Source organism: Phodopus roborovskii, unplaced genomic scaffold (genome assembly GCF_943737965.1).
Source record: "Phodopus roborovskii unplaced genomic scaffold, PHOROB, whole genome shotgun sequence".
In the NCBI taxonomy this organism is placed as follows: Eukaryota; Metazoa; Chordata; class Mammalia; order Rodentia; family Cricetidae; genus Phodopus; species Phodopus roborovskii.
The window spans coordinates 2,843,120-2,915,208 of NW_026125554.1; the positions used below are offsets into that span (position 1 = coordinate 2,843,120).

At 44.4% G+C, this 72,089-nt stretch overlaps 2 protein-coding genes, 1 long non-coding RNA gene and 1 pseudogene across 3 annotated transcripts in view; all 4 read left to right on the top strand.

Annotated features, from left to right (window-relative positions):
• Positions 1–592, top strand: part of Ccdc105 (coiled-coil domain containing 105) — a 5,881-nt gene extending 5,289 nt beyond the window's left edge. The window contains exon 7 of the mRNA XM_051177228.1: positions 344–592. Coding sequence (XP_051033185.1) covers positions 344–592 — 249 coding nt within the window. The remainder of the gene's footprint in view (positions 1–343) is intronic.
• Positions 593–26,720: 26,128 nt separating this feature from the next.
• Positions 26,721–32,335, top strand: Casp14 (caspase 14). The gene is made up of 7 exons (XM_051177501.1): positions 26,721–26,906; positions 28,942–29,012; positions 30,324–30,473; positions 30,572–30,797; positions 31,329–31,445; positions 31,591–31,694; positions 32,216–32,335. Exons 2-7 carry the CDS (start codon positions 28,986–28,988, stop codon positions 32,318–32,320), a joined length of 729 nt encoding a protein of 242 aa, XP_051033458.1. The 5' UTR covers positions 26,721–26,906; positions 28,942–28,985; the 3' UTR covers positions 32,321–32,335.
• An 831-nt stretch (positions 32,336–33,166) lies between these two features.
• Positions 33,167–33,699, top strand: LOC127216697 (uncharacterized). The gene is made up of 2 exons (XR_007834040.1): positions 33,167–33,519; positions 33,551–33,699. It is a non-coding gene; the product is annotated as an uncharacterized LOC127216697 (long non-coding RNA).
• A 32,006-nt stretch (positions 33,700–65,705) lies between these two features.
• On the top strand, positions 65,706–66,753 carry LOC127216687 (nucleoporin NUP35-like; annotated as a pseudogene).
• Positions 66,754–72,089: the final 5,336 nt, after the last annotated feature.

Here is a 72,089-nt window from a genome sequence, read left to right on the forward strand (position 1 = left end):
GCCCTACCTTGGAACAGGTACACCTCTCCCAAACAATGGCCCCACCTCTTCCCGCGCTGCCTCTACCCTCCCACAAAGACTTTGCTAGCTCCACTACTTCCTAAAAGTCCCACCCCCTGCCCAGAATGCCCACCCCCCCTCTCCAGAGCAGCTGTGCCCCTTCTCCACAAGGCTTGAACCTCCATAGCACAGACCTGCTACCCTGTCCCTTTTAAAGCACCATCCCTTCTCTGCAAAGCCCCTTGCTCCTTTGCCAGGACCTGCCCCTCCCAGCTCAGCCTGGTCACCTCCTAGCCCAGGCCCCGCCCTACCCCAGCAAGATCGCTACCCCTTTCCTCTCCAGGGTACTGACAAGCTGATGCGCCACAACTTGCACATGGAAAAGAATTTAGAAGCGCTCCGAACAACACACGACAACCTCGCCTGGAGCCTCAACTGCAAAAAGATAGGGCATGACGTTGATTACGATGTGGTGCGCCTGCGCCTGCGCCAGCGCCACCCGCATGTATGCTATGAGCAAGCACAGCGCCTGGTTAATGACTGGGACCTTTGCACGCCACCGCGCAGCGGAACCGGTACTACCCTCAAGTGACTACAGCTGGCCTTGGGCTCAGGAGACTGGAGAGAAGTCCCCAGCTAGATGGCCCTCCCTCCCCTCTGACTCACCTTCCCTCCAAACGCCCTCTAGCAGAACTATAATTAAAGATATTGTCACTTGTTAGGCACCTACTGATCATACCATAAAACCTAATGTGTACTTGCTGTCAAATTGTTAGAATTCAGATCCCAAGACCCCGGTTTCAAACTGTGTGGCTTTGGGCCACACACTGCCTTTCTCTGACCTCTGTCTCTCAAGCTTGTAAAATGAACATTACAGTGCCTATTTTGAAAGGTTGTGGTAAGAACAGATGCTAGAGAGCCTGCCCTCTTAGCAGAATGCCTCTGATCTCTGCTTCTATGCTCACCCTACAATAAATATCTGAACCAGGCAGGTGGCAGCTGATAAGATCACTGCCCTTATGAAGCTCACAAACCCATTTCCTTCAGCCAGCAGTGTTCTTTAAAGCCACTCACTAGGAGACCTGTTCACATCCTGTCATAACTCAGTTCTGGTAACCTTGAACACCAGCAAAAAACTCTACAATCTGTTCTCCCTGGATCCTAGGGCCTAGGATACAAAGGCAAGGGCAAGAGTGATTATTGTAGTCACATTGGAGAATCTGAATACATGTCAACTTGAAAAGAGTCTCAGGACTCCTAAGGCTCAAACTTCTACATCAGCACCTTTCAGGCTTGACCTGCAACCAATCAGGAAGGAGCCCACTCACCAGAAGCGAATTGTGGGGAGGGTTTGTTTACTTTTTGTTTGTTTATGTGTATTTGTTTTGGGAGGTCTGTGTGCGTGCATGTGGGTGCTGTTGACCACAGAAGCCAGAGGAGGGCGGCAGATACCTAGAGCTGTAGTTACAGGGTGTTGGGAACTGCCCTTTGCTGATGCTGGGAGCTGAGAACTGAATCCCTGCCCTCTGCAAGTACAGTATACACTCTTAGCCACTAGCCCTCTCTCCAGCCCCAACCCAAGGGAACTTAGGAAAGACAAGATGGTTGAACATAATCAGATTCCATATTTGTGTGTTCCGATCTTGGCTAAGAAAAATCTTGTAGCCGTCAATCAACGCTTGTGATGTTTTTGTGGTCGTTTGTAGTCACAGGGCAGTGATAGTCACAGGGCAGTGAAACATGGGTTCAGCCTTTCTGACTTGCCACAGGCTGGCCTAGCAGAAACAAAGCAGGAGAGGCCCTGCATACTTGCTTCAGCCCTAACTGGGAGCAAGTGTCCTCCTGGCGTTTACTTAGCACCCTGCGTTTTGCACTCCTCCTCCTTTCAGTTCATGGTGTCCTTGTATCGGATGCCCTCCAGGGTAGTTCACAAACATTGTCTAAGATCCCTAAGTGAAAAAAGGTCATGATGTGTCTTGTAGAAAAACATGCTGCGAGGTGTGTTGGCACAGATCTGTCATCCCAGCATCTTGAGGTTCATCCTCAGCTACACAGTAAGCTCAAGGCCAGCCGGGGCAATGACAAACCTTCCTTCAAAAATAAACAACAAACAAACACACAAGGAGGCTAGACTAAACAGCATCTTTATCACTCCCTCTAAGGCCCAGAGAACATTGAGGAGGAGAAGGTAGGAAGAGTGTAAGAGTCAGAAGGTGAATGGCTAAAGATTACCATCTCTGGACAGGACAGATGCAATCACAGACTTGTATCAGCTGAGGCAGCCTGCAGCTGGGCCTAGGGAAGACTGAGCCCAACAGCCAGGTATGGATGGGGCCTCCTGCCATTCACAGGGCCTCCTCTTCGCTGGTGGCTACTGATAGATCCAGGAAGAAAGTCGGTGTCTTAGATTGAGTTCCCACTGTAAACGCACCAGGCACCAGTGGATTGTTCTAAGCCAATGGTCACACAGACATCCCTAGTTAAACTCAGTGGGTAACAAAGCAAAAAAGACATCAGTCTGCAAAAGGATAGGGATGAGAGGGAGACAACCCGGGGAGGCAGGGAATCAGAATGTGTCATATACATGAATGAGATTACCAAAGGACAAACTTAATAGCAGGAGAGGCTAGAAAGAGGTCTCAGTCAGAAATGTAAGGACCTGAGTTCAGATCCCCAACACCCAAATCAAAGCCAGGCCTGGCAATTAACATCAGAGCTGGGGGACCTAAGCAGACTCATCCCTGGGGCTTGCTGGCCAGCCTGTCCTAATAAATAGGTAAGCTCCAGGTTCATCAAGAAACTCTGTCTCAAAAAAATTAAATAATGTGGAGAGTGGCACAGGAAGCCAACCTCCGACCTCCACATATACACATGTACACATGAGCAGTACATGCACACACATATGTTTATATACACTCTACCTCACAAACACACACAAAAATTAAAAATAAAAATATTGACTCCTCATATAAGCTCCATTTAGGCTCGCATTACAATGTTGTTTACTGTAAATGCATTAACAATAGCTACGTCCTAAATAAAGTACCTTTAAATGGAAGCAGCTGAAAACAAGGTCGGGTGTGGATTCTTCTATTCAAATGTGGTCAGAAGTTCACAGGAAGCTCATCTTTCGTTTCCCAAAAGAGCCAGCATGCACAGATTCAGTGCCCTAGGAAGCTTTCTAAAGTGTAGCTAGGGTGACTAATTTTACAAAGGTGTGAATTTTGTGCCAGAAGACATCTGGTGATGGTGCAGTACCAACCTGCTATTAACTGCTGGGGTTTTTCCGCTGGTGGGTTTCAAGGACCCGAAACAAGAAGCTGTTAGGATATTCTGCAGGGTAAACCTCACTGGCTGCTGTTCCCTATAGGTAGAACCACTTGAGTTTTTGTTTTTGTTTTAAGCTATGGCACTTCCTTCCCTGCACACAGGTCTGTTTGTTGATTCTCAGACGTTATCCTCATGGATGCAAATGAATTTTTTGCAAGTGATGCCTTGCCCCAAGGGTTGTAGGCTACTACCCTCATCCTTGCTGACACAGCCCCATTTTGTCACCTCACCTTACACAATCTTCCCACGCAGCAGCATTTGCACAATCCCACTGCAGCTTTGGAGGTATCAGCTGAGTCTCAGGGGTGAGTTCCAGGAACTCAGCGAGACACTTTGTCTGGGAGGCCATAAGGTGGTGTCAAATCCACACTTTAAGAAAGAATAAGCTTGGAGGCTGTGATGAGGGTCAGCCATGCCACTCAGCAAGTACAGGGCTCAGTCTGACTTGCAATCACTGTCGACACTGTCAACAAAAACAAGGGAGACAAGAACAAGAGTTGGCCAGCAGTTGTCAGTGAAAAAGCTTCCACACAACAAAGGGAGTCATCAACAGAGTGCAGAGAGGCCTCCCAGATGAGAGAGAATTTTTGTTCCATCTGATTGAGGAGTAGGCAAATGTCTCCAGCAGCAGTTCTTATCCTGTGGATGGTAATGACCCTTTCACAGTGTTGCCGAAGACCACCGGAAAACACAGCTATTTATTACAATTTGTAACTGTAGCTAAATCACAGTAGCAACAAAATAATTTTGAGTTCACTACAACATGAACTGTATTAAAGGGTCACAGCATTAGGAAGGTTGAGGACCATTGCTCCAGAATGTACATAGAACTGAACAATCTTAACCAAAACAGGTACCCCAAAGTGAAATTGGGAAATGAACTAGAGATGCCTCTCAAAAGAAGAAACAGTCCAGGACTGATGGGAGATGTCATTCTGTAAATAAATTTCTCATACTGGTTAATGAGTAAAGCACTGTTGGATACTAGAAAAGCAAGACAGGTGGGACTAGGAGACAAGGAGGAAAGAGGAAGTAGTAAGGAGGAGTCAAGATGGAGAGAGCGGGGAGAGCACAACGCCAGCTGGCTCCCCGGTAAGATGAAACCACGTGGAAATACATAGATTAACAGAAATGGGTTAATACTTAAGACAGAGCTAGCTGATAAGACATTAGTACCTGACCAACAGAATTATATCAAATACAGAGTCTCTGTGCATTATTTGGGGCTGGCGCAGCGGCGGGACAAGACCAGCAGCAGGTGGGAAAAACATACTCGTTACACAGGACTGCAAGTCTGACCCTCTATTCTGGACATGCCGGGCTCACTTGTTCAGTGGCCCTATTAATCTCACTTTGAAGTATCTGCTAGGTCAGGAGAGATGACTCACTGTTTAAAGCATGACACACACTTGTGTAAGTTTCCTCTAAGGTTAAAATATTCCATTTTGGAGGGAAACCTCTTAAGACATGGGATGTGCTGGGCAGTGGTGGTGCACGCCTTTGATCCCAGCACTTGAGAGAGGCAGGCAGATCTCTGAGTTTGAGGCCAGCCTGGTCTATAGCATGATTTCCAGGACAGGAGCCAAAGCTACACAGAGAAACCAAAAAAAAAAAAGATGTAAAGTCAATGTGAAACATGTTCATGTTCATTTATGACAGTGTTTGCAAGGAGGTGAAACAATAGATTGTACTGGGGGGAGCGGGAGGCATACTGTATTCTAAAGGGACATTCCATAAAGACAGACTTACACAACTCAAAATAACTTCAAGAGGTTCCTGCAACTGAGCTAATTCACTAGTTCCCTCCCCTCTGCAATATATATAAGCATGAAAGACTGCCTAGAGTCACTCTCAGAGAAGCCAGGCTTCCTGGAAAGGGCATCCCTTAACCTGCTGAGCGGCTGCCGACTTCTGCACTGTGCCCCCAGGTTATCAGGGGCCGCAGACTGCACTGTGATCCAGGTTCCAGCTCTCATACTGGGGAGGGCTTTGATGAAGCAGCTGTCTTTAAGTTGCTTTGGGTCCTGTAAGCAACCCCTCACCCATATTTTTATAAGTAACCCAAATAAAATTAATTGGTTCACCAAGTTAAACTTGTACTTTGGTTTGGTCTGTCCCTGGTTCCCTATCTGCAGTCAGCAGAAGTTTTTTCACATCTCCCCAAGAACAGTGTCACACACACACACACACACACACACACACACACACACATGCACGCATGCATGCACGTACACATGAAAATGAAAAGCAAAACAATACACTATTAAGCATGAGAAATATGTAGTTATTTTTTCTTGTTTATTTACTTGTTTGCTTACTTACATATTGAGACAGGATCTCACTACCTAGTCCAGGCTGGCTTTGAACTCAAAATCCTCCCACCTCAGCCTCCTTGTAATGAATATTACAAGTATTTGCTACTAGGCAGAGCAATTTTATCTACAAAGTATCCTATTGATTTTACTCTTGTATCCACCCATTTTTACTATTATCACTAAACACTTCAAACTTGGTAACTTTATAAAGGAAAATTATTTATTTAGTTCACACTTATAGAGACTCAAGGACACAGAAAATGGAGCCAGTCCAGCTCTGGTGAGGACCTATGATAAATAACATGAGAGCCCACCTGTGGTCTTTGAATGAGAATGGCCCCCATAGGCCCCATATACTGAGATGCACGGTCCCCAGTTAGTGCAAATATTTGGGAAGGATTAGGAGGTGTGGTTTTGTTGGAGGAGGAATGCCACTGGAGTGGGTGTTTTAAGGTTTCAAAAGCAAATTCCCAGTTATCATCCATGCTCTCTCCCACTCTGGAACTTGAGAATCAAATGTAAGCTCCCAGCTAATGCTTCAGCTGTCTACCAACTGCCATGTTCCACACATGGTGGTCATGGACATACCCTCTGAACAGGTAAGCCCCCAATAAACTCTTCTATACATTGTATTGGCCATGACACCTTAACATAGCAATACAAAAGGATCTAAGGTCCCATCACAGGCCAGAAACACAGGGATGGACTCAGGGTCAGGCTTGTTCTTGTAATAACTCTCACCAGAACTAAATCCTAGATCCACCCCCTCCCATGTCTCTCTCCTGAAATCATACCTTTTTGGTTAAACAGCCCACTGAAGCTAATTAGTGCTTTTCATACGTGCCTAGATCTGGTGGTAAGCTTCACCTATTAAAGATCTCCCAACTGTTAATACCTCCACATTAGAGACTAAGGGGCAAACCACACTCAAATCATAGATTCCTAATAATCCTAAATACATATGTTTTTCATCCTCATCTTCACCCTAACCCTCTTGATTTGTGGTCTATGCCACCATCAGCCTGGGTATTCCTATGAATCCTCCTGCTTGGCTGTCTGTAATAGTTTCTTTTCTGTTGCTATGATAATATACCATGATCAAAGGCAACTTACATTTTCAGAGCAATGGTTCACAAACTTCCTAATGCTTATGACACTTTAATACAGTTCCTCATGTTGCAGTGACCCCCAACCATAAAATTATTTTGTTGCAACTTTATAACTCTAAATTTGCTACTTTATGAATCATAATGTAAATATCTGATACTCAGGATATCTGATATTTGACCCTCCAAAGAGTTTGTGACCCACAGGTTGAGAACCACTGTTCCAGAGGGATAAGGTGTGTTCATAGTGGGGAGGCCATGGCAGCAGGAGCAGGAAGCTGACTGATGACATCTGTATCCACACATAGGAAGCTGGGAAAGGAAGACAATAGAAAGAGTATGAGGCTATAAATCCCCAAGCCTGCCCTTGGTGACACGCTTCCTAAAGGTTACACAACTTTCCCAAACAACACAACTGCCTGGGACCTATGTGTTCAAATGCATGAGAACCTGTGGAGGACATCTATTATTCAAAGCACAGGAGTGTCCATATGTGTCTCCAGCATTCTAGTCACCACTACCTGCTACAGAACCCATTACTCCTGGAACACATTTTTCTGTGCAGTTACCCTCTGCTCTTGCTCAGGCTCCTCCCCACTCCGTTTTGGACAATTCTCTCTTGACTTCAGGCATTTTCATTTCTGTAAGAGTTTGTTATTATAATAAAGTATGATGAATTTGGTACTTTTAAACTTTAGGAGGGTTCTAGTGTCAAAAAATCCGAAACATGTTTACTGGGCCTGGGGGAAATAGCCCAGTTAATAAAGTACTTGCATTGCAAACATGAGGACCAGAGTTTGATGGACAGTACTTACATAAAATGCCAGGCATGATGTATATACGTTTGACATGTCAGCTCTGGGGAAATGGATACAGGTGATTGCCAGGGGCCCATTGGGTGGCCAGTGTTGCCTAATCAGTGAGCCTCAGGTGTCATTGAAATACTCTGTCCCCACAAATCAAGATGGGGCTGCTGAGATGGTTCATTGAGTAAAAGAGCTTGCTACTCAATCCTGACAAACTGAGTTCAATTACCAGAACCCCAGTATGAGTAGAAGGAAATAATTGCCTCTACAAAATTGTCCTCTGACCTCCACATATACACCATGGCATATGATGCCCCCCAACACACACACACACACACACACACATACACACACACACACACACACACACACACAGACACAGCAAATGATAATAATAAAGACAAAAAGGATGGGAAAAGGGCAAGTTGATTCTGGTTTCCACAGGCAGGCACATGCCCACACATCCAGGTGCACTCAGATGTGTATGCAAGCAAGCACTCATGTGTATGTGTACACACACACACACACACCCCCCACACACACACGCACGCACACACAAATGAGTTTACCAGGCTGACTGTACAAACTCCTGCAGGTTGCAGAGAAAATGCATTTTCTGGACATTCCCAACTTCAAGAGGCCACCAGCCTTCCTTAGCTTGTGGCCTCTCCCATCTTCAAAGTCAGCTAGTTGTAACATCCTCTCTTTCTCTCTCTCTCTCTCTCTCTCTCTCTCTCTCTCTCTCTCTCTCTCTCTCTCTCTCTGTGTGTGTGTGTGTGTGTGTGTGTGTGTGTGTGTGTGTGTGTTTTCAAGACAGGATTTCTCTGTATAGTCCTGGCTGTCCTGGAACTCTAACTCAGTCTGTAGAACAAACTGGCTTCACACACAAAGATCCGCCTGCCTCCTCCTCTCAAGTACTGGGATTAAAGGCCTGCGCCACCACCCGGCTGTTCTCTCTCTCTCTCTCTCTCTCTCTCTCTCTCTCTCTCTCTCTCTCTCTCTCTCTCTCCTTCACACAGAGTCTGACTATGTTAGTCCAGGCTGACCTGAAACATATAAATTCCCCATGTATAATTCCACCAAAGCAATTATAGCATCACCTGTCACCAGGTTCCTTTCCACTAACAGCTATGTGACATGCACACCCCTTAAAAGTGCCCAAAGGAGTACAGCTCTCCCTCTCTTTTTCCTCTTTAGCCTCTTCTTGTCCCAATTCCCACATGACCTTTTGATCTTTTGCTCTCCCCTTCCCCCATTAAATATCTTGCACTAACTCCATTGCGCACAGCATGTTTGCTTGGTAGCATACCTTGCCAGGATGTGCCAAAAGGTACCCACTTCTCTCTCTCTCTCTCTCATTACACCCCTATCTTAGCCTCTGAGTGCCAGGGTGACAGGTGTGCACCACTATGCCTGTTGGTATCAGTTACATCTTTCACTCCCTACCTTCCTGTGACTGATCCTCTTGGCTATAGCATAAAAGGAGCCTTGAATTATTATTGGACTCACATGTGTAATCAAGAACAGTCTGTCCATCTTAATATGTTCAAAGTTCTGAGATTGACTATGAGTGCTCAGCCATAATTAGAGCATGCGAATCAACCTCCTCCCTCTCCAGGGCTCAGGGAGCATCTCAGGAGGAGGAGCAGAAAAAATAGGAAGAGATAACTGTGAACGGTGGTGGGAACAAGATGGTGGGAAGGTGGTGGGAACAGGATGGTGGGGAGAAGGTGGTGGGAACGGGATGGTGGGGAGAAAGTGGTAGGAACAGGATGGTGAGGAGAAGGTGGTGGGAACAGGATGGTAGGAAGGTGGTGGGAACAGGATGGTGGGGAGAAGGTGGTGGGAACAGGATGGTGGGGAGAAGGTGGTGGGAACAGGATGGTGGGGAGAAGGTGGTGGGAACAGGATGGTAGGAAAGTGGTGGGAACAGGATGATGGGGAGAAGGTGGTGGGAACAGGATGATGGGGAGAAGGTGGTGGGAACAGGTTGGTGGGGAGAAGGTGGTAGGAACAGGATGGTAGGAAGGTGGTGGGAACAGGATGATGGGGAGAAGGTGGTGGGGACAGGTTGGTGGGGAGAAGGTGGTGGGAACAGGTTGGTGGGGAGAAGGTGGTGGGAACAGGATGGTTGGAAGGTGGTGGGAACAGGATGGTGGGGAGAAGGTGGTGGGAACAGGATGGTGGGGAGAAGGTGGTAGGAACAGGATGGTGGGAAGGTGGTGGGAACAGGATGGTGGGGAGAAGGTGGTGGGAACAGGATGGTGGGGAGAAGGTGGTGGGAACAGGATGGTGGGGAGAAGGTGGTAGGAACAGGATGGTGGGAAGGTGGTGGGAACAGGATGGTGGGGAGAAGGTGGTGGGAACAGGATGGTGGGGAGAAGGTGGTAGGAACAGGATGGTGGGAAGGTGGTGGGAACAGGATGATGGGGAGAAGGTGGTGGGAACAGGTTGGTGGGGAGAAGGTGGTGGGAACAGGATGGTGGGAAGGTGGTGGGAACAGGATGGTGGGGAGAAGGTGATGGGAACAGGATGGTGGGGAGAAGGTGGTGGGAACAGGATGGTGGGGAGAAGGTGGTGGGAACAGGATGGTGGGAAGGTGGTGGGAACAGGATGGTGGGAAGGTGGTAGGAACAGGATGGTGGGGTGTAGTTGAGGTTTCAATGACATTTCTTACAGAAGGAAATCATGCCCATCGGTTCTCCCTCTATCTCCAGGCATGTAGCAGACATCAAGTCAGCGTGATAAATACATAAAACTGAAAAAGCAAACAACTGAACCTGAAGTTCACAAGGTGTTCCTGCATGTGTTGTGTGGTGAATTCTCTGTCTTCACTGGATAGTTTCCTTTGCAAGTAACCATCTTACCCACCAGAGTAGTGACACTGCACACCTGCAACATCAGCACTCAGGAGTCAGAGGCAGGAGGATTGATTGCAAGTTCCAGGCCAGTCAGAGCTTCATGGAGCAGTATAGGAAACAGTACAGCCTCTGCTGGGGCCTGAGCTTCACTGTCTTAAGACACTTACTTAACCTCTCTCTCTCTGTGCTGGGTTGGTTTCACCTGTAAATCTGAGGGAGGTTTTGTTTGTTTGTGTTTTTATTTTGCTTTGCTTTGTTTTTGTTTTTGGATTTATGCTTTTTTTTTTTTTTTTTTTTTTTTTGGTCAGGTTGCTGTGAGGACCCACTGAAGTAATAGGTGTTTGTCACCTACTCAGAGCCTGGCATTTAGTGAGGTCTCCATAACTCAAGTGGAAAAGGCTCATCTGTTCCTTTGTCTGTTTATTAAGAGATGAAACTCACACAACATAAAGTTACTGGCTTTGAATGAAGACAGCTCCCATAGGCTCAGGGAGTAGCAAGCACTATTAGCAGGTGTGGCTTTGTTAGAATAGTTGTGGCCTTTTGGACAAAGTGTGTCACTGGGCTTTGGAGATTTCAGAAGTTCAAGCCAGGCGTAGAGTTTCACTCTTCCCACCTGATGCCTGCAGATCCAAATGTAGAACTCTCCGCTCCTTCTCCAGCACTGCATCTGCCTGCACACCACCATGCTTCCTGCCATGATGATAATGGACTAAACCCTGAACTGCAAGCCAGCCCCAGCTGTATGTTTTCCTAAGAGTTGCTGTGGTCATAGTGTCTCTTCACAGCACTAGAAACCCTAACAAAGGCATTTAGCAGTCTTCCTATGTTCTGAAATCATCACCTTTATCTAATTCCAAAAACTTTTGCCATACTGGAGAGAAGACCATGTACCCATAACCCAGCACTCTTTAATCTGCTCTAAACAAGATGCATAACTTGGGAGGGGATACTTTGTGAGGGAGTGAGGCTCCCAATACATGAGCAACAGGGTAGGCTGTTCCAGGGATGTGGCAACTGAGAAGTAGGATTGAAACAATGGTTCTGCCAGTTTTAAAACAGCAGGCATGCATTCTATAAAGGAGGCCTTAAGTCCAATTAGAAAGCTATTGGGTACCCCCATAGTATTCATGGGTATATCTTGCCAGGTCCATCATTATACATGATCTAAACACACAGTATACTTGTGCGAAAATACCAATGAATAAATGAATGAATAAAATCAATGTCTCTGAATTAGATGTGTTTGTGCAGCTGGGGACATTTGGCAATATCTGAAGACATGTTTAGCTGTCACGAGAACAAGGTGCTGAAATGCAAGGAGTCAGGAGAAGAGACACTTCTAAATGTCCTGCAGTGCACAGGACACCCCTCCACTGTGACAGAGATTCCTTCTGCCAAAAATGTTCAGCACTCATACTGTAATCTGGTCAAAACTAGAGGACCATAGGCCCGAGGGGAGACCCGCTATATGGTTGTGTTAAATCGACACACCCTCAAATAAAAATGTGTGATTATAACCATAGATTAGTGCTGCTCCCAACCTTCAGAGAACCTTTTCTCTGCTGGGAGCCACAGTTAACATATAGATCCATAACTCAAGGCACTGAAAATAAGTGACTGCAAAGTGCTCAGCTCTAAGTGCAATGCTTCTATCGCCCCTCAAGGCTTCAGGGACATCAAGGAAGAGGGGAAGACAGAATGGAAGATAGGAAGGGTGGAAAGAAGCACTATGAAACATTGTCTTCTGGACAAGCCACCACTGTTGCACCGCTGAGCTCACTGAAGCTGTGGGCATTTGCACAAGATCAAATCAACAGGATTGGTCAGAGAGAGGAGCAGAAAGAGGGAAGGGGGCATGTTGGGAATGTCTGAGGGTTGGCAGGGGGAGCTGGAATGAGCTGTACATATATATGAAATTGTCAAAATAAATAAAAGGTGTTTCTAATGTGAACTGTAGTGAAGTCTAATAACCCTGAACTAAATGTTGTTCCTCTAGGGGTCAACTTGGAAGGAAATGGTTCTTTTAATTAACACACATGCTTTTCAGAAGACAGTGGGGCTCAGTGATTGTGCCATACATGTGCAGGAATACACCCCTCATACCTGTTTTGGATCGAATCTGCTATGTTCCCCCACAGGTTCCCATGTCTGAACTCTTGATCCCAAGTTGATGACGATATTCTGGAAGGTTGACAAATCTTTGGGACATGAACCAGATATTAGCACCAAGACCGGATCTTAGAAGGTTTTACCCACCTGCTGTGGACTGATGTCTTCTGAACGAAGTGGCTGCCATCCTCATCAGATCAGCTGTGCCTACTTCCACAAATCCATCAGGATGGGGCTTTTTGAGTGTTCACATTCCCTTCTAGAAGGAGATATAGGGAGGATCACTAACCTTCCCATGAAACTCCAGCTGCTCCTGCTGCATTTGTTTACAATTCTGCCTGAATTGCATGTAGCCTTGGGGGTCTCTGGGTTGCCACAATAGCTAGGATAGGGAAGGTTTGCTGAAAGACTCTGTCTAAACAGCTATAAGTAAGCAATCACCCATGCCGGGTAAAGATTTTCCAATGAAGCCGCTTTGGGGTCAACCATGCTCTTATAGGCAACCCTTCAACCATGCTCTGCAAATAAACCCAGCAAACTCACTGGTTCCCCAGCATCAACTCTGATGGAATTGTACTTTGTTATTGGGACTTTATGAAGAGCAGGTGCTGTGGGGGGAATGGATAAAATTCTGAGTGAATGTGAATTGTTGACATGGGCACAATGCCTCAGACAATGGCAGAGCCTTCCCTGTGTCAGGCTCAGGGGATGGGCAAAGCCTTCCTCTGGTATGTATGCATCTGTTGATAGTATTTGCAAAGACAAGCAACTGCAGCTGCAATTCCCCAGTGCATGCAACCTGACACTGTCCCCCTACAGGGACTGGGAGCAGGGCTAACTAACCCTCCTCCTCCTTGTGTTGTACATCAATACACTGAGTTTCCAGGTAGCACACACAGTAAGTGCCCTCCATCAGAGAGAGTACTGCCCACCTGATCAGTCCAGGTCCTCCAGTGTCTCCTCTACAGATGTCCTTGGTTTATTTTATTTTATTTTGAGACCGGGTTTCTCTGTTTAGCTTTGGAGCCTGTCCTGGGACTCACTCTATAAACCAAGCTGGCCTTGAACTCACTAAGCTCTGCCTGCCTATGCCTCCTGAGTGCTAGGAATCAAAGGCATGTGCCACCACTGCCCAATTGTGTTTTGTCTTGTTTCAGATATCTTTGAGACTCAGAAGTTCCTTCAGGGGCCAGAGAGATGGCTTACTGGGTAAATGCACTTGCCGCACATGCATGAGAATCCTAGGTATGGCCACATGCACACCTGTAACCCCAGACCTTCTGGGGAGAGACAAGAGGCTTACTGGGTCTTGCAGGCCATCAACCTAGCTCCAAGTTCAGTAAGAGATCCCGTGTCAAGGAAATAAGGTGTTGAAAGGATGAGCAGGACATATCTATCTTCCTCTGTCCTACACAGAGAGAGGTAGAGAGTGAGCGAGTCAAAGGAGGTCTATATAAGTCAATAGGGATCAATAGGAAAGGAAGGGGGAAGGAGGGTTATATGGGGAAAGAAATATAACACCACATCTTTCTTGAGAAATAGAAGAACATATATGTTATGTATATATATGACAAGAAAGCAGAAGGGAGGCTTTTTATGAGGAGAAGAGAGCATGGAGGGATGGAAAGAAAAGACGGGAGACGGTTATGGGGAGGCGAAGAGAAGCAACGTTATGTGTGGCCACATCACAATGAAGCCCATGATTCTATGTGATAAAAAACTGATTTTTAAAAATTAATTTAAAACTGTCTTTCTGTTAGCATGGAGCTGTCACAGGACATCTGCACCATCCCCCCTGTGGAGAACCAACCTTCCCAGCTGTAATTTTCCATCTAGGCTCTTTTTTGTATACCTGGAATTCCCTTCCTCTCATTCTTTCCCACCTTGTTCCTCATCCATTTCTGAACACACAAACATGTTTGTGACTCTTAGTTATAAGAATAACCGCAATTGCTGTTTCTCCTTGTTTGTACTAACACACAATAATTATTCTTTTATCTCCACCTTGTGCCTCATTAATAAACAGGACTCTAACAGCTATTGCTAAATTGCTCTGAAGTAATCACATCCTACAGAGCCAGCAATCAGGACCTCCCTGGAAGACCTGTCTCACCAAAGGCCTAGTGTCAACCTCTGGCCCCCATCCACCTTCCTTGACAAGGACCAGGGCCTGTTTCCAGGGAAAAGCCAGTGTCTTAACAGCAGAGGTCTGGTCCACATTACTCAGGGTCTACTGGGCATGTATGGCAGCCCCCCAGGTCCCGGGTGCTGGCCATCTAAGATGGGAAAGTGATGATGGAGAGGAAATGATGGATTCAAGAAGCATCTTGGGTTGGGGGAGATGGCTTGGGGGTTGAAGCACTTGCCACAGGAGCCTAGAGAATAGTACTATGATCCCCAGAAATCCACATAAATCAATGCTGGATGGTTGGGGCAGCCCAACTATAATTCTGGACTTGGAAGTCCAGAGACAAAGGGATCCAGAGCAAGCTGCCCAGCAAGATTAGCCTCCTCAGGTAGCTCTAGGTCTGAATGAGAGACCCTAACTCAGTAAAAAGCATGGAAGAGTGATGGAGGATGATTCCCAACATGGATTTGGGGCTTCCACATAAATACACACACACATACCATACATACACACGCCATGCACTTGCACACACACAACACACATACACCACACATACACCAGACATTCAATATACCACACACATACCACACACATAAACACATATATCTCACACATACACACACACACATCATACTTTATTTTCCTTGTCTATGTATGCAATATGTGCACACATGTGGGGTGGGGTGTAGGCACCTATGCACATGCAGAAGACAGAGGTTCACTGGGTATCTGTCTCTATCACTCTCTGCCTTCTCCTACTAAAACTGGATCTAGGCTGTCAGCCAGCAAACCCCAACAATTGTTCTGTTTCCACTCCCCAGAGCACTGAGATTACAAGCACACACAAAGCCATGCCTAGGTTTTCAGTTGGATGTTTGTGTTTAGAACTTGTCTTCATGACTGTGCAGCAAGCTGTCCTGCACATTGAACCATCTGTCCAACCCATACCCTCCCAAATGCACACTCTTTCCCCCCTTTTTTATTGTTGCTTTTTTTTATTTTATGTTTATGGAGTGTTTTGCCTGCGTGTGTTTGTGCACCGTGTGTATGCAGTGCCTGCAGAGGCCAGAAGAGGGTGTTGGATCCTCTGAGACTGGAGTTACAGGCAATTTGAGTCACCACAAAGATGCTAGGAATTGAACACAGGGCCTCTGAATAGACCAGTCAGTATTCATAACCACTGAGCCATCTCCAGCCCCAAAATACATAGTTTTTAAAACAAACTAGCAAAATAAAAATTGAAACAACATGATTCTGGCCAAAAGGTATAATAGATTGGACATCAGAGCCACAGCCATGAAGGAAGGGTGTACTTGGCTAAAATCAAAAACAAAATTGCTTTTACCTCTGATTTCTTTGCATCCCCCAGAGTAGAGGACCTTTGGTGGAGCTTGAGTGACCTTCTCAGCATGGACCTGCTGTGGTGGCCAAAGGCCTCCAGGATCTTTTTTCTCACTGACCTGACCCAAAGGCTGTGGAGCAAGAGAGGAGGAATCAAGGGTCAGAGAAGGTTGACATCAGCACCTCAACACCCCCTCAGGTCCCCTTAAAGTTATACATTTTTTCTGTTGTACAGCTAGTAGGTTTTAAGGCCTTGGGTTTAAAATTCTGAGCAGGGATAAAAAAGCTTCCTCTAGCAAGCAAGGGCTGAGTAACAAGGGAGTCTAGGAGTGCTAGCCTCAAGTGCAAGACCCTGTGTTCAAATCCCTGGCACCCACTCAAAAAGCCAAGGGTGGTCATGCACCCACCTGTACCTCTAGTGCTGCAGGAAACAGAGCTAGGAGGGTCAGTCACTGTGACCTGTTGGCTGCCAGCCTAGCTCCAGATTCAGTGAGAGAGAGACCTTAGTCCTCGGGGAGTATGGTGCAGGGTCTTGGAGTGAAAAAGCCAACACTCCTCTGACCTCCACATGTGTGCATGAACTCACACACAAAGATATACTCATCCAACCTGACCTGTAGGTATCCTGGGTCTCTCACTAACTATATGTGCCATATACTTAGGCCAAATGATCCCTGAGTGTTAGAATCACATGTTGAAATGTCACACCATACCACATGCATATGCATTATTACATGTGTCCATTAAAAACGCCATATGTGTTTGCTCTGTGTTCCCTGCCATGATGAGACATCAACCCATCTCTGTAGAAAACCGCAAACAAAATACAAGAAAATAAGCATTTGGAAACTCACGATGTTCCACCTAGCCTGGTAGTGCAGGCCTGTGATCCCAGCTGCTCTAATAACTGAAGCAAGAGGACTGCAAGTCTGAAGGCAGCCTGGGCAACCCATCCAGGCCTTGCCTCAAAATAAAAACTGGAAAGGTGTCTTGGGACAGCCTGATAGTCAAGTGCTTGCTTAGCTTGTGTGAGGCCCAGGGTTCCATTCCTAAGACTGGAAAAAAGAACTCAGTATTGTCATAGCTGGGAATGTAGTCCAGTGGTAGAGCACTTAACTAGCATGTGAAAAGTCCTGATTAATCATTGAAAAAAGAAAAGAGAGAAAAGGGGGAGGGGAGGGGAGGAGGAAGTGGGGATAAAGGTACACCAAAAGGAAGAGACAGAAAAGAAGGGAAAGGAAGGGGAGGAAGAGGGGAGGGGAGGGGAGGGGAGGGAAGGGAGGGAGGGGATGGAAAGGGAGCAAGCTTTTCATCCAACAATAACACCTTCTAGTATTATTACTGCCATTAAACCTATTTGAACGCTTATTGCAAACATGTGTGGCAATAAATACCAGAAAGAATATTTAAAAATAAAATAAAATGTTCCTCATGAAGGCCTGAAATCCCACAGCCACACAGCAGCCCTTCCTGTTGGCTGTCAAGCTACAAGTCTTGCAAAACTCCCATGTGTTCAGGACAGACGTGAGTGCCTGGGGCACTTGGGCGTCTTCCCGGACTGTGGCTGACAAAACCCTGCATCGTGAGCTGCTGCCTCATCTTGCCAGTGCCAGTGTGTCAGTACCAGAGTTGTTTACGATTCACGATAGTCGGGGATGACAGATCGCTGCCCCAAGTGTTGGAGCAGTGTCACCCCTTCCCGCTTTTGTCACCAAGCAGCTCTCTCCTTTTGTTCATGGCAGGGAAAGGGCCAGGTCCTGAGTCTGCTGGAATCACCCACTGGCGACAGAGAGTACAGGTTCCAACGTGGTGACTGCAAAGACACAACAGAGTGGTTCAAGAACACACAAATACCAATACGGCAGATGTTCAAGACCCTTCTATAAAACAGCTCCATAGGGCCAGAGATATGACTCAATGGTAAAGGTGATTGCCGCCAGTCTTGACGACCTGAGTTCAACCCTCCAGACCTACAAAGGGGAAGGAGAAAACTAACTCCTACAAGTTGTCCTCTGACCTTCAAACACATGCTACGGCATGCACACACCTAAGTGCATATGCAAAATAAATAAATGTAATAAAAATTTTTTAAATAGAATTGCTAGGTCATTTGGCAACTCTCTCTTTTAAAATTTATTTATTTTGTATACAGTGTTCTGCCTGTATGTATCCCTGCATGCCAGAAGAGAGCACCCAATCTCATTGAAGATGATTGTGAGCCACCATATGGTTGCCGGGAATTGAACTCAGGTCCTCTGAGAGAGCAGGTAGTACTCTTGACCCCTGAGCTATCTCTCTAACCCATAATAAAAATTTTTAAATAGCATTATGTTTGTGTGCAACATATAGGCTTGGTTCAATGTATTTTTTTCCTTTGAAAATACATGGTCTCAAATAGCTGAAAATAACCCTGAATTTCTGATCCCCTGCCTCTCCTTCCCAGTGCTTGGGTGGGATGACAAGTGTGAGCCCCATGCCCAGTTTTATGTAATGCTGGGGTTCAAACTCAGGGCTCCACGCATGCTAACCAAGCTCTCCCAGCAGAGCTACACTCCCAGCCTGTGGTGATAATTTTTTTATGACTTATTAAAGCCACTGGAGATCAAAACAGCACAGCAGCCATACTAGATAGCCATAGAATTCAGGCAATGGTGGCATACACCTTTAATCCCAGGACTCAAGAGACAGAGGCAGGTAAATCTCTCTGAGTTCAAGGCCACCCTAGGCTACACGAAATTGAATTCAGTCTAAAAGAGCAACAGAGCTCACACCATTAATCCCTGTACTAGAGAGATATAGAAGATAGCAGGGTCTTCAGTATTCAGGCTCCAGCATTCTCCAGCCCATGCTGGGGGCAGGAGTTCCTTTCAGCCTAAGTAGATGTAAAACCTAGTGCCCAGCTGCTTTGCATTTCTGATCTTCAGCTTGAAGCTTGAAGCCCAATATCTGTCTCTGGGTCTTTTATTTTTGTACTACACCAGCCCTCCCATATCGTTTTTAAATTTTACTTATTTGTTTGTGTGTGTGAGTGTGGGGGGGTGGGGGGTGTGATGTAAGTGCTGGTGCTTGCTGAGGCTGGAAAAGGGAGTTGAAACACACACACACACACACACACACACACACACACACACACACACACACACCCCGTATCTGGAGTTGCCGATGATTTTGAAACTCTATATGAGTGCCGGGAACCAAACTTAAGTTCTGTGCAAAAGCAGCAAGCGCTCTGAACTGCTGAGCCGTCTCTTCCACCTCCCTTCTTGAAATTATATCTAGGTTATTTGTAACACTTAGTCAAATGCAAATGCTATAAAATAGTTGTGCCCTAGAGTGAGAAAGGAAAAGGGACTCTGTGAGACCCTAAGTTTATATAAAACAGCTCAAGATTGGTCTTGTGCATGCTAAACTCATGTTCCACCACTGAGATATAACTACAGCCCTCCTTTTTTAAACTTATCAAATCATATATCAATGAAAAAGATTTGATTATAATCACTTCATATTACACAGGATTTTCTTTTTTTCCTTTTACTGAAAACAGATTTTTTTTCCTCCTCGCGCATCATATATCCTGACTACAGTTTCCCCTCTGTCTACTCCCAGCTCCTCCCACCTCTCCTTCCATCCAGATCCACTTCCTCCCTGTCTCCCATGAGAAAACAAAGAGGCATCTAAGGGGTAATAATATAATATAACATAATATGGCATATTGGAATTGGATAAAACAAACAGGAGGAAAAGAGCCCTAGAAGAGGCACAAGAAACAGAGACCCACTCATTCCCACACTCAGGAATCCCATAAAACACTGAACTGTAAGCCATAGTATACACACAGGACCGGTGCAGACTGGTGCAGGGCTGGTGAATGCTGCCCCCATGTCTGTGAGTCCATGTACACCCTACACCCCCCACAGCCCTTCTTTTACTTCTTACTTTGAAACAGGGTCTCAGTTGTCCAGACTGCCCTTGAACTTGTGATCCTCCTGCCTCAGTCTCTCAAGTTGCTGGGATTGCAGGCCTGTGCAGCCAGCTCAGATGCCAAGTTTCCCCCATTTTTTTCTCTTTCTGAAGTTCTTTTTTCATTTTTATTTCTCATTATTTGTGTGTGTGTGCGTGCTTGTGTTTGGAAGCACACTCTTGCTAAGGTGTGCATGTGAAGTCAGAGGACAACTCACAAGAGTGAGTTCTCTTCTGTCCCCAGTCTCGGCAGCAAGCACCTGTACCAGCTGAACCACGCTCTGGTCCTTCCCAAATATTTCCAATCAGCAGTTACTGGGATTCTCAAATGCAGAACCCATGAATAGAATGGGGGTGTATGAGCCAGAGGGGATGGAGGTGACATGATTCAGCTGACATGCACACCCATCACTTATCTGCTTATCACTTAAGCATGCAATGCTTTGTTATACATTGTCTCAGAGCTGTGCAACAAGTCACTATGATGGACTCCACCTATTTCACTGTGGCTTTGAGATGTTGGTCAAAGAGCACAAAGTTTCAGGATATTACTGTTGACTATGATTGTGAATGTCATTCTCTTCCTGATATCAAGCCACTAATGATGGATATCAAATATGACACATGGTAGCATTTGATTCTACCAACACACAATAACAACATGGGCATTGTGTCTGGCTTCTGTTACTAGGTGTATTTTCAAGGTCTATTCACATAGCAGCATGGGTCAGAGCCTCATTCCCATTTTGGGGCAGGTTCTTGCTCTGTAGCCCTGAAACTGACAAGATACACAGGGCCCCTCCCTCCATGAGGTTTTGTAAGCAGTCAGGACTCCAAGGAGAGGACACTCTCCAACCTGTTAAGCTGCCTGCAAGTCACACAGGAAGCTCCAAGGATGTGGTTTTCATGAGCTGTCAGGAAGGCTGGGATGAGCCTCTGGATGCAGCTGCCTTTGCATTCAGACACTTTACTACTGACCTAAGCAAATTCATTGTTTCACCAAGTTCAATCCTCTATCTGGGGTGTAAAACTTCTCTTCAGGAAGTATCACACAATAGCCCCTCCCTACCCAGACTCACTGTTTAACACCACCATCTTCTTACACTATTTTCCCTAGCTCTATGGTCACCAAGATCTCTCCTCTACTATTGTCCATGCTGGCATCCCTCTACATCAGCTGCCTCCCCTAACCATGCTCATCCAAAAAAGCACTTCATTACCCTGTGACTCTGGACACACATCTTTCCACGCAGCCTTATACAAGACTTTCACTCACCAATCCTCTGATGCTGTATTAATGTAATTAACCAATTAAGGTAGTTGATTAGTTGTTATCCGAGCCCATGGTGATACAGGTTCTCTCTCACACCTCCTGACACACTGCAGGCATGTGTCTCATTAGAGGACCAGAGACCTGCTGAGATCTCAGCACAGGTGGGCTAAGAGAAGTCAGCGAGGACTGGTCCCTGATGCTCTCCGTAGCAGGGTTTCACTAGACATCCCAGCACACTCAGGCGCCTGCTTTTCCTTCCTGGATACTTACATTTGGGGGGGGGAACCTTACATATGAGGACTTACATATGCGGCAGGACCCTTACCAAGGGACAGCCTGTCTGGACTCCCTACTGCCTTGCACACCAGTCAGTCTTGACTTCAGGCCACTTCTTCCCAAACCCACATTCAGACATTATTTTGATGGCTTGACATCAGCCACAAGAGTATTTACACAAAAGAAATTGTCAAATGTTGCAAACGTACCTTATTACTTGCTTTTCGTGGTTTGGTTTTTGTTCACTTATGTGTGTATTTGTAAAGTGTGTGTGTGTGTGTGTGTGTGTGTGTGTGTGTGTGTGTGTGTGTGTTTTCAAGACAGGGCTTCACTATGTAGCCATGACTGCCTGGAACTCACTCTGTAGACAAGGCTAATCTTGAACTCAGAGATCCACCTGCCTTTGCCTTTTGAGTGCTGGGATTAAAGGTCTGTGCTACAATGCCCAGTTTATACATTCTTTTTTCTAAATGGTGTGTGTGTGTGTGTATGTGTGCGCACGTGCACGTGCGTGTGAAGGTGAGCAGACCATTTTCAGGGGTAGCTTCTCTCCTTCTGCCATGTGTATTCCAGAGATCAAACTCAGGTTGTCAAGCCTGGCAGCAAATGCCTCTACCTGCTGAGTCATCTGCCCCCCCCCAGACCATGGGCCTTTTCTAGCCACCACAGCAGATACTCCCATCCCCAGCTCCTTCCTCCAAAATCTAACCCTCTTAAGTGACCAGGTCCTGTTAAAACATGCACGCACGCACACATGCACGCAAGCACGCAAGCAAGCACGCACACGCACGCACATGCACACACACGCACACACACGCACACACTTTTTGAATAATGTTTCAGGGCCAGGAGAGATGACTGGCTGGCTCAGTAATTAAAATACTTGCTGAGCAAGCATGAGGGCCACAACTCACACGAATGAATGCTGGGCGAGCATGGCCACCTGCCTGCAATTCCAGCCTTAGAATCAGAAACGGGATCCCGGAGCAATATGCTCAACAAGACTAGCTACATACATAAGCTCTGGGTTTGACTGAAGTCCCTGCCTCAGTGAATTATGGAAGACAGATGGAGGGTGGTTCCTGACATCAACCTTGGACCTCTGCATGCACTCACATACATAAGCAAATTAAAAATAAAATAAATCTCTAAAAATAAAAAAAAAAAAATGAAAGCTGCCAAGAAGTCTGGGACATTTTAGAACCTTTTAAATCTGTTATCTTCTCATCTGCAACAAACTCCAGCCCAGACCAGTTTTCCATTTTCTGCGTTCTACACTGAATGTGTGCTGGGAATGGCAGACTGTGGGAAACTCCCAGTTGTCACAGTGTTCCTAAGGGTAAGCACCATCAGACAAGGACCAGGAGCCCACAACTTCAATACTCCTTGAAAGCCCAGCCTAGATTTTTCTTTACTTTTCCTCCTGAACTCACTCAGACAGGTGTCTAACCCTGTCTGAGTTAGAGGATTCAAGAGAGAATATTCTCAAGCTCACATGTTTTTCCACTTTGGGAAAGATTTTTCAAAAGAAATTTCAGGACCAAGTCCTAGGAAACAATGACTGAAAATAACAGAACAAATGGGGAAAGATTGGGGAGCAAGCCCAGCATGGCTGTGTCTGTCTGCATGCCTGTAACATGAATATAAAAAAGGGAGAAGGAGAAAAACAGTGTGTCTCCTGTGTGCAGAGAGCCAACTTCAAGGACTGCTGTGTGTGAGTGTGACCTTGTATGCCTCCCACAGGAGCCTGAGAAAGCAGGTAGAGTCACCTTCATTTTATACACGGGGAAACTCAGGCTTTGTAGGAATAACCTGTGTTGATGGCAAGGCAGGAAAACAGACTCTCTCTTTGCCTCTCTCTGTCTCTGTGTTGTATGTCTCTATGTCTCTCTGTCTCTCTCTTTCTCCCCATATTGTTTGAGATGGAAAGGGAACTATGGAAGGAAACTTGACAGATAGAATAAGTCAAAATGTTCAATGATCTGGGAACCAGAACCAATAACTCTACTTTGTAGGAGCCTCTTCTTCAGAAAAGTCTTAAGGACAGGAGAGATGGCTCAGCGGGGAAAGGCACTCACTTACTGCCAAGTCTGATGACCTGAGTGAGGTTCCTGGGACCCACATGATAGAATGAGAGAAGTGACTCCCAAAAGTTGTAGTACACGCACACTCTCACATACACACACGCAAATAAATAAAATCATGCATATTTTCATGTTTGAAGAAAGAAGGGGAACTCAATCTTGTGTCTAAACTGGCATGCGTGAAGTTGGCCCGTGGCAGCATTTACTTGTCATAAAGAAAAACAAGAAACACCTGAACTGTCCATCAGCAGATGAATGACTAAACAAATTCCTAACACCCACTCAATGAAACACTGTGCAGCTTACAGAGCCTGGAGGTTGCTCATATACTGAAATGACCAAGGTGGAAAGGCCGAGAAGTCAGTGCTGCTGTGGACTTGGCAAGCTCTGCACAAGTGGTGTGAGTCTGCCACTCTGTGAGTGACTCCCACCACAAAGGGGTTCCCAGGAGAAATGCATATGGGCATTCACCAAAGGATCCATGCTGTCCATGCACAACTCTGTGACTCATAATCTGCAGTCACACTAGAAATGACCCAAATACCCATGGGTGAGAAATCAGGTAGGACAGGTGTGATCTGTCCACAAGGTGCAGTGCATAGAAAGCACCCACCCTCGGGGAGCAGCAGCACCACCAGGGGGGCAAACACTGGTCTGAGGGGGAGGAAAAATAATATTATTCGTTATATGTCTAGTGTTTGGGTACACAGAAGTATACACGGTATTTACAGATATAATTATGTGTACAGATTTGTAGAAATGCAGGCCACAGAAACAGATAGGAACCATAGCTCTCCATAGAGAGATTGTAAAATAGAATGATAGATTGATTAGAAGGTGATGGGTAGCTGTGTATGTAAATAAACAGAGGATGGATAAATGGGTATTAAATTGATGATACATAGATAAATGATAGATATTAAATTGATGCTATATAAATAGATGAATGAATAGATTAATACATAGATACATAGATGATGCATACATGATATAGATAGATAGACAGACAGACAGATAGATAGAATGAGGAAAAATATCTCAAATGGCTTATGAGTGTGAATAATTTTTAAGACCCTGAGAATCATTACCTTGAAGCAATTGGATTGATTATCTAAACACATACATTAGAAATTACTAAACTGTACAAACACAATGTTGAGAGAACCAACTCAAAATGACAGCATGAAAGGCTAAGATGGCTTGGTGAGTAAAGGCACTTGCTGCCAAGCCTGACCACTTGAGTTCCATCCCCGGCACCCAAATAGTGGAAGGAGAGAGTCAGTTCCCACAAGTTGTCCTCTGACCTTCATATGTGTACCACATCATTGTTATGAACATGGCAGGGGGAGAATAAATGTTATAAAAAAGTAACTAAACTTTAAAATTAAAAATTAAAAGGAGAGTACATTATAAAGCTCTCACTTAGATGAAATGCCAAAACAAACAGGAGAGGTGTGAGAACCAAAGCAAGGTGTCTGTTTCAGTATTCCACCCTCAGGAATGGGCTGAGAACACAGTCACTTACACAAACACTAGTCCATGAGGGTACATAGCATTACACACGAGTACATGTAATGCATATCATCCAAAGGCAGAAATATTCTTGATGTCCTTCCTCAGAAAGGTTTCGTTCTTTGGGCAGCGTTCAGTGAAGGTCAGTGGAGACTGACGAAAAGCACCACAAAGATACTATGCTAAATGAAAGAAGCCAGACACAGAAGAATATCTATAATATGAATCAGTTTCTGTGAAATATCCTGAAAAGTGGAGATGGAGAGATGGCTCAGTCATGAGACACTGAGTTCAGATTCCCATCAACCCACATAAAAGGCTGAGTACAACAACACACATTTCTAATCTTAGCCATGGGGAGGTGAAGACAGGTGGATATTAGGGACTTACTGAACAGTCAGTCTAGCTAAATAAGTGAGTTTGAAGTTCAGCAAGAGTCCATGTCTCCAAACCAAGGAGGAGAGCAATAGAGAAAGATATCCAACATTGATCTCTGGTTTTCACATGCGTGTACTAATGTGCACATGCTCACACACACACACAAGTGCCACACATACAAAAAATGGGGGACAAGATGACTTAGTGTGTACAGGAACTTACTGTAAACCTGATGACTTGAGTTTGATCCCTCAGACCACATGGTAGAAGGAGAGAACCAGTTCCTGCAGACTATCCTCTGAGCTCCACATACATACTATTAATACAAAAATATAAATGTGATAAATGTTAAAAATACATGGCTGGGGAAATGTGTCTGTTTATTTACTGTACACAAGCATGAGGACCTAAGTTCAAATCCCCAGAGACCATGTAAAAAACTAGGTGGAAAAAAAAATCTAGGTGGACCACTATACTAGCTCAAGCCTCTAACTCTAGCACTTTTGGAAACAGAGACAGGAGGGCTGCTGGGAATTGCTGGCTGCAAACCTAGATCCTGGTTCAATGAGAGACACTGACTTTAAAGGTTATGAGCATGTTCTAGAGTGGACGGTGGTGAAGTGTCCCCTGGCCCTCTCTATAAAGTGAACTGGACCGGTCAAGTGGAGGAGCTGTCTGGTGCGTGAAAACTGTCCACAGAAACATCATCAGCAAGCAAGACGCTAGAAAAGAACAAAGGAGGGAGAATAAAAGGAGGAGAAGGGAGCTGATGAGAGGAACACGAAGACTCAGGTAGCTAGACTTGACAGTCCTGGGTTTGAATGCCAAGTGCTGGCTGGGTGGTGTTGAGGTGCCACCTATTTGCACAACTATGAACCTCAGCTTCAAAACAGGAGGGACAATGCTAATGTCTCCTAAGGATTCCTAAGGACAGAAGACCTTGAGAAAGTGAAGCTGCTGCTATCTGTCTGATAAGGGGTGGAATGAATGAAATGGGCTTAATGATAGAGATCACAAGTTAATAAGGACTTGAGCTGAACCCAGTCGGTGAGTGGAGGGCCCGTGGTTTGTTTCACTTGGATGCTATACCTGGCACCTTGGCCAGGGGGCGTCAGTTGTGACACACCATCATTCATTCATTCCATGGGCGTTTGATTCTATTTCCACACCTGCTACCAAGGGTGTGTCCCTCTCGTCACCAGGTTTCTTGAGTGACAGAAATCTTGTTGGCAATAAAGGGACAGGGCTTGCTCTGCTCCAGTCACAGACACGGTCTCAGAAGAAACCTAGGAAGATCTCTGAGTGTCCGCCCCTTCTCAGAGAGCAGCACGTGGGTCTAACTCCTCCTGGGTGACAGCTTCATCAGCAGTTTGGAAACAGACAAGCCAGGACCTGACTCTGAGGAGCACCGGCTTCTGCAGCTGGTGAGGGATTTGCCAACCACTCACTATTCTCTCTCTCTCTCTCTCTCTCTCTCTCTCTCTCTCTCTCTCTCTCTCTCTCTCCTTTACCCCTCCTTTCCCCTTCCATTCTTCCATCTGTCTACACAGCCTTTTCTCATCTGTTCACTTGTTTGTTATTTGTTTGCTCAACACATTCTCCTCAACACTGCCTCTCCACCCACCCACACTGTCAGCCAGGATGGAGACACTGATAAAAGCATCAGGCTCTGGTCATGAAAACTGAGCTCAGCTGCCAGCTGAGCCTCAGGAGTGAGAATCAGGAAAGACTGCTACTTCCTGTCCATGTCATTTTCTTCTTTCTAGTCTAAGGAGTTTAATATTTTATATCATATACAAAGTATGAGGTATTTCTTTTGAAATTTGTTTTACCTGTCAAAACATCATCTCTCAATCTTCTTTACATGCATATAATGATGAAGACAATTAAAGCAATAGTCAATGAGTAGTTTGTAAAAACACACAAACTGCTGTAATGCAAGTATAAACAGGCAGAGAGGGAGTGGTGCATCCATGAGGCTAGTAAGGATCGTGAAGCCTGTCTTATTTTACTTATACTGTTTAACTACTGCCTTTCCAGGTGCAAAAAAAAACTGAATCTCAGATAGTATGTGAGCTGCTTAAGCTCTTGGGGGTCACAGGGGTAGGAGTCAGGTCTGTTGTGTCTGGATTCAGAGCTGGGTTCCCATCACTTCCACAGTTAGAGCATTTGGTTCCTCTTCCCTCACACACGCTCTGCGTAAGAGAGAGAATTGGTGTTCTTATTTGTCACAGAGCTACACAAGGGCAAGGAGAAGGTCTACTTAATGGAATGTCTTCCCTGTGCTTAATAAACTGCCAGGAAACATGTCCTTGATGAGTGGAGGAGTGGAGAGTCAGATGCATAGCGGGAGGATGGATAGGCGTAAGAGCAACTAATAGATTGATGGTTGGTCTATTAACACAAGGATGGATGATTGTTTGATGGGTAAAAGTAGAATAACTGAAGGAATGAGTATATAACTGGGCCATCAGATATAAAAGTCCAAGGATGGATGGATGGATGGATGGATGGATGGATGGATGGATGGATGGGCAAATCAATGAGTAAATGCTTGGAAAGTGATGGGTGGATTCATGAATGGATGTATAAATGAGTAGTTGGATAGACATTTGGCTGGATGGTGGATGGATGAGTGGATTGGTAGGTAGGTAGAAAGATATGCAATGAAGAGAAGGCATAGCAGATGTTATGTCACTTCAATCATAAGAATTCCAGTCTGATACAGAAGTGTAAGGAAAGGCCCAGGGTGTGCCAGAAATCCTTCAGCTTAGCCAGAGTACAAGACAGGACTCAGAAAAAAGAATGAAGACTTTTGGCAGATGCTCACTCTCCAGGCAAAGAGAGAGAGAGAGACAGACTGACCTCTTCAGATGACTCACCAGGACAGCCCTCAGTTTGATGGAATTCTCAGTTTAAGCTAACCCTGAATCCTTCCCAGCCATACCTTAGTATAATACAGGGGTATATATGAGCTATATGCCCTGATCATCAGTCCTGAGGAGGGAGGAGTCTGCCCCAACACAGTCAGAAGAATGTTCTGGAGGAAGAAAGAGGGGTTCCAGAGAGATGCCTTCTTTACTTTTCTTCTCCCTCCCCCTCCCCCTTTGGTTTTCAAGACAGGGTTTCTCTGTGTAGCACTGGAACTGTCCTGGAACTCACTCTGTAGACCAGGAGGCCTTGAACTCATAGAAATCTGCCTGCCTATGCCTCTGGGGAACTGTCATTAAAGGGGAGAGATGCCATATTTGAGAGACCTAGAATAACATGGATGGAAATCTCCACCATATCGTGACTCTAGAGAAAACACATTCCAGGAACTATCAGTTCTTGTCCAGGTCTGACAATGTAGAAACTTTCCTTTTCACTCTCAGTAGCCAAGGCAGACAAATCAGTTTGCCACTTGATCCCCTCAGCCTTCCTTTGGAGACTTTCTCCCTATGCTATCTTGACCTCCAGAACAAGACAACGGTACTGAAAGCCAGACTTGGAACCGAAGAGAGATGAGCCGTCCTCAGCCCTTGGAGGAGGTGGGTGAGGGCACAGAAAGGATGGGGATATGGGAAAGTGGTGAGTAATTTAATGTTTCAAAAGAATGAAAAGAATGTCAAAAATTAGACCCAGAGATGGAATCCAAATCGGAGAAAGGGAGAAGGCACCCAGCTATATCTGTCCCCAATACCTAAGCTCTTATCACTATGGTTCTTAGTCAACTGCTTCTCTTCAAAAAGGAAAATTTCAACCCTCAGTGCCATTCTTTCTCAGATAGCATAAAATAGGATCCAAGTCATGGTTTTAGATATTCTGAGACCTCTGCAAGTGAACAAGAAATGGAGAAATTCTCAGAACAATGTGAACCTTGGCGTCGTATTTGAAGGTTCTACCAGGGCAGCGAGTGCAGCAACTCATTCACTTTTGACCAAAGTGTCAACCAGGGAAGACCTTCCTCTTTGACTGAGTCACAGTTTCAGGAAGGATACACATGGCATAGTGACAGAGGAAGGGGATAGCTACTGAGTCAGCCAGATCAGCTTAATCAATCCCTTGAGGTCAATGGGGTGACAGATGTCACAGTCAGACCACTCTGACCTCCTCAGAGCTCCATCTGGAAGGACCAGGAGAGAGTCTCCAGCCCACCAGATGTGACCACTGGAGGTGACCTTCAAAATCCCACCCTCCCCACTCCCACCCCTACATGCACGCACTCATTTATATCTGCAAACTGAATTTAGGCTCAAGGCTGAGTTGTCTTACTTGGGGAATGAAAATAGGAAGTACCTAGATAAATCTGAAATCCATGTTAGTAACAAATAGTTTTGTTGTCTAAGCATACCCATCATGAAATATTTGGGAAATACTTACTCTAAATATTTGGTTTGTTGTTGTTTATATTTTTACTATTTGGGAATTTCATATCATACATGTACAAAATGAAACATGATCATAGCCACCCCTGTTCCTCCCCCAACTCCCATCATATTCTCCCCAATATGTCCCCTCCCAATTTCATGTTTTCTTTTATGTGCGTAACAATTCATTAAGTCCAATTAGTGCTGTCCATATGCTCGTGGGTATGGAACCACCAGTATGTTTCCCATGCTTGGGTGGATGCATTCATACTTACTTTTTTTTTTTTTAATCTTTGTGTCAGGAACTAGGGATATGGCTCAGTGACAGAGCATGGGTCTAGTACAGGCAAGGCCTTGGGTTCAATTCCCAGGACCACAAAGACAAATTTTGAAGTGAAGTTTGAGTGCCACAGATACCTTTCATTTTGGCTGCCAAGCCTAACCTTAGACTTCATTGCACTGTATTCTTCTTCCTCTGTCCCTCTGCCCTAGGAAAGATACGATATGTCAGGTGCCCGTCTAGCCCTGACACTGTGTGTCACCAAAGCCCGGGAGGGTTCTGGGGAAGACATGGATGCCCTGGAACGAATGTTCCGGCACCTAAAATTTGAAAGCACCATGAAGGCAGATCCCACTGCTAAGGTATTGAGCTGACAGCTCCAGGGAAGGAGGGAAGAGGGCTGGACCAAAGGTAGGCTTTGGGGCACCTATCTGAGCTGGCTTGTTCCTCTTCTTCCAAGCAATTCCTGGAAGAGTTGGACAATTTTCAGCAGACCATAGATAATTGGGAAGAGCCCGTCAGCTGTGCTTTCGTGGTGCTTATGGCACATGGCGAGGAAGGTCTCCTCAAGGGAGAAGATGAGAACATGGTGAGACTGGAGGACCTTTTTGAGGTCTTGAACAACAAGAACTGCAAGGCCCTGAGAGGCAAGCCCAAAGTGTACATCATTCAGGCCTGCAGAGGAGGTAAGGACCGGGACACTGCCTCCTTGTGCTTTGGTGAAAGGCTAGTAAGACAGAGTCTCACCACACATCCCAGGCTAGCCTCAAACTCATTATGTAGTCCAGGCTGCCCTCAAATTTATGACCTTCCTGCCTTGGTTTCCCAAGTGCTGAGATTATAGGCATACATTATCATGCCTAACTGAGTCCATGCATCTTTAAGATTTATTTTATTTTTAGTTGTGTGTATGTGTGTGTCTCTGTACGTAAGTATGTGCATGTGTGACTTCAGGTAACTGAGGAGGCCAGAAAAGGGTGCAACTCTCTGGAGCTAGAGCTACATGGGCCCTGGGAGTTGATGTTTGGTAACCTACAAGAGCAATAAATGCTCTTAAGCACTGAGCCATCTCTCTAGCTCAGAGTCTATGTTTTTCATGCAGGCTGGTCCCAGACTCAGGGCCCCAGCTGAATCCAGCATGCCACCAGACTGCTCCACAACCTTCTCTTTGTCCCACTTTTCTCCCTGGCTTTTCCTTCTGCTCCCCTTGGTTTTAGAGCATAGAGACCTTGGTGAAGAAGTAGGCGGAGATCAGGTTGCTATGATCATGAAGAACAGACCTCAAACCATACCGACATATACGGATGCCCTCCATGTCTTCTCCACGGTAGAGGGTATGAGCACCCAGAGTGGCTGATGTCTCCCTACCCCACAACAAGCACACCTGGTCCCTGAACTTCTCCATTAAGAAGGGACTCTCTTCCAGGGTCCCTCCACTCTCTGAAGACTTCTCCAAACTCAATTCTCTGACCTTTGCAGGGCACCTCTCCTACAGACATGACCAGAAAGGTTCTGGCTTCATCCAAACCCTAACAGATGTGTTTACACACAAAATAGGATCCATCATAGAGCTGCTGGAAGAGGTGAGCCAGATGGGTTATCTGGGACCCCTACCCGGGCTGAGCCCCTCCCAACCTTCCCCTATGCCCTCATCTCCACACAAGAATATTGGGACTCCCAAGCTCACCATGTGTGGGAATGGTTTTTTAAAGGGTTTTTTTTTCATGTATCCATGTGTTGTACAAATATGTGTATGAACAAGTATGTGGTGATAGGCGGTGTGCATACATGTTTGTGTATGCAGAAGCTCAGAGAGTCTATCCAAATCAGTGATGTACTAACTCAGTGAGAGACCCTACCTCAATAAAACATTATGGAAGAAGACACCCCAATGTCACCTCTCTCTGACAACTGTCACATGCATGGCAGGAACATATATACACATATATATACATACACAAACCTGCTAACCAATGACTCCACAGAAACTATGGAAACTAAAGGATACCCACCTGTACTTCTATACAACCTAATCCCCACCCTCTCCTGACACCAGCCTTCACAGCAGCCCAGTCCCTGAAGCTGACCACACCTATTGTTGCAGGTAACCCGACTTATGGCAGACACTGAGGTGATTCAGGAGGGGAAACCAAGAAAAGTGAACCCTGAAATTCAAAGCACCCTCCGGAAGAGTCTCTACCTGCAATAAAAGAGAGAGCCGTGACAGATCTGCAGGTGCTCTCTCTACCCCCACAGATACTTAGAGACAGCCACCAACACTCCTCAAAGATTGTTACTGAATTCCTCATTCATCGCACTCCTTTGTCCATGTCTTCTTTTAGAGCAAGGCAGCAAAAATAGATCATATATTAGCAGCAACACAAACGTCATCTTCCTCGGGCTGGACTCCCTCCATTACTGAGGCCTCAGATTGCCTTTCTATAGCTAGATTTCTGTTCTGTTTGCCTCACCAAGCCTTCCTCTTCCTCCTATGACTCATACAAAAAGTAAATAAAAAGTCAGAGAAAGGAGCTTTCTGAACAATTTCTAGAAATTTGCAATAAGGTCCTGCTAAGGTCAGCACTGTGGGATTTGGGCACTAGGCTAGAAGAAAGATTAGCCATATTGTCTTCCCCAAGTATATAGTTCATGGTTTTACAGCCATGTCATCTATCACTGTGAAAACTCACAGCTTAAAATGGGCCTTTTCAGCCTGGCAGTGGTGGTGCACGCCTTTAATCCCAGCGCTTGAGAGGCAGAAGCAAGTGGATCTCTGTGAGTTTGAGGCCAACCTGGTCTACAAAGCAAGTTTCAGCACAGCCAGGGCTACAGAGAAACCCTGTCTCAAAGAAAAAAAGAAAGGAAGGAAAGAAGGAAGGAAGGAGACAGAGAGAGAGAGAGAGAGAGAGAGAGAGAGAGAGAGAGAGAGAGAGAGAGAGAGAGAGAGGAAAAGGAAAAGGAAAAGGAAAAGGAAAAGGAAAGGGTGCGTTCTTTCTGGTCCCTCTTCCCAGCCCTGCCTTGTCTGGGAATTCTGGCCGTGGTCATAGACTCCTCCAGCTGACTTTGAAATAGCTTTTGCACCTGTGTCTCTTCTCATCCCCAGCACCCTCAAGGCTCAGACTGGATGATCTCAACTTTTCTGCAGGTAGAATCCTCCCTCATCTCTCTGCACAACCTATGGGAGATTCTCTCTGGAACACTAAAAGATACAGTGGGCCCTGTTGCTTAGAGACCGAAGCTATTTAGTTATCACACCCAATTTTCTCATGCTCAGATTACAGTTTGTTATTATGGGGAAGTCAAGGCATCTAGTGACATCCCAGAATAAACATTCTTATTCAAAAATCAAAGAACTGGAGCATGAAATACTCACACTAAAATAAACTTCTGGGCCCTAAAGGATTTGAGGTGCCCCTCCAGCTAGTAACCTGTATTTGAGGAGCCCCTCCCCTCCAGCTAGTAACCTTCTTATTCAGAAGGGCCTGTCCCAGTGAAGGAGGTCCCATGAGTGTGGTGCTGACGTCTTTGATGATTGTGGCAGCTTCTTCAGCCACAGAATGATCAACACACACAGGTTCTTAGCCAAAATATCTACAAAAAGCCTCTGCTCCTGAAGAGTCTTTGTCCCTCTCCAAAACCCCTGGAGCTCAGCCTTTCTGCCCAAAGCATAAAAGCCACATGGTCAGGTCTGTCACAGCAATGACCCCATTTCCTTGGTACCCATTTCCATGAAGGAAGTGTCTCCAGATGCCTTCGGGAGACACAAAGAACACTGTTATTAAGAGACTAAAGTCAAACCACACCTGTTTTCTGGATTTTGTGATCCCATCCAGTGAGGCCTCTGATAAATTCATCTCCTCTGCTAAGAATTCACCTCCCAGAAATTCTAGAATCCTCTCCCTCCCCTCTGCCTCTGTGCCTTTGCCCAATTCAGCATTTCTTCAAGCTTAGGACTCCCATGGGCCTTCCTCCCCTCCTTCCTCCTTTTCCCCACTGCCTCCCCTTCACCACTTACTCCACTCCTAAACTCCTCCTACCCATGATGAAGAGTTATAGTTTCTATTGTTGGAGGACAGGAAGCAATCTTTGATTGGTGTAATGAGTATTCAATAAACAGATGTCAAACTTGAAAGAAATGTGTTGGTATCTTTGCTCTGAGCCTAACTTGTGGGCTCCAAAAAGAAAAAAAGAGAAAGAGAGAGAAAATAATTAATTAGTTTTGTTTCTAGGCAATTTCACACATATATGCAACACTGACCACTCTTACCCCTGCCTTCCTGAATTTCCATACCACCCCTTTTTGAAACCTTTTCTCAGAAAGTGGAAGAAAGAAAAAAAGAAAGTAAGTTGGAGTCTGGAGAGATGGCTCAGTGGTTATGAACACTTGATGCTCATGTATAGGACCTGGGTTTGATTCTCAGTGTTGAATCCCCGCACTGGGGAGACCCCCACTCAAATCCTAGGATGCAGCGTTGGATCCACAAACCATGGAAATCGGCATTTGATGCAAAACAGCAAGAGTCTTTATTCAGGATCCAGCTGGCTGGGGCTCAACTCATACCACACAAAGGAGGAGGAGAGAGAACCCTAAACCCAATTTTACATGAGCTTATAAAGACAAAAACCACAAGAGGGGGAGGGGGTCTGGGGTTAGGGGCTAGCAAGCTCCTGATTGGTTGGGCCCAGGTGGCTGGTTGTTGGCTGGGCTCATGCTCCTTATCTGGCACCTGCATCTGTGTTTCTAGGAAATGTTTTGCAAGCCCATCCCGGGGGGGGGGGGGGGTCCTTCCAGGTCAGGAATGCATGTTCTCAGGCTATTCTGGGACATAGGGCAACTGAAAATTTTCCATCTTAACACCAGTACCCACATGGTGTTTTACAACCATCTGTAATTCTAGTTACAAGAGACCCAATGCCCCCGAGGGCACTAAACACTCGCACATGAATGCAGACAAAACATCCATAGTCATAAAATGTCTTTTTAAAAGTTCAAAGAAAGCAGGGTGTTGGTGGCGCATGCCTTTAATGCCAGGACTCGGAAGGCAGAGGCAGGAGAATATGAGTTTGAGGCCAACCTGGTCTACAGAGCTAGTTCCAGGATAGGCTCCAAAGCAATACAGAGAAATCCTGTCTCGAAAAACAAAACAAAACAAAATGTTTAAAGAAAATAAAGAAGAAAGTAAAAAATAAGTCAGGCAGGTAGCCCATTGTAGCTATGCAACATAGGCATTAGGGGCTGAATCGGGTCCTCTATGAGAGTGGTAAGTGCTCTTAGTTGCTTAACCACCTTTCTCGTCCTTGAATGTGAAAATTTAAAACAATCAGTCAAAATAAGATGGTAACAGAGATGGAAGGAGAAACAGAAAGAAATGGATAGGTGTAGTCAAACCTTTCTGGTCCATCAGCCAGTTCCCAAATAACCACACAGGGACTTAGTATTTATTATAAATGCTCAGCCGATAGTTTAGGCTTATCTCTAGCCAGCTCTTATAACTTAAATTAACCTATTTCTATTAATCTATGTGCTGGCCTGAAGCTCATTTACCTCATCTATGAACCTTCCATTGCTTCTTGTGAGTCTGGCTCAAGACTCCTCCGACTCCACTCTCCTTCCCAGCTGGTCTCTGCCCTGAAAACCCTGCCTAGCTATCAGCCAATCAGCTTTGTATTAACAAGGAGAGCAGCACATCTTCAGTGTACAGCAGGTAGGTGCTGACTAAAGGATACAAACCAGCAGATCTGACAGATGCAGTGGTCCACACCTGTAATTCAAGCACTCAGAAAGCAGAGGCAGGAGAATCACAAACTCCAGGTCAGCCTGGGCAACACATGGTAAAAACAGATTTCAAGTGCTCTTACCACCAAAAAAAGGTGGGGGAGGGGGAGTGATGGCTAACTAAAAGATGTAATAAGCATGTTAATTTGCCTAACTATAGGAAAGCCCCTGGGCCTGTATATTATGTGCCATGCACCTTAAATGCACACAACTTTAACTCCAATTTTGCTTTAGTCAGAGTACTCTTTTATGCCCAGATTACAGAGTCCTCCAAAAACCAACAAAGAGACTGAATCCCATGTATAAAGCAAAGAGCCTTTATTCAAGGATTTGAACCCTCACTGCATCCAATACATTGGAACAATTAGAGTCTTGAGCTCAGCTAGGGTGGGTTTTTATCATAGCAGAGGCTGAGGCGAGAGGATTTCTAAGGCTCAAGACCCTTGATTGGCTGCCATTTGTCTAGGGGTATCTTGGTGAAAGGGGATGGGTGTTGTGTTTGGTGGGCTAAGGGACATCTGATGATTCTATCTACAATGGTTGGAATATAAGGTATTTCCTTTGGAATGTTGGGTATTTACCCCTTGGATGCTGATTGGCCCATTCCTGGAAAGTGCATGGGTGGTCCCAGTGTGTGGTCTTTCCTGGAGTCAGGTGTTGCCTTAGGTTAAACTGGAACTCAGGCCTACTTTCTGGTTGGTGTCTTTTGAGCCTATCTGGCAGCAATGCAGTGTATACGAAGCTGCCCTGGGCCCTACATTAGAACTGTGACTGTAGCAACAGGCTGCAGAGCACTGAGGTAAACAGTTTAGTTTCATGGCACCTCCCAGAGGCAGGCTGCCCTCACTTATTAAGTGAGGGGGCTGAGGTGAGGTCAGGGCTAGTGCACTTGCCTGAGGTCCAAAGCCAAATCTGACCCTAAACCAATACAGAAAACCAACTAATCCCTGAGCATGAGATCTAGCCAGTCTGAGCTCAAGGACTGAAATCTGACCAATCCCCACCCTGGAAATCTCCCTGGGAAAACTCCACCCCCTAAGAAGCCCTATATAAACCCTATGTCTGTTCAGCCTGTGGCTGTTCCCCCTGCCCAGCTGTCCTCTGCCACCCTGACAGAGGGCAGCCACTCTTCTGAATTCTTCCCTCCCAATAAGTCTCTTGAATGAGATTTGGGTGACACCTCCTTTCACAGCCTTTACTGGAGCAGATACGACCCTGAGTAGAGCCAGAAAAAGTGATGTTTTTTATACTCCACTCTCCTGGGGGACTGGAGCTGAACTTGACCAGGAAACCCTCTCCTGCCAGAGCAGAGCTGATACACTGGAGAAGCCTGTCCCTGAAGCAGGGCTATAAGCTGCTATGCTTACTGTGACCTGTGGTATTCCTTGGCTTCTGAGTGCCAGAATACCTTTCCATCTGAGCTGTAATACTCAGTATTCTGGCTCCAGAGTACCAGAGTCCCTGTCCATCCGGTCCAAGCCGTCAAAATGCTTACACAGAAAGTCCGACAAATGATGACCTCTCCCCCAGAGATGTTCAAGACCATTCCCACAGAGTATTTGAACTGCCCCCAAGAAAATAGACATGTGGTTTCCAGTCTGTCTTTCCTGTCTTCTCTGGAAGGTGATCTGGGAGTGTTGTATCCATTAAACATGAGCTTTTTCTAATTTGGTTTGATTTAGCCTGGTTTCAATTGCTGCACTGGCAGAGAGGCTTATCAGGGTACAGAAACTTTTCAGCATTGTGTGTGTATGTCTGTGTTTATGGATCTCATATGAGTATAAGTATTTTGTGTATGTGTGTGTTGTGTGTTTGTATGTGTTTCTGGGTCTTGTGTGTGTGTTGTATATGTGTATATCTGTTTCTGGGTCGTGTGTGTGTGTGTGTGTGTGTGTGTGTGATGCTGGGATGGAACCTGGGTCCCTAAAGAAGAGCTCTAGCATTGAGTTACTCCTTTGAAAATTTCCTGTTAAGCACAAATATTATTTATTCCTATAAGACCAAAGGTTAGTTTTCTGTAGTTTTCTTCACACAAATGATATGTCAACTGGTATTTACCACAAGATAGACAACAAAACCCACTTAACAGCTTTATTAGTAAAGAGTAGGGAGAGTGGGTGTGCACAGGCCTGTCTGGAAGAAACGTGGTGAGAGAGGAAGCAGATCAGGAGTATCTGATTTTAAAGGTCACTAAACAAATGCGTATGGAGGATTAATTAGCCACCAATACACATGGACAGCTACACTTTGCATGCACAAAAGGCACTGAGATGCCTATGCATTTTGCCTGAATGTTGATGGCAGGTGGTAGTCATGGGACCCTAGAAATGAGAACATCAATCACAGAAGAAATGCACAGAACCATAAGCCAAAAAAAAATTGCAAGCTTGAGGAGCTGACTTTGATTCTCAGTACCTATACAAAGAGTCAAGCATGGACCTTCCCTAAACCAGCATAATCCCCAACTACATTCTAAATTTATCCTCCGCCACAGACAAGTGTAATTCTTACCTGTCATCAAGGAAACTTCTCTTTGCAACCAATGGAGACCATTACAGAGAATTATAACTAACCAAAATGCAGAATTATACAGCCCAACCCCAACTGATACATGCACAGCACAACTCCTGCATCTAAAGCCCAGGTATCAAAGAGACTTTAAAGGCAGGAGAAGTTTGCTGTGAGGGTGTGTCTCCTAGAAATGTCTCACCAACATGGCTGCCTAAACAGGACCTGAGTGGGTATGATACCAATCGACAGGCTAATGTGAAAGGGGGAAGCTCAGGAGTCCTCAACCCTACACAAAGAACTACAGGTGACAAAGGAATACTGAGAACAAGGGAAATAGTCTTCCCTTGGAGTAAGCCCTTTAATTGGTTATCCAATATCAAATGATCATCCCTGAAAACATACACACAGGTAAAATTATAGAGACTAGCAGGCTGTATTTGTATATTTAGGAATATATATTTATATACACACATATGCATCTGTAACAACAATTAAAGAAAAAAGGACATGAATGTGAAGTGGGGGTGGAGGTACATGGGAAGGGTTGGAGGGAGGAAAGAAAAGGGAGAATTTTTTTTAAGTTAAGCATGGTAGTGTGACTTTTGTTTGTTTGGTTGTTTTATTATTATTATTTTATGTGCATTGGTGTTTTAATTGTATGTATGTCTGTATGAGGGTGGAGGGTCCCCTGAAACTGGAGTTATGGACAGGAATTGAACCCAGGTCCTCTGCAAGAGCAGCCATTCCTCTAACCAATGAGCCATATCTCCAGCCCCAGTGGTATGAGTTTGTAATCCCCAGGTTGAGGAGGCAGAGACAAGCAGACATATCCCTGGGTTTGCTGGCCAGCCAGATGAGCCTAATTGGAAAAGCCCAGGTCCCAGTAAGAAGCTCCATCTCAAAAACAAAGAAAGTGGATCTCTCCTGAGGACCAGTATCTGAAGTTGACCCCCCCATACATGACATACACATGTACCTGCATACACAGGAACATGCATGAACATGTATGTACATATACATACACACACTTCAATCTATTTTCTATATCTACAAGTAATTTGCATTTGTGGTGATCATATTTTATTCACAATGAAACCATTTCCAAAGGCTGCAAGTTCAGGCCCCAATTCAGCATGAGGTCCAAGTTCATTAAACTTTAAAATTATATGCCAATTTTATGACATAACACATAAACCTTTATAAAAGCCAAAACAATAAAGAATATGAAGCTGCATGTTATGTGATTATTTAAATCTGGATCCTCCCCTTAATGGCTCCCTGACTAAATGTCATAAGCCAGTGAGCTTTGGACGGTCCTTTATTTATTCCACAGTATCTCCTGGCCTGTGCTAACTGCTATATCACCAGACAAGGTAGAAGCAACAGAACCAGGCTGAAAGTTCACATTATAATGAATACCATAGTCAGTGATCAGAATTCGTGTAAGAAACTCACAGAATCTGTGAGACAAAGGAAAAGCCACTTCATCTATAACAAATTTCCACTCACTAATGTCCAAGGTTTAGTCACTACCAAGGAAGCACAAGCCGTTTCCAAGGAACCCAAGTTCAGCCCTAAATTCAACAGGAAACTGATAGTATTTCTGATTTTGAGAATTGCACACAAAAACTAGTCTACCTTCCTTCTAATTAGATGGGTTATTTGGGAGGAAAGTATTTCAGCTATTTATGAAGCTGTCCTTGTAGTGATCAATTACATGAAATGAGGTCACCCTCGTCCCAGCCAGTTCATTAAACTAATCCCTTATTGATGAGGTCCTCCTTGGAGTCCACACCCATGACCTTAAGCCAAGATCCATATGCCCAGTTGCTTTCCTGTTAGGTTCCATCAGTGAGAGGCACTAGGGAGTGAAGAGCAGGAGGAGGGCTGGGAGAAAGGAGGAAGGACAGGGAAAGGAAGGATGAGATGCACCCGTCCCTGAATGTTAAATCACGTGTTTCTTTACATTTTAGTTATTTATCACATGTGTATGAAGGGCTGCACCTGCCACTGCACACATGTGGAAGTCAGAGGACTACTGGCAGGAAGTGGTTCTCTCTACCAGGTGTGTTCTGAAAATTGAACTCAAGGAGTAGGTTTGGGCGGCAGGCACCTTGACCTGCTGAGCCATCTCTCAGGCCAGTGACTCCCATTTCTGACATAGTGGCACCACTGGTTGTCCACTTCCTCTGAGAGATGAGTACAGATGCAAGCAGCTGTCCCTTTTCACCTTCTAGGATCTCACACTGACTTTCCCACTTCCTTCCTGAACCTGGGAAGTAAAAGTCCACTGATTCCCACAGGAATAATTTGCTAAAACCATAGAGTTGTGAATGGTGGATGATTCCGTGGCAGAGCATTTGCCTCACTTATACAGGACACTAGTTTCCATTTGGAGCATTTGTTTCTTTGATTCTTTGTTTTCCATGTTTTTTTATATATATTCTGGATATGAATTCACTGTCAAATGTTTATCTGGACAAGATTCTCCTCCACAGGCTTCTGGCCCACCTGATTGCTTTTTTTTTTTTTTTTTTTTTTTTTTTTGCTGTACAGGACATTACTACACACGTCTTCTTTCCCCTGTCCTATGAATCCAGGACCTCACACATGCTGGGCAAATGTCCTACCACTGAACCACACCCTAAATTCGATCCTTGTCATTTCTTGGAGCCTTCAAGCTTCTCTCTTGTAGATCAGTCATAAAATGAAGAATAGGTTATTGTATTTTGTTTCATTTGTTTAATTCTAATTGTCATAGGGTTTAATCATCCTTAATTACAAAGCACAGTAAGTAAACCCAGAGCATCTAATCCATGTAAATGAATTTGTCAGTTGCCTGGAACTTCTGGTTAGTAGCAAGTCCTAGCTTTTGTAATTAGGCTTAACTTAAGAAGAATTTAGATAGTTGGTCCTGATACTTATGATTCCAGTGCTATTGTTCCAAGATAAACTGTCATTCAATCTGTAGAAAATTAATCCCCAGTAATATGTGTAACTATTACATAATGAAAGTAGACAATGAATATGCAAACTAGTCTAGTCGCTCTTTTTACCTATTTTTAACAAACTGCTTTATAAAGGTCTTAATTGTCAAGTGACATCTGTATACATATGGGCATCACATGACTTTGTGTGTAAGTTTGGTGTGTGCGGGTGGTGTGTTCTCACATGTTGGGGAATGTGGATTTAATTTGTAAGGCAGTTGCTCCTTTGGGCAGACTCCTGGGTGAAGAAAGATAATGCAATTGACTTTGAGCCTCTTTAGCTGATGTTTTCCACCCAGCATTTCCCCACTAATAATTCAATAGAGCAGGGTGAATTCAGAACTGATGGGCACACTCGGAAAATGATCCTTCCTCGGAAGCCACAGAATTGAGGAGTGTTAACACACTCACCCACAAGACATGCTCCAGCAGTTCAGCCTGTTTCCAAACAGGGTTTCCATACCACACTCCCCACAGTTTGTGTTTTATATTAAATCTTCACTCTGTGTGCTGCTCCAGGGTATTTGTCTATGTTTATACTTATGTGTATGCCTGTGTGTCTGTATATGGGTATGTGTATGTGTGTGCTGGTGCTCATATCCAGAAGAGGGGGGCCAGATTCCCTGGAGCTGGAGTTAGAGGTGACTGTGAGCCACCATGTGGGTGCCAGGAACTGAACTCAGGTCCTCTATAAGAGCAGCAAACACTCTCAACTGCTGTTTTCCAGTCCCGGGTATTTTTTCTTTAAAAAACGATCCTGTGTTGTTGTCCCTAAACACAGAATCTTATCTGGTAATACAAAGAATGAAAAAGTGGTACAAGTTATAACATGAACGAGGCTTGAAAGAATGGGAAATTCCAGCTACCGGCAGGCACAGTGGCATATGCCTGTAAGCCCAGTTATTCAAGAAGCTAAGGCTCTCCTACTGAACCACACCGCCAGCCTCTCACTAGGGGATTCTAAGAAGTTTTGCCTCTGAACCTCACCCTTGCCTCCCACTTGGGGGTTCCAGGCAGGGGCTTTATCTCTGAGCCACATCCCCAGCCCTGGTCCAGATCTCTTTATGTATGTGTAAAAATATTTCCCCAGGAACAGAACTAAAGGGGGGGGGAAGCATTTTTATTTTTGATACATTTGTTCCCTCATTCTTGCTTTAAAATATTTTCTTCACCTCTTCCAAATGCCAGATGTGTTTTGCGGTACTGGAAATAATGTGATTTTAAAAGTGCCAGTTCTGGGGGCTAGAGACACAGCTCAGAGGTTAAGGCAGTCATTGCTTTTGCAATGTACCCAATGTCTTCTTCTAGTACTCTCTACAGCTCACAACCATGAAAAATCCAGTTCCAGTGGATCCAATGCCCTCTTCTGGCCTATCCAGTCAATCACATGCAAGCAGAATACTCATAGACATAAAATAAATATAAATAGATCCTTTTTTTAAAGTGCCAGCTCCACTAAGGGCCACTAGACTGATAGCTGGGAAGCCAACAGGGGATTGACTCGGACCCCCCTGAATATGGGTCTCAGCCAGAAGGTCTGAGCAGTCTAAGAGACCTCAGACAGTGGAGCCAGGATGTATCCCTGGTGCACAAAAGGACTTTGCAAACATATGCCCCATGGAGGGATAACTGCCTTATTCTAGAGATAGGAGAGAAGCCCTAGTCCCTACTTCACAGGACCTGTCAGATCTACATGACCCCAACTGGATGGCATTCCCCTACATATGGTATTGTGGTGGGGGGTTGGGAGGGGAGGGTGTTTAGAGTGCATGTGAGAGGGCAGAGAGGGCAAAAGGGAGGGAAGGAAGGAGGGAGGGAGAGCTGGAAGGGAGGGAGGGAGGGAGGGAGGGAGGGAGAGGGAACTGGGATCGACATGTAAAATAATAAATTTTTAAAAAAAAAAATGCTTTGACTCCAAAATTTAAGTTGAAGAACAAGTTACTGGGGAAAAGGATTTCTATTTTTGTTTCCACAGAAAATGAAAAGATGTGGATTCCTTCCAGACTAATGTGGTTTGATCACGCCAGACCGCCTGAAACAGAGTACAAGCTGATCCTACATTCCAAACAGCTGGACAAAACAGCCCTACAGACTACAGCTAGGATATCTGAATCTTCTTCGAATCCCCCAAGACAGCGCCCCTTATCAGCAGGAAGTAGTTTGGAAAGAACGACGCCCAAATTCCCAAATATTGTGTATAAATGTTTGTTTTCATTTAATTGGACTTTGTTATATAAAATTAAATAAAAAAATAAAAAAAAAGTGCCAGCTCCAGGCCAATGGGATGCCTCAGCAGGTAAAAGCATTTGCCACCAAGCATGACAGCCTGAGTTGGACCTCAGACCCACATGGTAGAAGCAGAGAACCTACTCCCATAAGCTGTCCTCTGATCTCCATGCACAGAGTTCTCAGTTCTCTCTCTCTCTCTCTCTCTCTCTCTCTCTCTCTCTCTCTCTCTCTGTCTTCCTCCCCGCCCACACACATTATAAATAAATAATAAATATTTAAGCTTTAAATCTTATAGAACACACGTTCTGGCAGGAAGATAGTCACTAAATTCATAACAGTACAGAGTGATTAAAATAGTACTAAGTTCATGGGGGCTAGAGAATGATGGAAGCAAGAGACTCTTCTTATTGTGCTAAAATAGGTATAACACTTAGTTTATTATTTTAACTAAAGTGCACAGTTCAATGGCATCCACAATTGCATACCATCAACATCTCCAGATAATTCCAGAACATTTCATCAGCCCTAAAGAAGACCCTGTGCCTAGGTAGTCAGTCAGGAATGGGACTTGGGTTTTGCTTTAGTCTTGTTTCATTTTCTCCTCTTTTGCAAAGTTCTTTTCATTACCTTTTTATGTATCCTTTTGTGTGTCTAGAGAAGGACACACACATGCCACAGCCAAAAACACTGAAGTCAGAGGACAACCACTGAAGACACACAGAGGACAAGCATCTCTTGAACCTTACTTTGTTTTGTTTTTGCAGTGCCAGGGATAGAAACCAGGGTGTGGCCCATGTTAGGCAAGCTCTGTACCACTGACACACAATCCCAGCCCAGAAAGGAGACACCCGAGTCCAGAGCTGCAAGAGGGAAAAGCTGGTGAAAAATGGATGGAGGCAGGAAGATGGCAAGTCTGAGACCTGCCTGGGCCACATAGTGAGACCCTGTGTCAAAAGGAACAAATGAGTCCACGATCTTAGCATGCTGCCTTCTAGATGTGGGACTACTTTGTCCACATCCTTCTGACAAGAACAGGAAACAGTAGCTGGTCAGATGGGGTAAAGACCCCAAAGCAGCAATTCTGAGACAGTCCTTTCTCTGCCTCCTGGTTCTTTGACATCTAAATGAGCACTCTGACTAGAGGCTCTGTGTGACTGATAGCATGCACGTAGTCCCCTGCTTAAACCATGTGGACTGTCCAATTCCTCCCTCCCCCCACCCCCGTACTTCACCCCAGTGTCTAACATTAAGTCTTTTAAAAAGACCAGTATACCCTGTACACCCTGTTTCTGGGACCCCTGCTGCTGTACAGGAGCCTGATGCTCTCTTGCTCACTCTTTCTCCCTCTTAAACCCCCTCCTATGAATCTATAATAAATTTCACCTTATCTGACCCATAAATATCATTATGCTTAAGTCACAAGAATCCCAAAGCTACTTAAGAAATGTATGTCATGAAAAAAGAAATCTCCATCATTACCAAAGGTACCCCAATATCCCCATAACATTTCTAAAAAAAAAAAAAAAAAAAAAAAGACACAGTTCCATTGTATGGACTATATTATTTAGCAATGACACAAGAATGAAATATTAAATCAGCCTATTGAAAGGACTGAGATGCAGGGCTCAGGGGGAATGCTGAGCCCTGAGATGGATTGCTGGTGTTAAGAAGGGTATCAGAAAAGGAGTTTTTAATGCCATGAGAGACAACAGCACAATACTGCTCGGAGAAGTTCAGACATCAGTGCCATAAACCAAGTGATGGGGGCTTCAAAGAGAACCAGGCCTAAGAGACAGGAGTAGAGGTCCTTCTTATACACTCAGTAGAAGGGGGAAATGATTGCACAGCAGGAGCCTGCTGCCAGTACCGGATACCCTGTTAGGCAGTCTGGAGGAAGGAGTGGAGGCAGGGTACCATCACCTGTGGCCAATAGTAGCCCTTTGATGTGTAAAGTCTGGAAACCTCACTAGAGAAATTCAGGCACTTAAGGAGTCTGCTAGGAAGTTAAACTCAACACACTGACTCTCCACAGCCTTAGGAAATAAAGAATAAGTAGTTTTGATGTCACACAAAGGAACACATGGAGACACAAAGAAAGCATCTCAATGTGGAAATGCTTTAAAAAATAAAAAATGTACACCAAAACCCAAACCGGGCTTAACAATACACTTGGAGCCCACGTGGCCCAGTCTTTTATCCTTTTATCCTGCATGTGGTGACTGCATTTTATCCTACCGGTAAGAGCCTGATTGTGACTGGCTAATCCCGGCAAAGGAAAAGAGTTAGTCCTTGCCAGACTAAGTGGGAAGCAGAGGCAGTCAGATCTCAGTGAGTTCAAGGCCAGCCTGGTCTACAGAGTGAATCTCAGGACAGCCAGGACTGTTATACAGAGAAACCCTGTTTGAAAAACAACAAAAAAAAAAGCCTGCCAGTATCTGTGACTGGAAAGAGAGAAAGTGTCAGTACTAAATTCTAACACCTGCAGGATCAATAACAGTCTGAAAGAGGTATCTGGCTGGGTAGACTGCTATTTATGGCTTTGAAAAGAAAGCAAGGCTCCAAGCTGGGCACTCTAAAGAAGCAGACATCATACTAAGCTCAGAGGAAGCTTCCCTCCTTGGAAATCGCCAGTGGTGGAACCACAGAGCTCCCTCCTCACACAGCTGCCTGAGCAGAATTCACTCTACAGTCTCCATGAGAACAAGCTCCAGGACAAAGAGTCTGAGGTGGTCAACTCCTCCCGCCCTGCAGAGACCTGCTAAACCCTAATAAATTATTGGCTGGGTTTTATTAGCTAACAGTGAAACACCTGGTAGCTATGTAAACTGCTACAGCCTTAAGTTCTCAGCTGTGTCAAAGGCCTTTGTTTTTTCTGTTTGGTTTTGCAGTGCTGTAAATTGAAGGAAGACCACCACCCCAGCACCCCAGCAACCCCACACTCCACCCTCACCCTCCCAACCCGTAGCAGGGGCTCTCCCTCAGGCCCCAGATTAAGCACAAACCACACCTACACACCTATTTTCACAGAGATCCTTTATTAAGCTGGGAAGAAACATTAAAAGTGAAAGTCGCTACTTTATGACTCGGGCAGAAAAACAGCAGCAAATTCCCTTGCAAGTGTCATTTTTTTTTCGTTATTGTTTTTAATTTGTTTAGATTTATTTATTATGCATACAGTGTTCTGCCTGCATGTATTCCTGCAGGCCAGAAGAGGGCATCAGATCTCATTACAGATGGTTGTGAGACACCATGTGGTTGCTGGGAATTGAACTCAGGACCTCTGGAAGAACAGTCAATGCTCTTATGTTAGAAATAAAGAATAATGGGTTGGGACTGCAGGTGGCAGGTGTCTCATCTCAGGTGGATGGGAAACAGAGACCTCCAGATGTGACACATATTGGAAGTTTTATTAAGGGCAAGGTAAGAAAATAAGGTTAACAGACACAAAGACAGACAGAGAGAGAGAGAGAGAGAGAGAGAGAGAGAGAGAGAGAAGACAGAAGAGGGAGACAGAAAAAGTCCTGTCCGACCCAGGGAAGAGATGGGAGATGTCATTCTGTAAATATGTTTCTCATACTGGTTAATGAATAAAGCACTGTTGGCCAATAGGAAAGCAAGACAGGCGGGACTAGGAAACAAGGAGGAAAGAGGAAGTAGTAAGGAGAGTCAAGATGGAGAGACTGGGGAGACCAGAAGTCTGTCCCATTGAGAGACCGGGGAGAGTACAACGTCAGCCCACTCCCCGGTAAGATGAAAGCACGTAAAAATATTAAATTAACAGAAATGGGTTAATAGTTAAGACAGAGCTAGCCGATAAGAAACAAGTAACAGGCCAACAACATTATATCAAATACAGAGTCTCGGTGTGTTATTTGGGGCTGGCGTGCAGCAGGCAGAAAAACCTTACTCCTTACAGGGAAGCAGCAGGAAAGAGGGCAGGAAAGAGAGTGTAAGTGGGTGGGGGTCTTTCTTTTAAAGGGGTCCTTTGCATCTTCCCACAGACTAAGCATCCCTGGAGCCCTGGGCTGACCAAGGTACTGCTTGAGTGCATTTTGCCCTTCGGCCTGAAAGTATAATTTTAAGATGAGAAAAAGGGAAGAGTCAGTTTTCGAATGGGTTAGGATGCGGAGGTATATTTTAATTGGGCGTGTTAATTAGGTGAGCCAAAGGGGGCTTTTGATTACTGGACTTCAACACTTTGATAACTGGACCTTGGTAGTCAGCTTCAGAGGAGTGGGCAAATAAGAGAATAGACCTTGGTGGCTAGCTTTAGGAATGGAATCTGTTTTAGCAAGGCAGAGAGAATGGGGAGAAGGGCAAGGCCTGCCATATGCTCCAGTGGGGTAGTATCCCTTCATAAGTGAAGGGGAATGAACCCCCAGATTGGTTCCTGCTGGGCAAGTGCTCTGCCTGCTGTCACCCAGTTCTTTTGATCCACCTAGGAAAACCACAAAAGAAGAGCAAGGTTACTTTAATCCCAGGACTGGACCAGTGAGTTTTGCTCTATATTATATAGTAGTTCCCAAGCTGGCCAGGGCTACACAGTGGATAGGGAGGGGGACGGACGGAGGGGGACAAAAAGGGAGGGAGATTGAGAGAGGGGAGGAAGGGGAGGAGGAGAGACAGGATGAGGGGGGTGAGAGCCAGGAAGGGAGAAGGAGAGTGTGCTGGGAATGTGGCACAGCCTTTGAAGTAGTAATTATGAGGAGTGCACACCATATGAATGGCTATAACATTAAATGGAGGAAAGTGACATGCTCTCTGAACTTCTGACCAAACTTGTTTTAGATGTTTAACAAACCTCTGCTCAGGGCCAGGGAAAGGCTTAGTGGGTAAAGATGTTTACTGCCAAAACTGATGACCTGCATTTGATCCCCAGGAGGAAAACACACACACACACACACACACACACACACACACACACACACACACACACACACACTGCTATGTGACAACTTTCTCTAGGATAAAACATTCAGTCCTGCATGAACACATGTTAAGCTCAGGAAGTAAACAAATTTGTCGGCTTCCAGGAAGTTCATGAAACTGACTAGATTCACTAGTGACCCCCACCCCTCCAAGCTTATATAACAGGAAGGTGTACTAAGAGACACTCAGATAAGCAGAGCTGCCTGGAAACGGCAGAGACCAACTAAGTGTGAAGAGAAGTCCTGGAAAGAAGCTGCATCTGCAGAGACTGATGGGAACTGCAGTAATTCTGAGAGGTTGGAATGTTGCAGGTCCAGGGCTAATTACTTCATCTTGGGCTAGGTTTAGGCCCTGGAAAAGCCATTTCCTGCCCACCTCTTGCTCCACAAGTGCTGTTTCTACACCTGGAATGTTATTTCTCACACAGATGTGCATATTTGTAGTTTCACATACATATTCACATATACCAACACATATATGCCCACACCATATATGTACATATACACACATATACACACATATACATATACACATGTATACTGTCACATACACATTTGTGTGCTTATATAGATATATCCAGGGTTTCGGAGATTCATCAGTGAGACAAGCACTCTCTGAGTTCAAATCCCAAAACCCACAGAAAAGCTGGTCCTAGTAACACAAGCTTCTGTAGTCTCAGTGTTCCTACAGCAAGATAGGAGGTGGAGACAGGAGAATCTCCAGAAGCAGGCAAAACAGCTAACCCAGCTTGTAGCTTATGAAGTCAAGAGACCCTGTCTTGGTCATGACAGAAAGATGATGACTGACACCTGAAGTTTGTCCTCTGGGTTCCATACACACACACCATGGCATGCACACACTACACTTACACTCCACATATACACATACATGCACTCACACATTACACATTAAAAACACATCCATTCAGGGCCGTGGGGGTGCACACCTTTAATCCCAGTACTTGGGAGGCAGAGGCAAGTGGATCTCTGTGAGTTTGAGATCAGCCTGATCTACAGATGAATTCTAAGACAGCAAGGGCAACACAGGGAAACACTGGGAAAACAACAGAACAAACAAAAACATATCAGTTCAATATATATACACACATATATCTAAAGACTTACAATGTTTCAATTTTCCACCTTTTGACTTTGCTATGGTGTCAAAATGACAGGAATTCAAGCCTAGCATGGTGATACCCACCTATATTTTATCCCAGAACAAGGTGGAGGCAAGAAGATGAAGAGTTCAAAGTCATTCTCAGCTTCATGTTGACTTTGAGGCCACCCTAGCCATATGAAACCATGTTCCAAAAACAAACAACAGGGGCTGAAGAAATGACTTAGTGGATATGAACATGCATTGTTCTTGCATAGGTGCCATGCCCTTGCGACTAGAGTGCCGAGCTGGTGGAGGGTGTCCAGATTGAAGCACTTAACAGGCCACCACGAGAAGTGAAGAAGAAGCTGCTGTTTATTAAAGAGAGCCCATACCCAAGCCAGGGGATGGGCTAAGCATAGAAGGAAGTCATGCATCACCCACACCTGGGGTCAAGATATAGGCACTATGTACCAGGAAGTTCTGAGAACAACCTTGTTTGCTCAACCTTGAGAGCACAGAAATTATACAGCTGGCTGGGGAGGAAGAGAGCTGTAAGAAACAAGTACTTAAATTTCCCAACACATAGGATCAGAATTCAGTGACCAATATTCCTGTCAAGTGGGTCACAACTGTCTGTAACTCCAGTGCCAAGGGTTCCAGTACCTTCCTTTGGCCTCCACAGGTATGGCATTTTTATAAGAATGCACATAATTTAAAATAAAAGTAAAATCTATTTTAAAACAACACAAAGAGTATAAAATTCAGTTTTGAGTTTTGATTTCTCCCTAGGCTTGCCATGTGCACTAGCATGCAGCCAGCTGCAGCTTCGAGTCAGCGAGTCTTCAGAGTCTGCAGAGAATGGGCCACTCTCTGCAGTGTGCTGTATTGCTAAGCAATGCCTCAGTGGGTTCTGTGCATGTTGGTTTATTTGTTTCTTACATTGTATTTATTTTTGGGGGGATCACACACACATACCACTGCTGCACATGTGTGGGGGGGTCAAAGGGCAGCTTTTAGGAGTCACCCTTCTACCTTGTAGGTTCTAGGGACCTAGCTCAGGACATTGGCCCTGGCAGCAAGTACCTTTGCTTTCTGAGCCATCTCCACAGCCCCCAGTGCATGCTTGACTTACTGTATTATCTTTCCTTTTTGTTTTTTGTTTTTTGTGTTTTGCAGAGCTGGAGTCTCACTGTGCTGCCCAAACTGGTCTCAAAATCCTGATCTTAGATCTGAAGTTCCCAGGTCTTCTTGACTCATCACTCTCTCCAGTGTCCAATAGCTGGAAATACAGTGTGCACTCTCAGTCACTCTCATGTGAGCCCTGGCTAGAAATGCCTCCATAGACATACCCCGGGATGGGTTTCATCAGCCCCGGACATCTCTCAACCCAGGCAAACTACAAACAAGAACAAGCATCACACTAGAGGTCTACACTAGCCCACCAAACTTCTGTTGCTGAGTTTGTGAGTTTACTGGTACACAGCTGTGACCATCACTTAGGCTCCCTGGCTGTGTCTCTCTCTGAACTACAAAAGCAGAGGGGAATCATCTCAGCAGAGACCTCATAGCTCACTGCTGGAAGGCTTCACTGTCTGCTCCTTTCCAGAAAAATCCCCAGCCTGGGGATCACTTGTGTTTCTCTAAGACAGTGGTGATAGGAGATGTCATTCTGTAAATACATTTCTCTTATTGGTTAACGAATAAAGCACTGTTGGCCAATAGGAAAGCAAGATAGGCAGGATGAGGAGACAAGGAGGATACTGGGAGATGTAGAAGAGAAGAGTCGAGATGTAAGGATGTGAGAGAAGAGGTCTGAACCCTCTCTCCAGTAAGATAAGACCACATGGAAACACTTAGATTAATAGGAATGGATTAATATTTAAGACAGAGCTAGCCAATAATAAATGCTAGGAATCAGCCAACAGCTTTATATCTAATACAGTGTCCCTGTGTGTTATTTGGGGCTGATGCTACTGTGGGATCAGGCTGGCAGGGAAAATGCTAGTAACACAGTGGTTCTCAATCTGTGGGTCATGACCCCTTTGGGGGTCAAATGACCCTTCACAGGGTTCACATATCAGATATCCTGAGCTCAATTGCAGTGTTTGAAATTCCACTAACCCCTGAGCTCTCCCCAAGCTCAGGATTTGAAATCCCACCAATCCCCACCCTGGAAAACTCAGCCCACAAGAAACGCTATGTAGCCTGCCACCCGTTCAGTTCGTTTCTTTGCTGACTCACTCTGGTGCAGAGGTAGCCATGCCCCCCACCCTGTGTCTTTCCCAATAAATCTTTGGTGTGAGGTTTGTTATGTGGTGTGACTTTGTAGTATTCTTGGCTTCTTTCTGACTACCAGGATACCTTTCCCCTCAGAGTTGTAACACTTACATTGCATAAGAATGTAATCTTAGAATCCATATCAGGCCATAACATCTACTACTGCCTTTCCAGTCTCACAGATACCAACAGGGGCCCTACTGAGACAGAGTCTCCAGTTAACTAGATCCAGGCACCAGGATCTTGCACCCAGAAAAGCAAGTTTGCATCAAAGGTGGCCACACATCCTGGTCCCCACCCCAGTCCCTGACTCCTGCCTGGGAATCAGAGCCTGACTGCAGGCTTGTGCTGTGAAATCACCCCTTTAGAAAGGTCTAAGATTGGACCCCACTTCTGCCACATAGGTCCTAGTTCTTCTCTTCAGAACCCCCAGCATAATGTTTGTCTTTGGTGCCAAGTCCCAAACTTACCTCAGAGCCTCTACTATGATATTGTCTGTTTATCTGTCTGCCTTTCTGTAGCATTAGTAAATTTCATGCATCCAACAATCCATCTCAATGTCCCCTTGGACCCCATTTAAGATCTTTCACTTTGTCTGCATGTATGAAATTGTCAAAGAATAAAGGATTCTATTTAAATTTATTATTTAATTTTTATTCTATTTAAAAGAGAAAGTTTACCCCTAATGACCTATTTCTCAAAACCAACCTCCATCTCCTAAAGGCACCTGAGCACTCCAACACAAGCCTCTGGGGGTGCATTTCAGATTCAGATCATAACTGAAGGGACCAGACCCTCAGATGAGACCCCTGCTTTAGCAGCCAAGCCATACAGGCTGCAGAAAAGACCCAGTAAGATGCAGGCCCCTGACTCAGCAAAATGTGCTGAGCTTCCTGACCTTGGCTGACTAGGAAGTCAGATACCCTCCATGTGGCAAGGAACCAATCAGAAGTTAGCTGGCAGGCTCTGGATGTGCTTTGTGATAACAGTGATGTACAGAGCATAGCAACTGCCCTGGGAGGGCCTATAGGCATAGCAACCAGTTGACCAATCAACACAAGACAGGTCACCCAAGCCCAGAAGTGCACCAATCCTGAGACTGTTGCATACCCCTAGACACTCCCCTTACACACCCCAATAAATTCCCCTGGGTCCATCTCACTCTACCCACCATGATGAAGGGATGAAGAGCCCAAGTTAAGATGGTTAACTCATTAAACAATAAAAGACATTTTACTTTTGCATTAGAATGGGTCTCTTGGTGATTTGGGGGTTCAGAATTTGGGCACAACAATAACACCATCTCTGACTTCAGAGAAGATATAGATTCATCAAAGGATGGGGCTTCAGAAATAGCTCAGCTGCTAACAGCACTTGCTGTTCTACCATAGTACCTGAGTTCACTTACCAGCATCCATGTTAGTCTGCTTTGCTGTAGAGGGAGGGACCTGAGGCCAGCATCAGGGTGGTACACAACCATATTCTAGATGTTAGGAAAGAGGTTGACTTTCCAAATCTGGGAGGCAGCTCCCTGTGAAACATCTCTTGCCTGACAACTTTCAGGACATTGATGCCTTCATGGTGAGATCATATAGGATTGCAAGAATGGATTCTTTTTTTCTCCACCAATTTAAGGAATAAACAGGCAGGAAAAGCAAAGTCACAGCACTCAGCCAAGCCTTGAGTAGAAGTACAGGCAGCAGAGCAGACTCCCCACAAGTGGAGAGGGAAATAGGAAACTAAACTCCAAGCCCCCAGGCACTTGGATTTTTTTTCTTTTTTTTCTTTTTTTTTTTTTTTTTTTTTTTTTTTTTTTTTTTTTGTACTACAAGCCCCTAGGCACTTGGATTAAGTTTTTTTTCTTTTTTTATACTACAAGGCAGGTCCCCCACCTTTTAATTCAGATTAGTCATCATAAAGAAAGAGGGACTTGATACACCTTTAGCTTCATGCAAGCAGAGACATGTCTAAGACCAGCCTTGAGCAGTCTAAACCAGTAAGCCAGAAGAGGAACCCTGCCAGCAAGAGAAAGAATTCCACCAAGCCACATTCTAGGTGAAGAAGCAGCTGTGCCTTGTTTGCCTTTGGCCTCCTTCTTTATCTGTCTGTTGGTCAGAACTCTCATCTGCCTTCAGCATTACTGAGATAAGTGTTGAACTTCATGGTCCCTTCCCTTTGCTCATAATGCCAGAGGGGAAAGGACATGGAATTTCAGCCTCCACCATTCCCAACACATATTTAACCATGTAAGTATTTGTTAGAGTTGATCTAGGGGCTAAAGGCTGTGAGTCTGTAGCAGGTTCCCTGGGCTCCTGAACCTAAAGAACTGCTACGTCCCAGAGACACAGCTCCATCTGTCTCCCATGGCAGCATCTCAACCCCAAATCCCCATTCCTCCCACGCCCCATCCCTTGTCCTCTGAATTGATTCTTGGGTTTTTGCTGCTACCATGAGATGTAAACAGCTAGTCTGAATTTGTACAGCAATCCCCTAGACTTTCAGAGACAGCAGTCATCGAAGGTCTATGGCCCACCCTTGACATGTTGTCCCAAGAAGACAGCTTAAGGCGCTACTCCTCTACACTTCCTCCGCTATCTCCTACATTCCTCCCTTCCCAACAGTGAAGATAATCCCCCTCCTCTCCTTCCCCAGATGTCTTGAAGTAGGCCTCCTAGCTCTTCCAGATGGTCTGAAATTTTCTCTTCAGACCCTCTACACTCTCTCTGGAGTTAAACCTTGTGGCCTCAATAAGGAATTTTTGTTTCACTCTTGAACCTGGCAAATAATATCAATCACATTCTGCAAAAGCCAAAGTTAGCCTGTAAGCCCCACTTGAGGAAGAATAAGATAACTTCCTAGAATGCTGGGAGCTGTAGTTCTCAGGAAATAACAAGCCACATGTTTTCACACCCCTAAACAAGTTTGCTTGACCCATCTTCACCCAATGTACTTGATCACATGTGAGTGGGAAGTACATAGGCAGGAAATATGTCAGGATGTGTGCTTACCCCTGGTTGGACCTGATAGGAAACACAATGAATTATGGATTTTGCCTTTTAAGTTTCTGCAAATGTGACTCGTGGCCATTCCCTGGAACTCAGGGATACACCTGGCCAGAGTCCATCTTCTTGGCTAGTACTTAATTAATGATTGCTTCAAAATGTGCTCAAAATCGTCTAATTGATTTTTCTCTCATGAAGTTCAGGGTTAACATAATCTGAGCCCAGACATCTAATTCAACACATATGAAGTAAATTCCAACCAAAGCAAAAAATAAGAGAGAGAGAAAACCTTTTTCCCCCCTGAGAACTCTCTAGATATTGTTCAGTGTGCAATATGGGTAAGTAAGTAAGGTACTGTCTGGACATTTTTACAGCTATTTGTGCCATTGCACTAATGCACACCACAAAATAGTTTTGAAAGTTTGCAAAGTCCAATTGTCCAAACAGAAACTGAGTCAGTCTTGCATCCTTTTTCCTGAGGAATGGGCTTTTATTGCTCCCAAGCCACATCTAAGTCATTCCATGCCTTGGAATTGAAAGACGGTAACAACAGGGATTGCTTGATTATGATGAGACCGTGAGATAGAAGCTGTTCTGAGGGTGCAGAGACCCCAGAGCAGCAGTTGCAAGCATGTCCTTCTGATTCCTGTTTCATCTCCTCAGTGAGCAGTGTGCCTGTGACTGACATGAAGAAAAGCCACCTGGACACCAGGTGTTTGAATCATCCAGGCTAACCCATACCCATACCTCACCCCAGTTTCTACTGTAAGTTCCTTAAAAAGTGGTTCAATGGTGTCCTATTTCCTGAGACTTCTCCCACTATACATGAGATCAACAAATTAACCCCACCCCCTATGCACTCCCACCTACAAATCTGTAAAAACTCATCTCCTGTTGACAGTGACTTTCATTCCTAGAATCTGTGAGACAAGAACTATCTCAGGATTGATTTGATAGCTGTCCAGTTTTCTGAGATGTTAGCTGTAAGGAACATGTAAACAGACAGGCAGAAGCCTGGCTGGAAGGAGATTAGGAAAGTGAGCGTAGACCGACTATGAGAGATAAGAATGAATGAAAGTATGCATGTGTGATAAGCAAGGTATTTAAGGACTAGCTCAGGAATGAGAAGCAGAGCCCACCATGAATATGTGAAGGACACGTCCTGGAACTCTCCTCCGCCTGAGAAGCCAGTTCACTAAGCCGAGAACCACCAGATCCTGTACCAGACATTGAAGACTGGAGACCTTGGTGGACTCGCCGCTTGAATCCAGAGGAATCTTGAGACATCATAAACAGTGGTCCTGCACCAGACAGGCACCCGGTTGTAAGCATTGGGGCTATGGTCCCTGGGACTTTGCTCTGCTTGTGTGTATTGCTTTGATATACGCGTGAAGTAAAATACATACTCAAAACCAACTTGCTGGGTCTGTCATCATTCCTCCTGAGTTAAAGCCCGGTAAGTGCTTGGGACACCAGCTCCCCGGAAAGGACATCAATCTCAAAAATTCCCATATCCCTGTATTATTTCATTTTTGACTGATGGATTAGTTGGTGAATTGGTTAACTAGGAACACAATCTCACCACAGGGAGCAATTTTTTTAATTATTTCATTTGTTTTTAATGTATTCTTTGACAATTTTATACAAGACATTCCGGTCACAGTATCATACAAAGAAACACAAGGTCAGAGCAAATGTGACCCAGCAAGGCAATTTCTTTATACAAAAAGGATATGCCAGAACCAAAACCAGGCACACAGGACCAACATGGCCTTTAACTTTGATTCTTACCCAGATGGTGACTGACTGTGTCTCATCTAGTAGTTGAGAGGTCTGCATCACAATCCGATACAATTGGTTAATCAGTGTGAAAGGTATGATAGTTTTCAGAAATGTCTAATAGGTCAGGGGAAAGGCAGGTCACGAGATGCAGGAAGTTTATGAAATATTTCCCTTAGCAAGTTAATTTACAATTGATAGGAAAAAATTCTTACTATTCCTCTGTCTTTATTATCCTTTTTTTTTTTTTTTTAATTCATTCAGCCAGCATAGTCTGGCATTCTGAGGTCTCTAAAATAGGAAATTATTTTTACAATAATGAGTGGGGATTGTTTGGTGAGAGTGGTCTTGATGAACACCTGGAGGAGACCTCTAACACAAGGAATAAATTATTTCATTGAGTCTTTAGCATGGCTTAAAGTGAGCCAGCCTACTTAGGGGTGGTCCCTTAACCAGACAACTGACCTGAACTTCAGCACACAATTCAAAAATTTTGAAAAACAAAATTATAAACAAATCAAATACAAACTCACTAGAAATAATGCCTCCAGTACACAGTTCAAGAATTGGGGGAGGAGGGAATGCGAACAAATCAAACACCAAGTAATACCAATCAAAGCTGAAATAAAAAAATGTAGAGAAATTCTCTGATGAAATCCAACAGGCCTTCTTGATCAAAGTCATGCAGCCAACAGGACTAGAGGGAACATGTGTCTATGAAACAAAAGCTACAATCTTGAAGCATCATGAAGGATGAGAATCTTACAGCTAGCATCATCCTAAATTGAGGAAAAGTTGAAGCAGTTGGGAAGGAGTGGGATGCCCAGTGTTCTCCTGCTGTTCCCCGTGTCCCAGAAGACTACTCTCTTAACACCCTCCACCACCAAGTCTCCCCAGCAGGTGTCCCTTCCACAGCCCCATCTTTCTCTTTGTTTTTAATTCAGAGTCAAGTATATGGAACTGCAAGTCCTGCTCATGTTATTTTATAAGTAAGTCAGGTCAAAAATTTAAGGAGTTTATGCTATCTTCCAGTTACCAGCTACAGTCCATCATGGCAGGAAAGTCACAAGGCAAGGCAAAGCAGCTAGTCTTATCGATAGTCAGGAACGGAAAGAATTTTTGTTTTGAGGGTTTTTAATTGCTCTGTTTTGACAAACTGAGTAAGTCTCACAGTACCAGATTGAGCCTCCCTTCCTTACCTCATTAATAAAACTGAATGATAACGACTGGTAAACACGGTTTGGGGTTTGAGAGATACTAGATGTAAAATGCCCCAAGCACAGTGTGCACCCACTAATTAGAATCTACCACCACTACTCGCTCCCTCCCAAGAAAAACGGATACTGATGGATACTGATGCTAATCTAGAGAAGAGAAAACACAAAACTTTGTTCAGCCAGTTTCAGCTCTGTCACTCCTCACACACCAGCTATTAAGCAAGCAAGCTCACTCCCCGCCCCCTTGCCACACACACACACACACACACACACACACACACACACACACAGCTTACATGTAAAACAAGGTTAGTCATACCTGCCTTGTGAGGTTGTCCACAGGTGAGCACCTAGCATGTTAAGGACCTCAGCATCATCTCAGAAGCAGAATTCTCTGAATACCTGTGGTATTTGTTGGTGTTGTGTTTTTGGTTTGGGTTTTTTGTTTTTGGTTGCTTTTTGTTTGTTTATTTTTTGGTTTCTTTTACTGTGTGTGTGTGTGTGTGTGTGTGTGTGTGTGTGTGTGTCAGTGTGTGCATATATTGCCACAGAGGACAACTGGCAGAAGTCTGTTCTTCCCTCCCACTGTGTGGATCCTGGGTGTTGAGCTCAGGTCATCAGACATGGGATCAGGTTCCTTTGCCCATTGAACCATCTCACCAGTCCTGTCATGGCTCCTAAGTTCCAATTTACCAAGATATTTCTGGAGTCTAATTCGTGGATTTTGCATCTTTTGTATACCATCAGGGGATTCAGCTGGGTGTGCACCCTGCAAACAGCTGGGGAATGCTCTCTCTCACTTTCTGGGGGTATGGGGGGCAGAAACCCTGATTTTGAAGGAAAGCATACCATTCCAGCATGACACTTTTTTTTCCCAGTGTACATTTGTTTTATTGTTAGAAAATGTCATACATGCATATAATCTGTTCTGATCAAATCCACCCCATTCCTTCCCCTCTGGCTCCTTTCCCACGCCCCTCCACCACTTTTTGCTCCAACTTCATGTATTGTTTTTCCTGTTTGTTTGTTTGTTTGTTTTCAATCCCATCAAGTACACCTAGGGACACTGTATGTGCATGGGTGTAGAAACATCTGGAGCATGGGTCGACTTTCACATGAAGCATCAGTGAGGAAAACTGACTCTCAACCTGATAGCATCCATCAACTGCAGATAGCTCCTCAGATGGGGGGGGGCTTTGTGAGCCTCCCCCTCCCCCCAATCTGTGCTGTGGCTGTGGCTGTGGCTGGCTTCTGGGTAGGTCTTGTTTACGCAGGCGCAGCTGCTGTGCAACCATGTGCATCCTGAGGGCATCGGTGCTGCTGTGCCTCACAGACACTGTTTTCCTGCAGATGTCTGCCACGTCTGGCTCTAGCTCTTATCCTTTTCCCACCATAGGGACACCTTTTGCAAGTCTCTCCTTCCCACCCTTTAACAGAAGTCTGAATTTTATTTTACTGTCCCTAGTCTCTTTCCCAAACTCTCTCAGATGGCATGACATTTTGTAGCAAAAATAATCTTTGTAGTGACTGCCTAGACAAAGTCAAGGAAAAGATATTAGGGTTTGAATCATTTTTATTATTATGGCATTTACTGCAAGTGTGTGTGGGGTAATGGGTGTGTGTGTGTGTATATGTGTGTGTGTTTGTGTTGGGAGAACAGGGGTGGTGTATGGGGATATACACATGTGTAGATCAAAGGACAAGTTGCAATAGTCAGTTTTTTTCCTTCTACCATGTGGGTCCCAAGGATCAAACTTCCATGAACAAGCTTGGCAGCAAGCACCTTTACCTCCTGAGCCATCTTGTCACCCTGGGTTTGGGTTTTAACTACCCCTCAAAGGCATATATGCTAAGAGCTGGGTCATTAGCCCTATAGCACTAAGGGGAATGAAGGTGGCATCTAGTGGGAGGAAATTGAGTTATTGATGGTATTCTTTAAAGAGGATACCATCCTCTTTCTCTCTCTCTCCCCCCTCTCTCTCACACAATTATCAAATAAGAATAAAAATAAAAACAAATGAACAAGTGACCATGAAATTACTATGAAAAGCTTCTTCATCTGTTCCCAGATAAAGTTCTGATGGCAAAATCCCAGAAGGGAGTTTATTAGTTGGCTTCACTGACAAGAACAACCTAAGGCAGAAGGTGTTCATCTGGGCTAATGGGTTTAGAGGGCTTCATCCATGCTGCTTGGCACCCAAAATGCTTGGGCACAACATCATGGTAGCAGAAAGTAGAGAGAGAGAGAGGGTAGTCTAACTTCCAGAACTTTGAAAGGTGTGCACATCCCGAAACCCTACTTCCTCCATCCAGCCAGGCTACAAAAATACTGGGATGTGGTTTCAACAGGGACACTGTGACAGACTGCATGGATCATGGGGTTTTTTAGAAGAGTTATTAACATCATGGACAGATAGGCAGAAAATGGCATGACAGAGGCTCTGAGGAGAACAAGTCCAGCACTAGAGACAGACAGCATGCCAGGGACTCTGAAGAAAGGAATCAGGGAACACCTTACAGACATGGGCTTCCTTCTTAGACCTTTGGGGAGGAGGTGCTGTGGAATAATCCTGTACACTGTGAAAATGTATTACTGTCATTGGTTAATAAAAGGCTGACGGGCCAGTAGCTGGGCAGGAAGTGAGGCAGGAAAGCCAAACTGAGGATGATGGGAAGAAGGAGGGTGGAGTCAGGAAGAGATGCAAGTCAGCCGCTCAGGAAGCAAGACATGACAGAGAGCAGGCAAAGGCACAAGGCACATGACAATACATAGATTAATAGAAATAAGAGTTGCTAGTAACTAGCCTGAGCTATCTGCCAAGCATTTATAATTCATATTCTGCCTCTGAGTTGGTTATTTAGGACCTGGTGGTCAGGACAGGAAAATTCCCCTTACAGTGGGGGTATTCACCAAAGCCTGTAGTCAAGATCTCTGATTCCCAAACAGGAGGCAGGGAAGTGGCTGGGGAGCAGACTGTGTGGCCACCTGGGACCACCATCAATGAATGTAAGTTCCTTTTCCCAGATGGGAGATCCTGGAAGTCTGTTAGCTAGACCCTGGGTCTTATCAGGGGCCTGTGAGAGGAGGAGATGGCTGCCACAGGTTTTGTGTCCTAAGCAATAATCTATGATTTATTGGTTTTTTGTTTGTTTGTTTGTTTTGTTTTGTTTTTTGTTGTCGTTGTTGTTGTTTTGGTTTGGTTTTGGTTTTGGTTTTTCGAGACAGTGTTTCCCTGTATTGATTTGCAGCCTGTCCTGGAACTAGCTCTTGAACTCACAGAGACACAGAGATCCTCCTGCCTCTGCCTCCCGAGTGCTGGGATTAAAGGCGTGCATCACCAACCTGCTCCATCTCCTTCAGTTTTCCAAAACCTCCCTAAATAGTCCCACAAAGCTGGGACGGAAGCATTCAACACAAAAGCCTGTAGGGGGCGCTTCATAGTTGAGTCATAGCAAGGAACCAGTTGCTGCTTAAGCAGACTTTTTATTTCTTTTTCCTTTCTCATCCACCAATGTCCCCAAAGAAATCATAGGTTTTATATAGAGTCACAGGTCACTGAAGCACAGAAGCTACAAAAGGTTTGTCTTCTCTCTCTGGCCTCCCAAAAGGAGCCCCAGATGAAATAAATCAAGACATTGGTATTCTCTGTAAAAACCCCGCCAGCAGAGACTCGGAGGGACGTTCACTGGAAGAGAGTTTGCCTGGCATGTGTGGGGCCCTGAGGTCTAGCCCCAGCATCCCACACACAAAATATCACTGTGACAATTTTAAATTAGGTGACAAATGAAAGGGTTAGTTTTCTGTGAGACTGGATGACAATACATCTATGTGTTCAAGTGGGAAGGACGCCTGGGTAACAATATGGCACAGGGTATAGAATGAACCTACATTTCCATTAATGGATAAAGAAACTATGATACCGGGACTGGCAAGATGGCTAAGTGGGTAAAGCCTAGTGACCTGAGTTCAATCCCCAGGACCCACAAGATAGAACCATAGAACTGAGTCTTAAAAACTGTCCTATGACCTATACATGTGTGTTATCACACACACACACACACACAGACACACACGAATAATATTTTTCATGAGCAATGGTCCCTTTTCCTAAGTTCCCGTAGTAGATGTGTGAGCTCAACTTTCAGTGTATTGAAGTAACAAGAAACATTTCTACATCGCAAAAGAATCCAACACGTATCAGTGATTGTGAAACTTGGGCTTGCCTTTAATTCCGTTGACCATCAGTGCAATCAGAGCTAGCCCTAGACTAGTCACTGAATATATTCTGTCACATTCAGTCCTTTTTAAATTTATATCAAATCATTCTACTATGGTGCTATTCAATATGTAAACTGTATTACTATGCATAAAATAAAGTATGAGTTTACAAAAAGAAAATGAGGTCTATACAGTTAATCGAATTCTATTCAGCTATAAAAAAAAAATGCAACCATAATGGCCTGTATTGAGGTACAGAAAGACAAGTACTATCTGTTCTCACTATATAGACTTGAAAACAGACAATGTCATGGAAGTTGAGAGTGAAATAATAGCTACCTCTTGAGCTGAGAGGTAAAGATGGGGACAACTCAGTGATCAGCTGCAACAGTGTTGTTCGATAGAGGAATCAGCAGGGTGTGCAACTACACAATGGCAATCCCAGCACTCGGCAGCCTAATGCAGGAGACTCTCAAGGTTCAAGGCCAGCCTGGACTGCCTAGTAAGAGTTTTGGGAAGCAGGAAAGAGAAGGGAAGAAAGAACAAGTCCCAGCAAATGCTGCTGCAGTACAGTGACTGTACATAAGAGTAATTCATCAGATATTGCAAATAGCTAGAAGAGATTTTAAACATTCTCACCACAAAGAGATGATGGATGTTTGAGGTGATGGATTTGCTAATTGCCCCTATCATTTCACAATGTATACTTATATTGAAACATCACCTTGTATCTCATAAATATTCACAATTGCCGTGAGTCAATCATTTTAAAGATGGTTTTTATTGATGTAACAGGGACAGGATGCCAACCATGGGCTTTGACTTCATTATTGCCAAAGGAGAGTTGGTGGAAGTCCAAGTTCAAATACAAGTGAGGTCAGGATATTCAGACAGGTATGGTAAATGAATGCTCATTGGCAAATAAAGAGATGAACCCCTTCAACCAGTCCTTCTGGATTTCCAACTAGAGTCTTTTTGCTGGGATGGAGAAGAAACCCACAGAGATGGAGTCAAATGTCACTGCAGAAGAGTATACCAGCACCAAAAATGGGAAGAAAATTAATCTCAACAATTGCAATTAATGGTATGTTTCTTGCTGTGACTGCTGAGAAATGTGACTACAGTGGAGCCTCCAGCTTTCTGGGCAGTAAAAAATGACCATGAGCTCCTGAGCCTGCTGCCTTCAGAGTGCTGGAATCACAGGCATACAAGGCCACAGCGAGTTTCTGTAGTGCTGGGTAGACAAGCACACTACCAGCTGAACTACATTTCCAGCCCCATAGGCAACATATTTGAAAAAGAAAAGGTGCATTGACTCAAGAATGAATGCTTAGGGAATGACATTAAAGATTTTCTAGGAGAGGGTTAGGGGTGTAGATCAATGGAAGAGCTCTTGCCTACCAAGTACAAGGTCAGGTTTGAACCCTAGTAAACCACCCCTGCACGCTCAGTAGTAAACACACACACACACACACACACACTGCTAGAAAGAAATGTTTATTCTTGACTCAACATTAAATTCATCTGAGAAACTATGAAACTGCTGAGGGCTGGGCATAATGGAATGTGCCTTTAGTCCCAGCATGCAGGAAACAGAAGCAAGCAGAGCTCTATGAGATCTGGGCCAGCAAAGGCTATATATTGAGATCCTGTCTTTAAAAAAAAAAAAGTAAGAAGAAGAAGAAAAGAAAAAGCTTCATAGGCTTCATAGAAATATAACATAGTGCAGCTCCTTAAAAAAAAAACTAAACAAAACAAAAAGAATCTTGGTTCTTCTTCAATACATTAACATTAAAACGGAATTAACTAGGAGCCAGCAAGATGCTTCAGCAGTAAAGTCACTTAAGAGCTCTTCCCAGGACCAGGGTTCCATTCCCAGCATATATGGTTATTCACAGCTGTCTGTAACTCCAATCCCATGGGATCCGATGCCTCAAGGGGCACCAGGCATGCATATGGTGGACAAACATACATGCAAGTAAAACATCCATACACATAAAATAAATGAATAAATTAAAAAAAAAAGAAATCCCACATCTGAGGCTCCACCCTGTCTAAACATGTTAACTAGAGAACTGATTACACAGGTAACAAAAATAAACTGGAAATACCCTGTATGCCCTCCAAGGTGGAAAAATTTCATGATCAGATTACATTCATCTCATAGGGTATTATGCAGCTATTAAAATTAATGAGTTAGCTATCTAGATATCTCTTTGCCATGACCCACACACATCCAAACAAACAAACAAATGGGCAAGCTTTGCAAAAACATTAGCATTATGCTTTCGGGTACAAAAAAAGATCTGGACACAAAGATCATAATGTTAAATTTAATTATATGAAAATATATATTATCTAATGTGATAAGGAGAAGCCTGTAAGTAGGATAATTCTGTGGGTAAAATGTTTGCTGAGACTCTTGGGTCGCTATTGCTATGATGAAACACTAAGATCAAAATCAACTTGGAGACAGAGAAAGGGTTAGCAGCCTAGTAAGAGGCCCAGAAGCATCCACAGTAGCAGCTTCCAGAAACTAAATTCAGAAGTGCCTCTGGGTGTACCGGGAGACAGCATTAGTACCGCAGCAGGCCCAGGCTACACTAGGAGACAGCATCAGAGCCGCAACAAGTCATGCCGATAGCAGCAATCTTCGCCAGCTATCCTACCACTAGAGCCTCAGTCTCAGACCCCCCTGTACCTAAAGGAGCAATGACCAGAGATGTACACCAAGAAAAGAAACCATAGGAACCTTGGACCCATCTACACCAGGATGAGCAATCACTGGAGGCTTAGCCCTGTCTGCACCTGAAGGAGCGTTCAAAAGAGCAACTGCTCCTAACTACACCATTTGGAAGAAGAGGGGCCCTCTGAAGCACACGCTCCACTTGTACTGATTGGAAGAAGAGGTGGGTAGACAACAGGGTAAGAATACACTCAACAACACAAAGAGCAACACAGCACCACCAGAAACTAATGGTTCTCCACCAATAAGACCTGAGCATCCCAACGCACATGAAGCAGAAGAGAATTACATTAAAAGTAACTTTATGAAAATGATTGAATCTCTTAAAGAGGAAATGAAAAAAAAATCCCTTAAAGAAATTGAGGAAAAGACAAACAAAAATTGGTAGAAATCACCAAATCCCTTAAAGAAAACTAAGAAAAAGCAATCAAACAGTTGAAAGAAATGGATCAAGAATTGAAAACTGAAATAGAAGCAATAAAGAAAGCACAAACAGAGGGAATTCTGGAAATGGAAAATCTGGGTAAATGATCAGGAAGGACAGATGCAAGCATAAACAACAGAATATAAGTGATAAAAGAGAGAATCTCAGGCATTGAAGATACCATAGAGGAAATAGATTCATCTTTCAAAGAAAATGTTAAATTCAAAAAACTCTTATCACACACAAAATATCCAGGCAATCTGGACACCATGGAAAGACTGAACCGAAGAATAATAGGGATAGAAGAAGAAGTCCACCTCAAAGGCACAGAAAATATATTCAACAAAAATCATAGAAAAGGAAAACTGGGAAGATTCTTGCTGCAGTAGTATTGGCTGTTTGCAACGGCAGCGTTTGCTGTGGATCCCCAGGCGCCCATGCTGGGATCTGAACCAATGATGCTGGGTTCACCGACATCTCTAAAGACAAGTGTTAATGCCCAGTTCTTACCTGGATTTTTAATGGGGGATTTGCCAGCTCCCGTGACTCCACAACCTCATCAATTAGTGGCCTTTCAGTAGGAGTAATGGAAATGAGATCACCTTTGTTAGCAGGGGGGGGTCACCACCACAATCAGTTGCACCTGCTCATAAAAATAAAAGTGGAGCTCCACCTATTAAAAGTATATTTGATGACATTTCCTGTCCAGGACTGGGATTAACACCTTTGACATCAAGAAGACAGAAAAACATTTCAGTGATGCAGAGTCCTCTTGTTGGAGTTACACCACTGACTGGACAAAGCATGTTTAGTCCAGCAAATATTGGTTAGCCATGAAAGACGATACTATCTCCTACCCAAATGGATCTTTTTTTATACTCAAGGAGATTCTCTGACTTCAGAATATCACCTCGATGACACTTGGGTGACTTTATTTGGGTTCCCACAAGCATCTGCTTCTTATATATTATTACAGTTTGCACAATATGGGAATAGCTTAAAGCATGTGATGTCCAACACAGGCAACTGGATGCATATTTGTTACCAGTCTAAATTGTAAGCCCGGAAAGCCTTAAGCAAAGATGGGAAAATATTTAGAGAGTCCATTATGATTGGCATCAAGCTATGTATAGATAAAAGTGTCATGGAAAACAGTGACAGGGGAGCCTTGCCATCTCCATCTCTAGCCTTTACACTACAAATCAAGACCTTAGGCACTCCAACACAGCCCGGAAGCACTCCTAGGGTTTCTACCATGAGGCCTTTTGCCACAGCATACAAGGCTTCCACTAGTAACTATCAGGTTATTTCTGACAGACAAATACCAAAAAAAGATGAAAGTGTTGTGTCCAGAGCAATGGAGGACATGTTCGGCTGGTAGCACAGTGAGAGCTGGACTGAGCCAGTCAGCGGAGGACTGCCTGCTTCCTTGGGTTAGTTATATAACCAAAATGGCAGTGATGAATAATTGCCCAGATGTGTCTTTTACAACTTTTTGTTTATGAAACAGCCCATTTGTAGCTTGTACTTTAAAAGATGGCTGAGTACACACACAAGAGAGCATCTTGTGCTCTCTGGTACAGTGCATGCTTAGCACCATGTTCTCAGCATTGGCTACAGTAAATTACATGATTGAGTTTGAAGTGAGTCTTGTTAGCTTCCATGAGAAGATGGATAAATTTCATGGAGAGCCACAACTACTTCACCAGACACAGTGATTATAATTAGCAATTTGAATTATGGTCTTTAATAGTGTTTACTATCTTGATTATCTTTGTATATGTCTTGTGGATTGTCATCTTTTATGTTCTTTTTAAAAAACCACCCACTGATGGGAGATGTCATTCTGTATATATGTTTCTCATACTGGTTTAATGAATAAAGCACTGTTGGCCAATAGGAAAGCAAGATAGGAGGGACTAGGGGACAAGGAGGAGAGAAGAAGGAGTAAGGAGGAGTCAAGATGGAGAGACTGGGGAGACAAGACGCCTGCCCCATTCCCCGGTAAGAAAGCACGTGGAAATATTAGATCAACAGAAATTGGTTAATAATTAAGACAAAGCTTGCCGATAAGAAACTAGTACCTGGCCAACAGCATTATATCAAATACAGAGTCTCAGTGTGTTAATTGGGGCTGGCGCGGCGGCGGGACAAGACAAACGGCGGGGAGGAAAAACCTTACTTCTTACAACCCACTACTAATGTTTCTTAATAAACTTTGTCAATTTTTATGTGCTAAAAAAAATCATAGAAGAACAAAAAAAAAGCAAAAAAGCAAAAAAAAATTATAGAAGAAAACTTTCTCACCTACAGATCCGATGCAATCCCTATCAAAATCCCAGCACAATTCTTCACAGCCCTTGAAAGAACAATACTCAATTTTATATGGAAAAACAAAAATCCCAGGCCTGACAAAACAATTCTATATAATAAAGAAACTTCTGGAGGCATCACCATCCCTGACTTCAAACTGTAATATAGAGCTAAAGTAATAAAAGCAGCTTGATACTGGCATAAAAATGGACAGGTGGACCAATGGCACTGATATCAATCCACACACCTCTGAACACCTGATTTTTCACAAATAAGCTAAAATTATAAAATGGAAAAAAGAAAGCATTTTCAACCAATGGTGCTGGCATAACTGGATACTGACATGTAGAAGACTGCAGACAGATACATATCTATCTCCATGCACAAAAATGGATCAAAAGACCTCAGCATAAAACCAACCACTCTAAACCTGATAGAAGAGAAATGGGAAGTATCCTTGAACACATTGGCACATAACACCAGTAGCACAGACACTGAGATTGACAATTACTAAATGGGACCTCCTGAAACTGAGAAGCTTCTGTAAGGCAAAGGACACAGTCAACAAGACAAAACAGCAGTCCACAGAGTTGGAAAAGATCTTCACCAACCCCACATTGACAGAGGGCTAATTTCCAAATATATACAATGATCTCAAGAAACTAGTCACTAAAACACCAAATAACCAATTAAAATGTGGGGTACAGAACTAAATAGAGAATTCTCATTAGAAGAATATAAATGGTTAAAAGACACTTAAATTGTTCAACATCCTTAGGCGTCAGGGAAATGCAAATCAAAACAACTCTGAGATACCATCTTACACGTCAGAATGTGTAAGATGTCGGAATGTAAAAACACCAACGACAATTTATGCTGGAGAGGACATAGGGAAAGGGGAACACTCCTCCATTGCTGGTGGGAGTACAAACTTGTACAGACACTTTGGAAATCAGTGTATCTGTTTCTCAAAAAATAGGGGAATCTTTCTACCTCAAGACCCAGCGATACTTCTTTTGAGAATATACCCAAAGAATGCACCCTCACACCACAAGGACATTTGCTTAACTATGTTCATAGTGGCATTATTTGTAATAGCCAGAACCTGGAATCAACCTAGATGCCCCTCAATTGAAGAATAGACAAGGAAAATGTGGTATATTTACACAGTGGAGTACTTACCAGTGAAAACCAATGACATCTTGATATTTGTAGGCAAATGGATTGAACTAGAAAAAGCCATTCTAAGTATGGTAACCCAGACCCAGAAAGACAAAAATAATATTAGTGGATATTAGACATAAAGCAAAGGACAACCAGACTACAGGTCACAACCCCAGAGAACCTAGGTAACCAAGAGGACCCTAAGAGAGACATATGGATCTGCCTAGGAAAGGCAAAAAAGACAGGGGAGAGTAGAAGGGAGGAGGGAAAGGGAGTGGGGAAAAATGCATACATAGCTCAATAAAAAAATGACAACAACAACAAAAAAAGAAATGGAAAAGAAAAGAAAGCAACTTGGGGAGGAAAGGATTTATTTAGCTTGTACTTCCACATCACTGTTTGTAATGCAAGGGAATCAGGACAGAAACCCAAGCAGGGCAGGATCCTGGAAGGAAGAGCTGATGCAAAGGCCATGTAGGAGAGCTTCTGGCTTGCTTGTTCCTCATGGCTTGCTCAGCCTGCTTTCTGATAGAACCTGGGGCCACCAGCCCTTTCCCATCAATCACTAATTAAGAAAATGCCCTATAGGCTTGCCTACAACCTGATCTTATGGATTTTCTCAATTGAGGTTCTCTCCTCTCAGATGACTTTAGCATGTGTCAAGTTGACATAAAAATATCCATCCCACCGAGCAAGAGCGGGAACCTGAATTTGATCCTGAGACCCATAATTAAAGGTGGAAGGAGCTCCATTGTCCTCTGATCTCCCCATGTACAATGGCACCTGTGCACCCAGACAGTAGTAATAATAAATAAATAAAAACTTTATAAAGAAGCTGGGTGGTGGTGGCACACACTCTTGATTCCAGCACTTGGGAAGCAGAGGCAGGAGGATCTCTATAAGTTTGAGACCAGCCTGGTCTACAGAGAGAGTTCCACGACGGGCTCCAAAGCTACAAAGAAACCTGTCTAGAAAAAAAAAATTATAAAAAAAAATTATAAAGAAAGTAAAAATGAACAGCACCAAGCAGAAAACACTTGCAGCTGAGTGGTGTGAGGAGTCCCATCTACTCAGGAAGCCTCAGCAAGAAGTTCACTTGAGCCTGAGTTCAAGGCCAGACTAAGCAACATAGCAAGACCTTATATCAGAAAAGAAAGACAATGGGACTGGGGAGATGGCTGAGAGGGCTTAAGTATTGTCTCACAAGCTTAGTGACATGAGTTCACTTCCCAGAGCCCAAGTAAAAAACTGAATACTAGCTTGATCTTCTAGCATGGAGTGGGAGGGGGTTCATAAGCCCATCCCACCTATGCAGCTATTGACAGTTGATGGGCCTTGGGAGAAGTTTAAGAATGTGGCTCCTGGTAGACCAACCCCACTCTGGTAGCTGGTCTTACACCCACCCACAAGTACATGGACATCCCAAATTCAGTTGATGGTTTATTAAATATAAATAAATAAATAAATAAATAAATAAATAAAATGGGGTTGTGGGAGTTAGGGTGGATTTCAGAGCAGGAGGAGAGGAGCTTGGGTGACTATGATCAAAATACAATACAATTGTATGGAATTCTCAGGGAATGAACAAAAATATTTTGAATGGGATACTATGTATCAACAGAATCCTTAAGGGGGTGGGGGAGACAGCAGGAAAAGACAAAAGAACCTGGGGAACACTGGCAGGCCAGCTCCACTGGAATGTAAATCACAGCAAGGTGGCAGGGGAACCCCAGTCCCACATGACCTTCACATTGGCGATGTGGTAGATGCACGTGCACAGCAATATAAATTTTGGTAAATATCTCCTGGGCTTTTTTCAGACCTTGCAGGTACATCTGAAGAGAGAGGAAATGGGTGGAAGGCAGGGGAGAGAAAGAGAAACAGAGAGGTATGGGAATACAGTGGGGAACCTAAGCAGAATCTGAGCATAGAACAAAAACAATTCATGTTCTTGTGGTGTTAAAGAGTTAAATAATACAGTGTTGCAAGAACTAAATGCAGTCCATCTTCAGCACAAGGTGTACTTAGAGCTCACCCAAAAGCCACAGTTAAACAGGAGGGCTCAACCCCTCCTTCTCCCAGTGGTGGCATGAGCCTGCTGGTCTCTAAACTCAAAGTTGGAAAGGAACAGTCTCAAGCCCCCTAACTCATTAGTCCTGAGCCTATAGGATGGGGAATTCGAGAAACAAGCTATGTTTGAAACAGTGGAAAGATTGTATCCTCAGAATACCAGAGTGTTCAGAAAAGAGCACAGGAATTTCTCATGAGCAGGAACTTTAAAAATTACTGGCTTAGGAGCTGGAGAAGTGGTTCAGGTGGTTAAGAGCACTGGTTGTTCCTCCAAGGGACCCAGGTTCAATTCCCAACATCCATTTGGTGGATCACATTTGTAACACCAGTTTCAGGGGATCTGATGCATGCTGCTGACAAAATATTCATACACATAAAAAACAAAACAAAACAAACAAACAAAAACACCAGCTGTTTCATATGTTCTTTATGCCAGTACCCTTTCTGCACAATGGTGTGTGTTGAAACCTGCTTTGTTTGCTTTTGCTGGTCTCTTGTGTTTCCTACAGAATAACACAGAGGGTTGTGCCCCTTTCCCTCCCTTCCCCCACATCATCTGTAGAGAGCTGCGAAGTGCTTCGCCTTAAAGATGGCGCTGGCTTCGGCCTTCCATCTTCCTGATGGTGAGCACTCTCTGTCATAAACAAGTCCTTATTTGGCTAAGCCTGTTCAGCTTGCTTGCTTCCATATAAGAGCAGCCTATCTGCAGGGTCCACATGGCTCACTGGGGTTGGTCAGCCCAAGGGGATTTAAGCCTGTGCGGGCGTTTCCCCAGAGTTGGAAGAAGCTTGTTCAAGGATCCTGATTAAACTGCTAGAAGATCTCCCCTGAGTTGCATCTTCCTTGCTGGTTGAGGTTGGGCAGGACAATCATCCACGTGTCTCTGTAAGAAACAAGAACCTGGAAACTCCAGCACCTGATCTCCCGACTTAGATCTGCCTTGTCATGCCATTCAAAAATTAAACACGTGATGATTTATTTAGTCAATGTGTTTTGATCACCTGCTTATTATTTTCCAGAAACCTTTCTTAGTGACCCAAATGGCACAACCCCTCCCCCTACCCGGAGTCCCCACTATGATGGACAGAGTGAAGGCCCATCCCAGGCTCATCCGGACACCCTGCTGGGTGGTCTCCCAGGACCACCTTGCTTAGAAGCTTCTGTGAGACCCAGTCTGAGCTGAGAAGGAGCACAAGGGGGTAAATCCCTAATATCTGCCCGGGTTCCTTACTTA

Excerpts from the sequence above, each read along its gene's own strand:
- Casp14 (XM_051177501.1), top strand. The coding sequence starts at position 28,986 with ATGAGCCGTCCTCAGCCCTTGGAGGAG. Across the intron at positions 30,798-31,328 it reads CATTCAGGCCTGCAGAGGAG|AGCATAGAGACCTTGGTGAA; the intron begins GTAAGGACCGGG and ends CCTTGGTTTTAG. Across the intron at positions 31,446-31,590 it reads TGTCTTCTCCACGGTAGAGG|GGCACCTCTCCTACAGACAT; the intron begins GTATGAGCACCC and ends TGACCTTTGCAG.